General features: G+C 28.1%; 1 protein-coding gene across 1 annotated transcript; it reads right to left on the bottom strand.

The window, feature by feature from the left end:
- Positions 1-530: 530 nt before the first annotated feature.
- Positions 531-45,371, bottom strand: LOC129960234 (uncharacterized). The gene is made up of 5 exons (XM_056073496.1): positions 45,250-45,371; positions 7,053-10,223; positions 5,294-5,480; positions 2,747-3,341; positions 531-1,342 (listed from the first exon to the last, which is right to left on the bottom strand). Exons 2-5 carry the CDS (start codon positions 10,202-10,204, stop codon positions 1,335-1,337), a joined length of 3,942 nt encoding a protein of 1,313 aa, XP_055929471.1. The 5' UTR covers positions 10,205-10,223; positions 45,250-45,371; the 3' UTR covers positions 531-1,334.
- Between the last annotated feature and the right edge of the window lie 15,577 nt (positions 45,372-60,948).

Raw genomic sequence — 60,948 nt, 5'->3', positions numbered from 1 at the left:
TACATCATCAGTTTATTATGATATAACCCTAAAAAAGTTTTGTCAACGCCCCAGAATTATGCCCTATAAAGGGTTAAAGAATGTGCAAACAAAGAAAAAGAACTCTTAAATATTAAAAAAATGTGGAAGGTTGATTGTTCTTATGCACAAATGGAAAATAATTTTGTAAAAATACCAAAGCTATAATTAAGATTTGTTTTAAATGGCGATTTATTTATTTTTTATTATTCTACTGAACTGGAGTTTTAAGAATGGTTCATATTGAACACTTCGTTGAACAAAATTTCTTAAAATTTAAAATCAATTGAAATGCTCCAGTTTTAATTACATTAATAATATCGAAATCTTCACATTGTTTTCTCGCTTTTTAGAAAATATGTAAGCCATTTTTAGCGCAAAAGTCCATGATAATACTTTATTTTATGTTCCCTTCAAGTTCCATTCAACAGTAATTTGTTCATAAATATTTGAAAATAACTACACACAAAGTTCAATAAAAATATATTACTTTATTTAAATATTGCCACCGAAATTCAAATGTTGTTTATTATCTATACAAGTGATATACCAAGAAACACCAATTAATAACATTCTCCTTTTTCTTTAAATTATGAAATGACAATTTTTGATTCATTAAAAGAAAAGATTACAGTTCAGCAAGTGAAAAAATTTGTGTGTCGATAGATTATGTCACAAAATGACGGACGAATTTGAAGTACCAACATTAAAACAAAAATATACAAATGTTTTCATCCAGATATACTTAATTATATTCACTAATAACGATACATTTATGAGTCAACCGTTTATGGCATTCTCAATCATTTACTAAACAAAAGTAAGAAAGAAAATTCTTTAGATATAGTGAGGTCAATGTAGTCAAGGATTTGAAAGCATTCCATCCATCAGTTCATTATGTATATATATATTATTTCTTTATTCAAATATTGCACCGAAATCTAAATATTGTTTATTATCTATGCAAGTGATATACCAAGAAAAAATCATTAATAAAATTCCTTCCTTTTCTTGAAATTATGAAATGGCAATTTTTGCTTCTATAAAAGAAAAGATGCACAGCTCAACATGTTAAAATATTTGTGTTTCAATAAAATATGTCACAATATGAAGGACGAATTTGAAGCATCCACATTCACACAGAATATAGTTATTTTCATCCAAATACACTTAAATAATTTCAAAAACAGAACATTATATATTTATTCTTTAATATTTGTTTATCAATATATAAGTAAAATGGAATAATTTGTATATTGAAATTTGTTTGCCACCAACTATAACCTTTGTACATAGTTGTTCTTTAGGATTCACTCCTAGCAAGCTGCAAAGAAAAATAAAAAGGGTTTAATACATAAACACTTGGAAAGCAAATCTCATATAAAAAGTTTTGCCTCTATTATGTCTGGGTACATCAGCGTCAAAACTTGAATTTAAATAAACTTATTTTACTTAATCACTGTCTAACTGCAACTTAGTCAGAATAATAATAGGAAAGGTATTAATTGATATATTTACGAATAAACCATTTGTGGCATTCTAAAGCATTTACTGACACAAAAAAGGAAGGAAAAAACTTTAAATATAGTCATGTCAATGTAGCCAATGCTCTGAAAATATTTCATCTATCATCTATCTAAACTTGAACTTTTTTTTACACATCTTGAATAAATATCAGATGTAAAAGAGGATTTGATCTAAACAAGTATCACAGTACTTTGCATCAGAAATTTATGCATTTCCTGATAGATGTAATGATTATAAGGCAAAACAATTACATCACATTTCGCACATTCCTGCATTGTTTTTACATAAATTTTCTTTTCGTAGAACACTAATGAAGAATCTTTCGAAATACTTGAAATGAGTAGATACTGATCTACTCAGTGAAATAAAAGTGAGTAGCTAGCTTAACTTCAAGCAACTTAAAATTTATTTTAAAACATTCAAATTATAGTAACATATATATGTATTGGCCAACACAAAATTAAAATATGCATAGATTTAAGTATGTTCAACATGCACTTCTAATGCATTTTAAACGATAGGTAAATATTTACTTCAATTTTACTTCTAAAAAAATTCATGTTTTAAGTGAAAATATAATTATCATTTAGTTTTTCATTAGTAAAGTTTGTCTTTACTTTGTATATATTTGGTAAATTTTTATAAAAAGATGATATTTTTGCTACAGAAAGCAATATCATTGGGAAAAAAAAAAGATTAGTTTCGGAAATGCAAACATTTAATATTAAAACCAAAGCATGTGAAAGCGCAATTTTCAAAGTATGTGTAATGCATTTGGCTATGCAGTTAAGCAAAGTTCAAAGCTTTTAGAAGGCTGAAATCGCTTTTCATAAGGCATTATTGGTTCAATAATAGTTAAAATTGGCAAAAAAGAAAATATTCCAGCATGAGTTCATTGATATAAAACGTAATAATGATAGGAAAAAGAATGTAATATGATTATGTACACTGAATTAAATTAACATTTTGTTAGTAAAGGGAGCCGGAAAAAATATTTAAAAATAACTAGAAAAAGCGTATAAATAAAATTGATTCATTTCCAAGTAAAATTCTCAGCAATGTTTTTAGTTTACTTAAGAATAAAGAATAATTTGAGATATAATTGAGAAATATTTTAGTTTGAGTACTCTGGTGTTAATTATTGTTGATTTGTTCAAAATCAGAACAATTAGTTTTACTTAAAAATGTGAATTCTACTTACTGGGAATTCTCTGCTGAGTCATTATGGCACGGTTGTTAGGACTCTTAGGGTAAGAAGGCAACCTTCCATTTGGAATATGCCCATTCATTTGTGACTTCACCCTGGCTGCATTTCTGTGAGGATGATTTCTTGAAAAGGAAGGTTCTCTTGATTCTCCTGAAAATTTCTTCCTTTGATTTCTGCCATTTTGCGGTCTTTGGTGGCGTACTTCTCTAACATCACTTCCGCTGTCGTCGCTGTCATAATCACATGATTGAAACTTTCGGGTCCTTTTCTCGAAATCTCTCGCCTTTTTGCGAACATTTTCTTTCAGTTCCTTTTGAAAATGAGAAGTGGAAAAGAGATTTGAAGATGCTCTTTCAGAGTCCATTTTCCGAACGGGATCATAATCAGGTGAATCTTCTTTTCTTCTTTCTATGGCGTAGTAGGAATGGGATTCAAAAGTGCGACCGCTGTTTGTTCTGCAGAGCTTCGTATGCAGTTCATATTCTTCCATCGAGTCCTCAAGAAAGTTAGTCTCATTCAGATCTGATGCTAGACCTGTGCCATTCTGTTTTATTCCGTTATCGTGTGTATTCTGTTTGTTAGAATGCAACTGAAAATAAAAGAATACACATTAATTTATATTAAGTAGAAACCGTTGCTTTCAAAGTGAAAATTAATAGTTCCATTAGATTTATATTTATTACAAAAATTTTATAAAGAAATTGTTATTTAAAATGATAGTAAAAAAACCTAATGAAAATGCATTTCATTAAGTGTATAAAAATCTTTAGTGACCTCTCACACACGAGAAAAGAGATAAAGTAGCTTCCGATGCAATACAAATAAAAATATTAGGTCTTTAATGCAAGCTGTATCCTATTATTTTAATTAAAATACTTCACATTTTCATTAGAAAATATAATGGTTAACCGCTGTTGGTTTACTTAAAATTCAGAGTGATTTTTTTCTCATAGAAATATAATTTATATCCTACAAACTTTACGAAAACTCTATATGAAAAACAAAATATATAATAATTAAGAAAGGATAGATAAGACTGAAAATGAAAAAGAAGTGGAACATATTTTCATTCGCATTAAAACATTCAATCAAGTTCTTGCTTTATAAAAAATGATTAAATTTAAAAATATCCAAAAAATTGCTATATTGCATAAAACAATTTATGCTGTCTTCTTAAATCCAGTTATTTATTTATTTGTCAGCAAGAACAATTTATTCATAATATGCAGAATCTGTTAAATTCAGGCACATTATTTATTCCCTTAGTCTCTTAAACTGCATTTTGCTGATGTTTGATATACAGATGTCTTAAAATTGATATCTTCCCGCAGTGAGATTTGTTCGTGCTTTTCCTCAATTTTCATTAGAGAAGAATATAAGAAACAGAATTTTCAATGAAGCAACGTTGACAACGGTAATAAAATGCTTGAGTATTTAAACAGCTAACAACGGCTATCCTACTCTTTTATTAGGATTTTTTAATTATTATTATTTCGTGCAGAATGTGCTGGATATTTTTATTTTTATGAGTATGGAGGTTTCAGTATTTCTTACTACAAAATAAGAGAAAAGAACATTAGAAATCAAATTCCCAAAATGTCGCAGCATTTTAGAGTTTCCGGAATTCTAATTTATCTCTTTAATATACTCTAATTTTTCTCAAAATACGATTATTTGCAGAATGAGAACTAAATGAAACATTTATCTAAATTTTATGTAACTTTCAAATTTTAATATAATTTTTATTCATTTATGACTGATAGATTGCGTGTCTGTACTCTGATAGTAAAATTCTAATAGTCACCAAATGAGGGATGTTCCACCAATTCTGGTAAAAGAGCTTGATATCATAGGTTGATCTCAATGGCCGCGGAGAAGAGGGATCGGAGTTAGAAGATAAGCGGTCAGAAAGAGGGCTGTTATTTTTTTAAAAAGGAAAGGGGGATCGTCACTTATTAAACGAACTCTAATATTTCTATTTTTTAGGTCAATGCCCTTTATCCATGTTTAATATAAGTGTGTAATAATTTCTTATTAATCTATGCTCTAAAAAATATTTCCTAATCACTCGAATTCAATTTTACTGTAACTTTAACTTCTGAGTTGGGCGAGCCATTATTTTTCGCCCAGAACTAAAACACTGTGCTAACAAATTCTTTTCAAAAATTATTTAAGCTAAAAATATTTTTTCACGCTCTATTTTTCTTGCTTTCTGCTTTCTTATTTGGTTCGCTACACAATGCTTATAGTCGCTTGGACAAAGAAATCGTGACAAAATATAAAAAATAGACCATTTTCTTTAAATTATGAAGAATAAAAATAGCTAAAGAACTCTACGCCTTTACAGAATACAGAAAAAAGATAGGTTAGAGTTTTAAAAAATGTGTGTAATCAATGAAATTCTAGTGGATCAACCGAGTTCTAGCAAGAACTCGGTTGAAAGAATTTTACTCTGCTACATAGTAAAAATTAGTATGAGTAGAGATGAATGGAGGTCTTTTCAAAGTCTTACTTGATGAAAATTCACCGCATTTATCATACCTGATCTCTAATGCATTTCTGTGATTCAACTGCCTTCGAAATCATCGACTTGGAAATAGAAGACAATTTGGTATCATTTGGTGGAGACACTTTCTGGCTTTCTTTTCTTGAAAGCTCATACGCTTTGGAGACGAAATTATTGTTGCAAAGGCTGCAATGAGCTTCATTACCATGAATGCACTTGGGCCTGTAACATAAACCACAAACAATTAGTTTTTATCGATATAGCTTAAATAAAACTGTTTATTAAAATGCTTATTGTCAGGGCCGGATTATTAAACAGGCAAGGTAGACTGTTGTCTAGTGACCCCACAGTTTTAGAGGCGCCCGAGCTTTCCAGATTTTGTTGTAGTCTCTTCAAAATTATTCCATTTTGTGCTTTCACTTAATTATAAAGACCGTGCAAGAAAATGGCATTAAAATTAAAATCAATTTTCTTTTAAATTTTGGAATGTTATTCTAGTAATATTTCGAATTAATTGTCATTTGTAAGTTTTATTTTATAATTCTAAAAGCATTTGGTGATTTATAACAGAAAAAAATGTTTGATTTTATATTTATTATTTCAATTGTATAATTTTTTTTACTGTTTTACTACATCATTTTATAATATGCTTAAAATTACTTTTTAACTTTAATTGAGCGTATTTTTTACGCGATATACTGAAACCAACTCTTTCTAAAACAATAAGCAAATGAATGTTTTGGTATTTCATTTTGTTAAAATGTGCTTATTAAAACTACTTTAAAAAAATAGAGGACGTTAAAAGTTAAGAAAAAGAAAAAAGACTTGCATTACTTAAGGGTCCCTAGAAGAATTATTTCGGCCCTGCCTATTCGTTAATCATAATGATTACAACAAAACACATATGAAGAAAGAGTGAAAAGCACTGAAATGCATATTTAATCGAAAAATAATGCCATGTTTTGATATGATAAATGTGATTTGGTTCGAAATACTCAAAATATTACTCAATAATTAAATTTAGTAGTAAGAAATAGCTGGATTTAAATCAATTCCTTCTAATAATTTGCTCACACGAATTAAAATTTAAAAAATCACAAATCCCTTTTTAAGAATTATTTTAAAGAATATCCATTATGGCTTTTCACTATATCTCAATTTCTCATGGCTTTTTTAAGTTTTTGTTATGCGAATGAACAACAAAAAGCCTAACTACTACTTAGATCTAAATAATTAAAGAGACGACTTTGTCACTTAATTTCACATGAAATTCTGACCTGTAGTTGGTAAAGTTTTATAATATCTAAATTTACATTTAATAAAAAAATTGAATTCTTTAAAAAGATCTGCATATCCCAAGATGCAAATACTTCACACTTTCTTAAAAATGTCAAAATAGCCGTTTGGATTTTTAACAACTCAGGCAACAAATTCGAAAGGAAATAAGCAAACAAGACCTAACATAGAAATTACACAATATTACAAGTTTTTCAGAAAAATATTTAATTATTTTAGCAAAACTTTTCTGAAAAAAGATTTTTATTGCATTAAAAATTTATCTTTATTATATTATTTGTTGAATTTATTCAATCAAACAGCCTGAAAAATTTCAACGAAAAATCAGTTTCTTATCATAAGTTTTGTAAGTGAAGAGTAACCAAGACTCAATGTTAGTTTCAAAACGATGATATCCACTAAAAAAATAGTTTATCCAAATCAAATATATTAAACTGGTTTAATATTACAAATTTTCCAAAATTTTGGAAGCAATTCATAAAGACTTATAATTTTTACCTTCCGCTTTTATAAAAATTGTTATGAGCACTCGATCTTTCTGATGAGTCATGGTTTTTTCCGTCCATCTGTTTGCAGTCATCGCTGGAGGACCGTCCTCCTTCTGGTTCAGGTCTAGTTGGACTCAAACCTTGGTAATCCCTACTCTGACGTTTCAACCATTTTTTCATACCAGTTGGTTGCTGCCATTTATTGGACTCTTCCATAACATCTTGCCCGTTTCTGAAAGATTGCACTTTGCCATCACCTGGTTCTGGAAAACCACCATATTGCACATTTGGTTTAATTTTCGGTAAATTATCAGCGAATTCAGTAATATCATGTTTAGGTGATTTGTTGAATCCAGTCTCATTCGATTGAGACTTCTCTTGTAAATTTAATATACGTAATTGGTGTCTGATATTAATTTTCTCTTTATCTCTTTGTTTTCGAAATTCTTCCTCTACTTGGTTCATCCATTCAATTTCTTGCTGTCTTTTTCGCTCTCTTGCCTCTGCTTCTCGAGCTAATTTTTCTTCCAATTTCTTTTTTTCTTCCTGTCTAACGGTGCTTTGATAAGAAAATTTCTTCCGACCACTTGGTTTCTTGATAACTAATTCACTATCTGTATTAACATGAATATCTTCAACAGGAGGCGTTTTTGGTTTTGGAGGTGTGGTATTTGTCCTGTATTCTGGAAGATAAATAACATGACCTTCAGTAGATTGATAAGGAAAAGATTTTCTCCATTCAGTGTTAATATTATTGCTGCTGTGAGCTGTTGTCAACTTATTTCGCATTCGTTCTTGATGAACAGCTTTCGATTCAGAATTGCTTCTTCGGATATGATCTAATATATACAATTCAGGCGATTCATTCTCAGTTTTGGCATTACTTTCCACATTTAAGTTATTAATAAAATTAGGGAGACTTCGACTTAAAGACCAATTAGGATCTAAACCTTTACTTTCATCCACAGGAGCTTTTAACCGTAAACCTAAAGCCTTCTTCAAATTTCTCAGGCTGTTAAAATGCTGACCTTCTGCATTTTTGTAACTTTTCTTTCTCCTCCCTTTGCTTCTATTTTTTTCTTTATCAGTAACTATCTGTTCATCAATGCCATTTCTTTGGTCAGTCCTTGGTAGTGATCTAGAAGGGAACATTAAATTTGGCATTGAAAATTTTGCTTGTGCACTAATTTTGTGCCTGCCGGGTGAATTGTTTCTATTTTCTACTGGTGAATCATCAGTTCCACATTCGCTATCATCAGCAAGATCATGCTGAGGAATCCACAAAGCGCTAGTTTCCTCCACTAACAATGGTGCTGATGGAGTATTGCACATAACATTATTGTTCATCAAAAGCGCATCATAACTTTCATTAAGTAGCATTGGACTTCCTGCATCTGGTGAGATACCTGAATCGCCACTACGATCTTGAATAAGTCTTCTAGGCGCAACAGGTCTATTTATTCGACATATCTTTTCTTCCATTATGTCATCAGCATCATCACTACTTACATCCGATCTCTGCTGATGAGATTTGAAAAAATCTAAATTTATAGATTTCCATACATCTGTTGGTGAAAACCGTGATAATTCTACAGGCCTTCGAGGTAATGTAGGACGAAGTTGAAGATCTATTTCCATTTCTTCCTCTGAGGCTGAAGAAACAGAAACGGCTCCTTCTGGAAGCATTGTTGGAATTGGTTCTTGTATAATTGAATCCCATTTATTAAGTCTACTACTAGGCTCAGGATATATTATTTCACTATCATTATGAGACTTCAGTTCTGTTTGTACTTGCCGTTCATAACTTCTAGTTGAACATTCAATGCGATATTCTTTCCAGCTTTCGGAAGTCCTTTTGTAGATCGGCGCTTTCCTTATAAAATTTTGGGAATTTGAATGCTCTGCACTTGATCTCTCTGGCCCTTGTCCATACTTATCATATCTTATATTCTGTTGATCCGGAGAATTTCTATGATTATACGGTGGAGGAGCTCTATGACTGTGTGGTGGAGTACTGTCCACTGCAATAGTTTCATTCCGCCCTTGATCTTTAAATGCACTGATATCTCTTGGGTGTTTCATGGATAATTTAAAAGAGGAATTTCGACATTCTTGCCCTCTTTCTAATCTTTCACATCTTTTCTTGGCGGCCTCAGCAATGGCATCTTTCAAAGCCGGACCAATTAATTTCGTTTCATTTCCATTACGAGACACGTTGTATCCGTCAGACACATGGTTGGCACGGCGTAAGCTATTATTTCTATAACATCTATCATTTCTGTTTTCAGCACACTCTCTTAGCCTTTGTTCTTCACATCTGTCTAGAGATTTGCATCTCTGCCTGGGAAATTTATCCACGGCATTCTCTGGAGGTTGCTTTGTAAATTTCCATTTGTCTACAGTACGTCTGTTTTTTTCATAACTTTTGCTCTGAGCTCTAGAATTTCTGCTGTCATCATTACCTCTGTTGTAATCAGGAGGAGGAGGTGGTGGAGGAGGAGGCATTTCTTCTGGAGGAATTGGAGGTAGAGGTCTTCTTGGTGTATCATTGTTATCGTAGTGAGAATGGGAACTGTTAGGTCTCTGAGTTTCCTCTTTATAATGGGACGGGGATCTACCTAAAGTTCTGGGCAAAGTGTTGGATTGTGGAGGTTCAGGTGCACGCTTTTTCTTTCTCGATTTGATTTTTGCTTTGCTAGGACTTACTGCGATAATACTCCGTTTGCAAAAATTTCCTTCTTGGTCACCTCTGTCATCTGGATCTGATTCCTCTTCCTCGGAATCGTTGTCATTTTCATTCATCATCATTCGGACTATGTCCGGGTCGCTGTGCGATTTCCGATGACCGTACATTGTTTGGAAGGACGTTTTCTCGGTTGTAGGCTGTAAGGAGTGACATTTTTTCTGGAGGAGTTGGACAAATTCCGTTTCCGGCGTGGAAGAGGGGACCTTTCTTCCACTGATCGTCCCACCGTTCTGAAGAATATTTCCATTGTCTGTACTACGTAATCTTTGTGATCCATTGGTAGGGGCTGGGAGAACGCGATTTTCAGGGCTGGCAAATTTGGCAACGCTGAGTTTCTTTCCTCGTCCTTCCTTCTGATGACCGTTCAAAAGTGATGGAGTAAAGCGAGATACAGATTGAGAATGCGAATTACCCATGGATTTCCTTATCACTCAGCTGCAAAAGAGAAAAAGAAAAATTAATATAAATATCATTAACATGCAAATAGATCGGGTTATACCCACAAGAACTTCAACACAATTAAATCCAAACTAACATTCAGTTGAGAAAGTAAAACATAAAATCATTTTTAGTTTTTAATCGTATTTTGAGAAAGAAAAAAAATTGCCTTATGCGTTCCAATGGTTTTCAGCGAATGTTTTATTTTGTTAGAATTTCTCGAAAAAAGTAATTTAAAAATATTAAGAAATGTGTGAAGAATGTATGCTTGTTTAATCTTTAGTAATAACTATTATTCTGTATCAAGGTTTTCATGTAAAATTCGACTATTTCATTTAGTTTGTGTGAGAGGATTGGAAATTTTTATTTTTCTACAGTTTAACTGACATTATATATAAAATTATGAAATAAATAAAAAAGACTTATAAAAATTGAATAAGTATAAAAGATGCTCTATAATCTTGTGTGCAGAAATTATTTTTAAGCTTATTTATCTATGGTTTCTTTTATCTTAGAAGATCCCCGTATGTGAAACACATTCATTGATTTTTTTTTTTTATCCCTACTGAACATTAAGCATGAAATTTATTTAAAATGTCATTTAGAAACCAGTTTTTTACATCATTCGAAATTGTTGGATGGCTTAACATATGCAAATTAACAAACGAGTAACTTAGGAGCTTTTATTGAAAGAATAAAAATGGCTTTTAATGTCTTACTTCCATGAATTTTAAGTCAAATAAAACCACCTTTCTTGCGTTCCAGTGAAAATTATGCGAAGAAAAATATTTAAATAATTCTACCAGGCGAGCGAGCACAGCAGTCGACATAATTAACAATTCCTTCAACTTCCTCATGGTGAGATTGGTTGTAATTTTTCCTGACGCGTAAATTTTCATTTTATATTTGTGATTTTACATATAAAAAAGCAATTCTATGCCATTAAATGATTTTATGGTGAAGAGTATTTGGATGCATCTAGTCGAAACTGTAATTCAATTTAAAGAAGTTCAGTGAAAGAGGTGCATTTATCTCGAATAAAATCTAATTTAACATAGTAAATTGCTGGCATCTTGAAAACATTTATATAGTTGTTTAAAAGCATTTATATTTTAATTTTGTTTAAAATCCTTTGACTCTGGGATGTAAAATACCATGATTTTCCACTCGACTATATATTTTTAAAATAGTTAATTAATCATAAAACCACTTACATTACTTTCAGGTGCTTTAATATTTTAAAATATATTCGAAGGAAACAACAAATAAATAATAAAATTTCCAATAAAAAAAAAATAGCACTGAAAGGAAATTTTTAAAATTAAGATTTGAATATGTAGGAAAGTTACTTTGGATGTTGGATTTCTAGGAATTCTACTTACCAAATGTTTTTTTTGCACTCTTTTTAATTTGACTCGCTTCAAGTTTGCAGAGATGGAATTTTTCAACTGAGTTTTCTCTTACTTCCTTATCAGCTAGAGTTTTGAAACTATGTACAATTTTGTGTTCTGGATGACAATCCACCATTTAAATATAATCATAATTTAATTAATTTTGAGTTAATCAGCTATTAATTAAATTTTGATTCTATCCACATGGCATTATAATGAATTAAGATTTCATAGTATTTATGATAACATTTTATAAATATAAATAAAAAATAAAGAAAATACATTTTTTTTTTCAAAAAAATTCTGCTAGTTTAAAAAAAAATCTCACTGGATTAAAAAGGAGAAACAGTTTTTCAAAACTGTTCCATTAAATTTATTTAATTTTTAGTTTGTTGTAATTCATTTATTATTGCATACTCAATTTAAAGGTCCTTTGATAAATACTGAGTGATTTCTAATAACATTGGTAAATATACTATATGTTTAAAATAATGGTTAAGAAAAGTGATTTAGGTGATAACATATGTAGCTATTCCTGTTTTAAATATATTATTTAAAAGATAACAAAATAATTGACTTTGCATGATAAATTCCGATGAAATACAAATTATATTTTTATTTCGATGGCAGCATAGTATCAATTCAAGATAGTTCGTTGTCTTCAAAATCTTTGTGAAAAAAGTGTGTTAACTGATGTCTTCACTTTCTGTCATTTTATAGGTATTTTAAGTCATTTTTAAAATTTTCATTTCATCCATGCATTTTACAATATCTTTATATCACTCTGGTTTCTTTTTATATACCTTTATAAAAAACAATTTATATTGGCACAAATTTTAATCAATTCGTTTATTTTAATAGCATACGGTTTGTTTAGCTAAGTTTAATCTCAAAATGATTTTAACATTTACACAATGATTAACAAACTTAAGGCGTTTTATTTTCATTTAAACCAGTTAAATGGATCTCTTAGAGCGGAATGCAACCGATATATCTTGACAAGCTTAACTATTTCTGAAAAAGTAGGGTTAAAATTACAAAGAACACATACCTATGTACTGCCTTACAGGAATGCTAAACGTAATGTATATATATTATTCAGAGGCTCCAAACACGAGACGGGCAGTGTTGCTTGTGTTATATGGTTAATTAAAATAAGATTATTAATAAGGAAATTTCGTATTTCTAAAGTAATTTATTCAAAAACGTCAAGGAGGATGTTGCTGATTATTTCAAAGAAAGGGAAATTTAACAAAGGAAGACGCGATAAATAAATTTAAATTAAACTGAATCTTTTAATCCAATAGGTATAGGCATTCGAGCTCATGTAAGGAAAATGTTTATGAAACAATACATTAATTATTTCTAAGCTGGGCGTCCCTAAATCGCCTTGATGTCTTCTGTTACTTTGAAAGTATTACATGAATTCTAATAAATAACGAATAAGGATCAGACTAAGCTTCATCAAAATATGTTTCTAATATTAAATATATCCCCTTATGATCACCAGTTTTGTACGAATAGTAAAATTCCCTTCTTTTTCATAGTAGCTACGAAATAAATATATTTAAGAAGATAATTAATAAATAAATTAAATTTATTAATATATAAAAAAATTACCCTTATAAAAAAACCGTATAACTCAGTAAAATTAAATTTCATCAACTTTCCTGATTATTTATTACCTAATATCCGACTGTTTTAGGATTAAAACAATGAAAAGATCTACTCAGGAGATGCACGGAAGCAATTTTCTCTATACCTGGCGGAACTTCGTCCCTAATATGAAAATAAATAAACGTAATTAAATAAAATGCAAAATAAGACAGAGGATCACCATTACAGGTTCAAGATAATTGAAAATTTGTTTAAAGTAAATGAAACTTTGAGATTTGAATGTGATGTGATGTAAATAAGGATTCTTTTTCTTCAAGTTAGGACAGAAAAGAGACTGCAACGGATGATATGAAAAGCTATTTAAATAAATAAATTAAAATAATATCATATATAAAATAATATTAAAATAATAATAATAAACCTTGGGTTTGTTTGGAGTTCTGTTGAATAACGGCTAACTTTGGTTGGTCGTAGGCCCCCCAAAAAACTAATATACTTTCAAAAAATTTTATTGCTTACATCATTGCTTCTTCTTTTATGACGAGACATCTGACAGAGAAAGTGGACTTCTTTTTCATATAAAATACTCAACAAGCCTTAAATAGGAATAGAATCGTACTCCTATGGCCTGACAATGCCATGCGTAAATCACCTTATTAATTGCGCGGCAGCAGTCAGTTTTCTTGCTAATATTCTCCAAAAGTCACAGATGAAACATATATAGCTTCTAATAAATCAGCAGTGTTGCGCATCCTTAATTTTTTGGTTCGAATAAGAAAACGAAAGAAAAAAAAATGTCATAAGTAAGAAAAGATTTATTTTAACTGTCAGACTTATATTTCAAATTATTAAAAGATAATTTATTATAAACGCGGTAAGGTTCTGCGTCACAATTATGGAACAAAAACATATGTTATTAAAAAAAATTATAATTAATCTGCTTTGATTCATAAAAAGTGGATTCGTGTTATATTACTATTACATCAAAACATTTTCATTACCAATGTTAAACAGTGATTACTTTGTCATATTTATATTTTATATCATCATTTGTATTATTTATTTTTTTCATCTACGCGCATTGATACTATTCAATTATAAATATCTGACATTAAATAAGTTACATAAAACATTTTGGTATTGTTGATTTTTACACTTTTTGCTTAAGAAAGTTGTGACACAGCAAATTTTCTGCAAAAAAAATTTGATGGTGGCTGTCTTAATGCCTTACCTCAATATTATACGCACACGCGATCTCTAGAAGATTATTTGTCTGCAGATTAGATTATTATCCTTTCGCACGCTATTGTCTAATTAAGCAGCATGCTAAGTAGTTCTAAGTCATACACAATGCCATCACTGACTATTCATGCGAGCGACGACTTGCGATCGCCATCTAAAGTCTGCGGCCAAGATCAGGGATAAAAGCCACCTCCAATACAGTGTTTTGTGGATAATTAAAATGCACCAATCAGCGAAGAATTTCTTCTTTTAATAAATGCAAACATTCCCGCAGTAAAAACAGGCTATTTACATTCTGAGCTATATATTTAAAGGAATGGGTTAAAAACCATTAAAATTTTCTGCTATTATTTATTTTGTTATCCGTTTAAAACTATCTCTTGTCCTATACCTGGCTCCTTATAAAACATTTTAATTCCACTTTGTTTTATATCTTTATTTTATTTATACTCTTTATAGGAAATTTATTAAGAAGAAACTTTGGCAATCGTTTATACTTTGATAAGTTTTACATATACATTAAAGAATAGATAGAGAAGAAAAAAAATCGCAAATGATTCCAAATTTGCCGTGAACTAGATAAATTAGTCTTATGTTACAGAAAGGACAAATACATATTTTGAAAATATCTCATAAATTTCTAAGATTTCGCAAATGTATTGATTTAGACATACACTGATTTAGCCAGATATATACCATAAAAATTTGTAGGCATTTATTGCGAGGATAACCGCTGGATCGGGTTTTTTCCCGATGAATTTGTAAATCAGACAATCTTAGATAATCATGAAAAACTATCACAATTTAATAAATATTTGATTTTCCATAGCATAAGAACTTACAATACATAAATTTGAAATACTTGTTTGGCGTATTTACATTATAACTGTAATATGTACAATGTTAAAAAATGAATGCTGATTGAGTATATACCTTTTATTTCAATACGAATAAAGCTATGCATGTACTTTTTAACGTTGATTACATTTTCATCGTAAGATAGTCAGAGAGTAACTGCCAAAGTATATATCAACAAAAAAGAATACACGAATATTTCTGCATTTCTTTTCCTTTGCTAACTTCTAACTCTTTCACTGAGGAATACTGGAAGAATCTAGTGGAAACGATACATCAGCTGTTAATATTACGGCAAAAAAGTATGCGGTGTACCATTATGTACAATAAATCGACATTCAACTCATGTAACCGCCTATTTCAATTTTCCACATTTTATAGGAGAAGGAAATAATTGAATTTTCTCCACCAATAATGAATATATTTTATTCTTTCCCTCATCTAACATGAACATGTCGTCCCATTCTCATACCAGCTATGGATGGTGGATCAGAAATATTCATTATTAGTCGTGAAAAAAAAAGCCTTTTTTTTATTATTATTATTCTTTTCCTCTTGTTAGAGGAAGAACAAAACATAAAACAAAATAGGCAGTATTCTTAGTTAAGCGACGAAATAATCCTTATAACGGAGCTGTCTATTTAAAAATAACTCACATAATTTAATTTTAATAACAGTAATCGATATTATGTGAAATTAAACTCTGTATTTAAAAGGAAAGTGATTTAACTCCATTTACCTTTTTCAATTACTTTAAGTCACATAGCAGCACGTATTGCGAATTGCAACAGTGATCCTGGTGTTCGATAATTTTTGTGTTCCCTAAATTTCAATTCTCATTGACTATAAATTTACAAGTTTGCAAAATAATGCAAAAAGTCAACTTTCCCGAGCAACGTTCCAGTTCTCAACCCGCTAAGGAACTCCAAAGTGTCGCATCATTCTATAGTATTTTAAAAATTTTGAATTAAAATAGATTGCTAGATAAAATTACAGTCAATGCTGTTCCAAAAGAAAACCCATTACACTTTGATTATACCAAAAATATAAGGGTTTTGATTTAAAATTAATGAAGAATACTTTGTCTCAAATATTTTTATAATTATGAAACAGATCTGTTGTTTTAATCCCGAAATAACTCCTATCATTTAACGTCGTGAAAAAAAAATGCATGTTCGTTTGTAAATTTAGAATTATATTTTATAACCAATACCTCCTTTTTGCCATGAAATATTATGAATTTTTTTCTACGAATTTCATTTTTCTGAAAAGGCTTTAAGATAAACACAGTAACCATAGTGGTATGTCAGCTTCGATCAAATTTAATCAAAGATATAAAAATAAAAAGCCTTTCCAAAAATGATAGGTAAAGATTTCATGACAGTAAACAATCATCACATTTTGAGAACAATGTCTCTTACATTAAAGTTTCTACCTCTTTCTTTTGAAGCATCGTTAGTTGATACATCATTCAATAGCGTAAGTGTGCGTGGCTCATAGGGGACGCCATTAAAAACACGCAAACGATGGCGGACAGGAAACCAGAATGACCCATATCTCTAGCATCGGGGTTACCCCCACAGGAGGAAGAAAACGCCAACCAGTTTGGACTGTCCCTCATTATCATCATTTCAGCGACCAAGGTCGAGCCTTGCTCGATATTCACTTTGCCTAGGTCATCCCGAAGTTAGAATCTTGACCGAGCTGGCCTAACACTCCACAATCGGGCAGCTGAGGAATTGACGAAATGCTGTAGTAGAGGGATTAGGAAAAGTAGAAATTTGTCATTTCGGGCACCGGAATGTTTGCCGCATTCTTTTTCTTTTTGTCGAAATATCAAGAATTTATTTTAACACATTGTCGAATTTTTTAAAGTGAAATAAACGTTAAATAATAAATTCTTTTTATTTATTTATAGATTTTGCAATTAAAAATATTAGGAAATATTTTATTTGTTTAATTAACTTTTCCATGCATGATTTTTTTTCAATCAAAATTATCTATAGAATTTATAAATCATTGCAGAAAATAAAGATCGCAGAAAAAATCATTTTTAAATTTTATTCATTCGCCAAAATTTATTTTCTAAACTATGTTTACTGAAACCTTTTCTTATTGCCAAAACGTTCAAGAATTTATAATGGCATATCATTCTTTTTTAAATTAAAATACTCAATTAATATTTAAATTAATTTATTTATTTATCTATTTTGCAGTTAAATATATGTTCGACAAATTTTTTCAGCATGTTTAACAAGCTCTGCATTGCACATTTATTTTTTAGTTTTCAACAAACGCTGTGTACTTCTTTATAAATGTGAATAGGAAAGCAAGACAAATAATTTTATAAAATTTAATTTCAGCTTGCACTTTAATAAAAATTACTTCTTTAAAAACGTTAATTCTTTCATTAATTAAAATTTCTTACTCATTCATTCTTTAATTCAAAAATGTAGAAAGTAAGCAATTTTACAAGTCAAATAAATTAAAATTGAATCTTGAAAAGATAGTATTGTAGTGATGCAAATATAAATTAATGCTTGATGTAGAATTAATTCGAACCAGATTAATATTAGAAATTTTCTGCCATAAATATGCCTTTTCTTTGTTATATTTTTATGTGTTTTTTTTTTTTTTTCTATGCCGATGGGAAATATTGTTAATAATTTTTGTTAAGATTTTCGAATGCAATTATTATTATCTTTTCAATATTGATATATTATTCATCGCTCTTTTTTCTTTATCATATGATAATTTATATGGCTGGAATAATGTATTTAAATATATCTTACTTTCGAAGCAGAATTCAGAAACGAGAATTATAAGGTTTGAAGCTCTCAAAGGGACATAACAAACTATAAATGATTTATCTTTCGGTAGATAAAGTACAAAAGACTTCTATTTAAATTGCGATAACATAAAGAGCTTCTGAACTTATCATATTGAACTTAAAAGTTATCTGTATAAGCATTTAATTGATTTATAAGTTTTTTGGTGCTTTCATTTATAATAATTACATAATTAGAAATAATTATGTATATATTTATTCTGGATTTTTTCATTTATTTTTAGTGTATATTGTTTGAAGAACTTTTGATGTTCAGTCGCCTCTTTTTTGATGCAAAAAATAAAAAATAAAAATAAAGTAGAAAAGAATTGAACATTGTGATATAATATTAAATTATATCACAATTATTAATATTATTAACATTGTGATATAATATTAAATTATATCACAATTATTAATATTATTAACATTGTGATATAATATTAAATTTCCAGATAAACTTCTTCCAATTCTTATATTCTTACATTTTCTAGATATGTATCATTAAAAATCTTGTTCAGGAAGAAGGCTACATGTGTAGCTTAGATGTTCTCAGACGATTACGCCAAAGCGCTTCAGGTAATTAATAACTTCAGGGAGTGTAATTGTAGATCATTTTATCTGAATTGACTATATGGTGAAAACGTGTTGATGGTAATTTTGCGAATCAGAATGAATTCATTACTTGTGCTCCAATTCAGTGATTACATTCTCGAAAAATTAGTATCCTCAAAACAAACCAGTTTCACGAAGCAATCAGAGCAGTTTCCTGATCGTTGGACTCTCTGCCCTTCTACGTCTTAACAGATATTAAAGGATGCTATATATATCTTTAAATTTCACCAATACAGGATATTGCAAAGCTAAAAATTTCTTGTTTACAAGGAAAAAGCAAGAAGTTGATAAAAAATTACCCCAATACATTTACAAGTACTTAGTTGACCCTATCAAAACCTATAGAAGTCTTACCCTAAATATTTGTTTCTGGGAACCGGTCTTTTGCCTCTCGGGTTTTGTAAACGGCATTCCAAAACCTCAATGAATCATAATCACTTTTTACAGGCTTTCTATTTCTTATCGACATGTATTTTGTTTTCAAGTATTAGACTAAATCAACTAAAAATCAATTAAGGTTTGAAAACCTACACACACACACAAATGAGTCTCCGATATTTTCCGTATGTTAACATGACATATTATTAGATATTTTAAACAAAATTATTCATTTTGAAAGCTTTTAATATGAAACAATTGCTTATATAAGATGACTAAGCATCGAACATTTTAAATTTTTACATTATAAAATGAAATATTTCAAGTTCTTTATGTAATTGCTTCCACAATTTGAACAAAGACACTAAAAAATTTCAAATATCGCTTTAACAAAACAATGAGTCGTTTTGAAGAAATTTTCAAAAGGTATTTCAGATTTCTATTCTAAAGGGAATTTTAAAAGCCTTATATTCACTATTTTGCTAAAATAAATCATTTTAAATGTATAATTGTGAAGTTTATGCTCTTTTTATCAAATATATTTGATGATAACAAAAAGAAGAATTATTTCAGCACAGTATTTCTCAGTTTAAATTTCAAATAAATTTTATGACTGCTTAATTAATAATTCAAAAAGAATATTACTTTCAGTATTTATAAGTTTTTCAATTTCTATTTTAAAATCATCATTATTTTAATTAGTTGAATTCTAGTTACTTATTACCAAATTTTTCAAAATTAGGTTTATTCAATTCATGGAAATCTAACTTTTAACTTTTTGTAAGTAAGTTTATTGACTTTTGACTGCTAAAAATTTATTCTGCTTGTACAAAATTTTGTTTATATATATATAAAACATAAGTATGATAAGTACAAGAGACATAAGTATTAAAAATATTTTCGGCATGATATTTCTCATTTTTTAACACAAAAAAACTCTCCTACTTCATTTGAATTTCTATAGATAAATTCTTCTACATATATATTTTTAGTTTATAATTTTTTTTTGTCTAGTGATGTATTTGATTCTTAATAGCCAGTAAAAGAGAGCAGGCATTGCCATGAATTATTCTTTACAGGTACTGATTTTGAAATTAGTTATACCAATAGAATGCTATACAGATTAAGCAAATGACAAAAATTAAAAATGATTAAGCTTATCTTTATAATTAGGAAAAGAAAAAAATTGATAAACATATTCAACGCTTCCGTCAAAAAATAATTAACTATTCTAATATTTACAGGACAAGTGCATAATTTGTACAAAAAGATAAATTCAACGTATCAGCAATATTTATTTTTACAATTAAAAAAGGGAAGTTTCACCAAAAACACTTATTTATTTTTACAATGTACTGAAATGGATTATATGAAATGAAAGTATATTAAAACTTCTATTTACATACCCATACAAGTGCATAATATGGTTATTTAATTAAAAAAGGAGATAAACGACTTAAATCGAACATTAAGAAAGAAAGGATGGGGGTGGGGGAAACCAATGCGGTTTCACCATATACATAATGAGAATCAACCAACATTCAACAGACCGAATAGTTTGTTGAATTCAGACAATATAATAATTTAAAATTCTTCGAGAAACTACCAAATTCTTTTCCTATTTAAAAGCCTTCTATCATTAAAAAAAAGCCTTTGAAATTATCGAATTTTTTGGCCTTCTCATGAAAATTTTTTCAAGTTTTCAACCCTTGTTACTCTGTATGATAAAGGAATATTATTATAATTAAATTTGTGAAGAATCTTCCTTTTTCAATACTTAAGAAAAAAATAAATAAAGTATCATTTTTCCATTCTTAAAAAAATTTAAAACAAAAACCATTTTTATTCTCTATTTGATTGTGTTATCACGTAATACTTTGTAGCAGAATAGAATAAAACAAAACCAACTTAATAGATTTCTGTCTCATGTTGCATTTAATTTTAATTAAAAGATGAAAGAATTAAAAGAATATTAACCCTTATCGTGGCAAGATGGCTTTTTTGAAGAAAAGCAAAAAAAGTGTATATAGGTAGCTTCTTTATTCTTCTTTTTATTTTTGAAGTATAAATAAACGTCTAGAAATGCCATGTGTTTAATAAAACTAAGTTAAAAATTATTTTATAGTGGTAGTATATTTTTATAAAGTTGTATGTATGGTATACTATACAAAATGAAATGAGCATAAGGGTTAAAGGATTCACAAATGGTGATATTTCACAAAGTAAATTTTAAAATGGAAATAGTTCCAAAAGACTTAAAAAAATGAAATTTTTTGTGGGAAAAAAAACAAAACCTAAATTTCTGCACTGACTATGTGTATATATGTAATTACAAGAAAAATTTTATACGTACACATGCAAGTATATTACGAACGCAATTAACGTTAAAAGATTGAATGTCTACAGCAAACACCGAGCACACGGTATTCGAAATAGCAACTAACGAAGTAGGACACGTTTTATGACCTGATTAAGCGAAATGGCTAATTACTGTTTCAGAGGATATGTTCTTTGTTATACTGAATCCGAAACATCACGTCGATCTTACCGAATGATTCGATGGTACTGGTTGTCAAGAGATAATAACTCATCAGTTGAACGATAGCTTTATCATTTTTATTATATTCAGATCAGCAAACTTCTGTTAATAAAATGTAACTTTATAACGTAAAAAATACTCACTAATGATTGTTCTTTGGTCAGTTTCTATTTGGGAAACAGTGGTGGTGCTTACTGATAAATATGCTTGGTTGATAATGAATGATAGTCAAAACTGTATTTATCTGATGAAAAGTAACCGCAAATGGAGACAAGAATAAAGACAACATCCTTTGTCATTCAAATCACTTCCAGGTAATGTTGTGAGAATGACAAATAAACTTCGATATCAACAGATGTTTCAAAAGGCTAATGAGCAATTAAAATATAACAACTAAAATTGTAGCTGAAATCAGACTAATTTGATTCCTTCACAACTACGATTTTTCTAACTAGTGCTTGTAATGACAAGAATCGCACTTTCTAGCGTTCTATATTTAAGGAAGTTTTGTTTTAAAAGCTTTCCAATAGTTGCGGTCATTAACACAAGCTACGATTCTATGATAAAAACGCTGTTTTGTCTTTCATAAAAGTAAGAATAACGGTTTAACCTTGATGCAATAAACTGCAAGGCCAGAAGTATTCAGATGTAAATTATTCAAGACAATTCATTAAAAAGAGAGTAAAACAATAAGCACTTCATAAATAATAATTTTCAATAAATTTTCGACTATATTTGCAAGTGATAGGAAAATGAAAATTAATAATTTAAAATAAGCAATCAATTAATAAAAAAACTAATTGGTAAAGAAATGAAACTTTGCAACAGAATTTCAAGCCTTCTCTTTCTTAAAATTGGCAATTTTTTGGTTGAGAAAATATTAGTGATCTACATAATTGCCAGGCATCGAAGGAAAATGGAATTCATAACTATTTTTCCGACTATTAAGAGACGTTGGTGAAAAATGCATTTTGTGCACACAGCAACTATGCTTAGTAAAACTAAAAAGTTATTAAAAACCAATTTTTTTTTCGAATTTAGAAGCTTAAAAAAATTCTAAAATGTTTCTAGATTTAATAAAAACTAAAAAACTAAAACAGAAACTGAGTAATATAAATGAAAATAAAATTTCATTAGGGTAAGAACTTGTATTATTTTAACAATATTAATTTAATTATTTTGAATTACCATCTGGTAAAATTCAGTAACGCATACAAAATAACATTAATAGAATAGCTGGTTTTTACGTCCTTAAAATATGTTCACCACACGCAAGTACAGATTAAAATTCCATATTCACTCAAACATATATTCTCTATAGCACTAGACACTGGATACTTAATTGAATGCTTTCAGTGCTCAAAAATCATTGCTCTCGAGTTCAAATTTCTTGACCTTACTATACTTCCTCTATATTACATATACATAAAAAGTAAAAAAGGGAATTAAAATTTCACCAGACAAAAGCAGATAATTTTTTTATTAGTGGACGCCATTATAATCTATTGCATTACTTATTTTAGACATTTTCTCAAATCTTGTATCCTTATATTTTTATTTAAATATCTGTTTCTGAAAAGTTAAATCATATATGCAAAAGTTTCATGCTCTCAGATTAAATTGATCATCTCTATGTAAATAGCGAGCACATTTTTGTAATGTCACTTAACATTCAGAGATTGAAACATCAACTTCAGGCGTTAAATGCTATTATAATGTATAGTTTTGTAATATCGTAACTAAATAAGGGAGGCACAATCCTACAGCAGATGACAACGAGCGATTAGCAAGCAGTTATCACTGCTCACTGACAGTGGTCGAGTTCATTGACCGATCATGACAAAGAAATGAAATGCTAAGAGATACACATTAGATAGTCTAATTCACGTACAACTGTTGTTGCCTGAGGATGACCGTGCATTATGAAACTGACTAATTTCAGTTTCCATTTCATTCTTATAGAATTGATAACGTCCATACAAATTTCAGTTTTTGCTCAAGGGTAAGAGCTGCTTTGTTTGCTGTCCTTCCAGCGGAAGCCTGAAATGGAATCAATTTGTTGGGGAAAGCGAGCTTTTTGCTTTTATTTCTTTTTTATTTTATTCTTTCCCTTCTCCATTCTGTTGAACTATTCTAATCGTAAATACAGGCGGAAAGGGGAGACCGAGAGAGAGAGAAAAAAAAAGTAAAATCTGGAGACAAATTGACTGCATAATTTTTTTCCCCCTTCCCTCACTTTTATGACTTCCAGAAGACTACTAACTTTTAATCAAGAGACATATAGTAGTCTTCCCATTCTCAGACCTAATCAACGTTAATGGAAAAACGAAATGCTGTAATTAAAAACTTTGCTGAAATAGAATTAAAATCTGAAAAATATTGTGTAAAACTTGATATGCATTTTATCTGATATTTGAAATATCTCATATTTCAAGTCAGTGATTTTGAAATTTTCCCACTTTCTTTCTGAAAGATTTAATAGGTATAAGATATGGAATCGAAACAGAAACAAGCGGTTACATAAAACAAAATAACAATAATCATCATTTCTTTCTTTCCAATAAAGTTGTCATCCGAAATATGTCATCTGATAGTTATATTTGTTGCACGCTTCTTGCATTATAACAGTTACATATTTATTTATTGCTTAATTTTGTATGTCCCTGTGCTGACAGTCTCCATTTTTCTTCTATTTTATAAAAATTCATAGCTATGAAAATATCATCAATAAGAATTCAGTAAACTGTTAGGTTTTTTTTTTTTTTTTTTTTTTTTTTTTTTGTATTTTCGTTGAATTTTTTATGGAAAAAAACACAACGTTTTGAAAAAGGCGAAATCATGGGTCTTAAATTAAAATCCAAAAAAGTATCTAACATAGTCCCTAGCATCGAATTTGTACAGCCCTAAATCTGTAAATAATTACCAAAATGAGGTTTTGTTTGTTTGTTCGGTACAAAAGAAAGGAAAATTCTTCATCAGTTGCATATGATAAATAACTGATTTATGAAATACAATCACAGTTTTCTTTCCTTTTTACAGGCCGCTTGGAAGCAACTTTAATTGAATTAATGAAATAAAAATAATAATTCATTGTTTTCACATAAAAATAAGTTAATTTAAGAACTACACTCAAAATAATTGTTTTCATCCCCCCCCCAAAAAAAGAGCAGTTCTGTAATAGCTTCTGCACCCTTAAAAAAAGAAGAAAAAATCTAACATTACAAAGCTGCTTACTTAAACCTGTTCATCAAAGAACTAGCAATGACAATGCTACAAATCGAAACCATCATACAAACTGCTTATCCGTTCATCTATTCAAGGTCATGACATACTCATGTAAAAAATGGATCATATTTTGTTTTCCTTCTCTGCTAGAGTAAATGTACAGAAACAATTTCCTATTGAACAACTTGTAACTGTTTACAGCAAACCATTCCGCTCATCTACTTACAAGGCTCGGATCGTAAATTTAAGATCAATAAAATTTACATTTATTGCGTGTTTCAAAGTTCTTTAAAATTTAAAGGTTTCATATTCATAACTCCTCAACATTAACTAGCAAATTTAGACAAGCAAATGAAAATGATGTATAGATGAGCCTAATTTCTTTAAAAGGAAATAAAAATGTTTCTTATTAATTTTTATTCAACTATAATTTCACCAGAAATCCATTTTTTGGTTTGAATAATTTCCATGCATTTTAACGATTATTAATCCACTGACTTAAATTGTATAATATAAAAGTTTTTATTATTTATTTCTGTAATTTTTGAAGTTGCAATTAATTAATAAATTTGTAAATTTAATTCTAGTAATACTTTACAGAGATGAAAATAACAACTTTATATCTATATATTTCTATAATCTCTATCGTATTGGTAGAAGTTGCCACTAATTCTTAGACGAAATCTAAGTAAACATAGAATTTATATAAGCAATATTAATCGATTCATTCAACCATTTTTCGGGTTTTTTCAGTGAAGAAATACTAAACAATTTAATTATTAATTTAATTTTTTTCTCAAATTAGTTTCCATCTGTTATATCGTTCTTCACATTTAAATCTTAAGTAACATTGCCATTTTCTTAATTTATTAAGCATGTGTAGATTTCAAAAAAATATTTTTAATAAAATTAATTTCAAAATATTTTTAAAAATAAAATATGAAAACTATTAAAAAGTGAAAAATTAAACATAAAAATGTTTTAAACAAATTTTATTAGTGCTATAAAAAGTTTAAAAAAATACTATTCCTTTTAATCGAAAATCAAGCAATATTATAAAGAAATTAAGAAGCAATATAATCATTAGAAAGAAATACTTGGATATTCATTGAAATTAAAATATATTGTTAATATGATTAAAATTTCAATTCACTGTTAGAATTTCTGTTAGAATCTCACGCTTTTAGGGTTTTGTTTTGACATCCGTATTTTTGATAAAAAATTAATTGAAATAATAAATTAAGATCATCATAAAAACATAAGAATTAAAAAGCATTCTTAGAATGGGATTATTACTAATTCGATTAATTTAAGTTGCTTTTAAGCCAGAATGAATATCATTATAAATATAGTTTTAAAACTAGATATAATAAATAAAGCATTTAAAATGCTTTTAACAGTGCATTAAAAATAAAAAATAATATTTTTACCAAAATTCTGAAAATCAAAACAAAGCTTATAATAGGGTGATATGCAGAAAGTAATAGAAGCATAAAAAGCTATAATGAAAATCATAAGAAATTACTAAACATATAATATATAAAAATTAAAATAAATTATAAGCATTTGAGCATTTTTAACCTCGCTTTATGCTTTTATAATTTTTGTTTTGATCTCTCGATTTTTGACTAAAATGTTATTCCTCCTTTTAATAAACCAATTAATGAGTTTTTTATATCTGTTATATTTTATGGTTTCAAAAGGAAACGAAATTTTTAACAGCAGCATCTATGAAACATGAAAATGGAAACATAGCATTGAAGATGAGATTTTCTTTTAGTGAGAAGTAGAAGCTTTTTTTGTGCACCTTTAATTCTAAAATATTGTTAAGGCATTTCAGAATATGTATTTTCAAATCTGATAAAAATTATTTTTGTCAAACACTAACAAATGAAGTTTTGAGAATTATATCAAAATTTTTCATGTTATAAACTAACACAATTACTCATTTTGTGATTAAAAAGGCAATGCCCTGTACCAAATCTTTCTTTTTTACATGTTTTCGTTTTACTCAAAAATTCTACGAGGATGTAAAAGAACCCAATTAATTTTTTAATCATTACCGACAACTCGGTTTTTAAGTAATGAATGCGGTTTCGATTTCAGTTTCAGTATAATATTTCATCTTGAGGAATTTTAAATCAACAAGAATATATGATGAATCGATAAAAATGAAAATAAAGAGAAAAAAGATTTGAAAGAAATATACCTAAAACTTTAAAAAAAAATATTCACAGCATAACAAATTTGTATTACAAATTAATACACAAAAATACATTTTATATAGTTATTTTTTCATTTAATTATTTTATTTATTTATTTATTTGTATATAATCCACAAGGCATAAACAAATCATTACAGTGAAAAAATAAAAAGACTAGAAATTTTAAATACAAATTTAAAAAATTGCAGTAAAACAATTACTTCCAAAAACCCCTTAATTTAAGGAAAATCACAATCAAAAACGCTTCAACTAAAAATAAGCAGCGAGCTTAAATTTTATATATTTATTTATTTATTTTTTGCTAATTGTTATATTACATACCAGGATTTTGTCAGCATCTTTGTTTAATAATAAATATCTGTTATATTACACAAAAAAAAGATGCTACAGATATTCATATCTAATTGAAAGAATTGCTTATTAAGAAACAAGGTTAACTCCTATCCAGTGATAAGGTAACATTTCATATTTTCTTCTAATTCTTATAGTATTTAACACTATTTTTTAAAACTTTTGCTTAAGAATATATATCTATTATATTAAGCAAAATGATATACTACAAATATTCCGTTTAAGTTGAAAAATTCCTTTACCAATTAAAAAGTAAGTCTTTTCAAAGTAAAGTCTACTAAAAAATATTTTTCGTTCTATAGAAAATTTCAAATTATTTTTTTAATGTTTCAAAGATGCTTTCAGATTATTTGTTTCAAATCTTACTACATCGAAATCAGATAAATAAGTAGGACAGTAAGGGCAATAAATTTATTTATACTGAATGAACAAGATTTGAGTAAAATATGCTTTAAATTTATCAGTGCATTTTCCAAATGTTGTTTCTTAATTATATTGGCAATGCTTTCAAGAATACAAAATGGATCTAAGTGCAATTATCAAAGAAAAAACAATCCCTAAACGTTTTTCTTATCACTTCGATTACCAGGACCTTTAAATTGTCACTAACTTCCAAGAACTCGAGGTACACTTGTTTAATTTAGAATTTCCTTTTGTTAATTTGTTTGGACAAAGGACTCAATAAACTGAATTAATAATGCGTTTTAAATATCGCCGTCCATTCAACTCACGTAAGTAAATTTTGTTCTCTCTATTATCTAAAAATCGGGGCTTATCCACTCTATCATCAAATTTTGAACGTAGCTAAGTTCATTAAGAAAAGAGGCGGCAGTTAATGCAGTTGGCATTGTTTTCAAAATCTTACCTGGAAAAAAATAGGCTGCCCTTGTTAAGTTCTCCTGTCAGTAATGTGTGATTTATAATTTATTTTTTATTTGATGTTATTTTTCAACAATGCAATTCATAAACTCATAGGAATTTAATATCCAATGGATATTTTTCATTTGCTATAAAAGCGCAAAAAAAATGCCTCTTTCTGCAAAATGATTTTTAGTATGATCAATTATTGTACATTTTTATTTATTTATTTATTTTAAAGATTGATGCTAACCTTTTCATGCATGAGTTTATTAAAATAAATAAACTGTAAAAATAAATTTTCTGCGTGATAATTTTTCTCTTAAAAATATTTAGTTTTGTGATCATTATAATTACAATATGAATGAAAGGGTTAAAGGATCTTAAGATATTTTTCCAAGCCCGCCTTAAGATATTTTTCCAAGAAAATAATGTGCATCATACATTATTTTCTCAAATACCTGGAATTGTATATGATTATTTTTATCAGCTAAAATTTAATTGGAATATCAGTCTTTCTATAAAAATTGAATCAAAATATTTTTTCTCTGATTAAATATTTATACGGATAAACAACTGCGATTGAAAGTTAAAACTGAATCTGTAAAACTTCTTTGCTAATTAAAACAGTTTTTTTTTTCAAATTATAACTCTTATTATATCATGTTCAAATCAAATACCAGAAACTTCTGAAGCTAAGTAAATCACTAACGCTATCTCATATCAGCCAATAATCCAAGTTACGATAAATTATCTTATTAAATTATTTCAGCAATAAATTCTATTTTTCTTATCTTCTCAATTAATAGGAATAACAGTGACTCATTCGAAAAACAAAACTATTTGTTTTCAGTTATATAAAAATGAATTAAGTACATTAATTGCTAAACCGAATGACAAACAAATAAACTGGTTTAGAAAGATAATCAAGTCAACAAACAAGTTTATTAACGGGTTCCTATACCCACCGTATTAATTATGAAGTTATGATTTTAGGCATAACTGTAAATAAGTAGGCAATAAAATGAAACTGAATCTGAGATACAGAATAATTTTCTACTCATGTTTAAGCAGCCGAATGTAACATTCGCCTAAGTAGTATTTTTTCTTGTCAAAAAATTTTTCAAAATTACTTAAAACTTTTCCGAAAGAATAATATCTTAAATATATATCTTAATATAATATTAATATATATCTTAATTGATCTATGTAAAAATTATTTAAAACAAGCAATCTTATACAAATATGGAAAAAAATACACATTATAAGAGTTTATTTTATTGTTTTTTTTGTTTGTTTGTTTTTTTTTAAAGTTTTATTGGTCTGAAAAAAGAAATCTTTCTATTTAACTAATGTCTTTTTCTTTTTCTAGACTAATAATTAAGATTAAGCGAAAGCAAGTACATTTCTTACTTTTTCGCATTCTTTAAATCTATAATGAAAATTAAATGATTTCATGCTTCTAATTCTATATCTAAAATTCATTACTGAATGATTAACCTACGGCAGAAAAACGGCGGCAATTCCAGCTAAAGAAATGCCAATGGTTGAAATTTTAAAGTTAAAAGGCGCATTCAGTTCGTACATTTAAAAAAAAAGATTATGATTTTTTTTTCTTAAAATATTAAATTTGTACACGATTAATTAATGAACTATTTTCGCTACTTCATATTGATCTGAAATGCTAAATAACAGATCAATAAGAATGTAGTACAGATGGAATTTTTACATCTATGTTTTCTTTAGCTACGAAATCCGCCGCATTATCATCTTTTGAGCATATATTCGAAAGTTTCTCCTAATTATTATAGAAGTAAAAATATAATTCGACATCCTATTTTTGCATAAGTTAGCCATAATTGGCTGAAGTATACTTATACGATAATAGAAACTAGCCTTTCAGAAAAAATTATTATTTCATCATTATTAGAACGAGCATGTAAGTATATACTGAATAACACTGGATTAATAAGTACTAGATTCAAATGTTAGAATTTCTGTGCTTGGCTGCATTTCCTCATAAGTTTGAACTTATTTCATTTATAAATAAAGAAAAAAGTAGATACTATTAATATTTATTAAATATTTTTTATATTTTTTCATAATAAATTAATGATGAATTGAATTAATGGTGCTTTCAAATTATTGTAATGGAACTGCACACAAGATTCTTAATCAATACAAGGGATCCAATTTAAGCGAAGTTATCAAAAGAATGAAACCACGCCATCGACGCAAACCAGACCCTCCCCTGTTGCATAAAAAAGAAACCAAAATTACCGTAAATATGAATGAATGCAAAAGATTTGTGTAATTCACAGTATCTTTCCAATAACGGTACCCTTTTGCATCACTTAAAAAAACGAATCGATAATTTTGGAGAATTTTCTCATTAATGTTATTATTTTTTTTATATAATTTAGATACATAGAAGTTTTTTATAAGAAGGTTCATAGGGTACACAAGCGAAAGGATACAGTTTTCAATCATACGTATTGCGGATGAATTAGTGCTTTTTTCAGTTTAACGGCCATAGTAGGTTGTTGATCCCAACCTCTTGATTCAAACCAGTCATGGCCCCCAAGTGTGGGAAGAAACCGTTGCCAAGTAGAATTCGGCAAAACTAGGAAGAATTCTAACGTTGCCAGTCCTCTGATTTAAAAGGGGAATTTACAAGCCAGGAAGGTAGTTTCCTCCTCACCAATAACCAGTCTCAATCGTTACGAAATAAAAAAATAAATTATGTTCAAGAATTAAATAGGGATGAATGAAGCATAAATACTACTCATAGTTTCACAGCACGTGCGCGCGTGTTGGGAGATCATGCGTGGAGACGTCAGATTTATGTGCTGTAAACTCATTTTACTAAAAAAAAAAAAAAAAAAAAAAAAAAAAAAATTCTTTATTTTTCGTTTAGGTGGAAATCGGAAGATTGGTTGATGCTAAAAACTTACAAAATATTGTTCGTTTTATCGTGTTTCGGGAAAGATTACAGTATGTTATAAACGAATGCTAACAGATTGTTCTCAAATTTATTCTTCTTAGTAGATAATTTGAACTAAAAAAATTCATGCAGAACAAATAAAATTTACTACGGAGTAATAATTCTGAGATGAATAATTTTATCTCGATGAAGGTTGATGCAATTTTTTTTTTATTAGTGTTAAAGTTATAAGACATAATAACTGTCCAATAATTTTGCCAATAACTTAAATTATGATGGTGAATTACCTCAGTATTAATAAATGAAACAATGAAGAAGAGTCTGATTTTGAAGTTTATACTAATTTAAATACAAAATATTCCAGAAAAAGATATAGCCTTGTGGGTGATTGAATACAAAATAGGAAATAAATTCCGCAGATCCATTATTTATTAATGTTAATAATTAATTAGTATATGTAAATGATTAAAGTTTGGAAGAAAGATAAGAAGACAGTTACTGTGTTGGGAATTAATAGATTTGAAAAACCTGGAAAATTTTATTACATCATTTTTGAGATAATGAAATTTACGAATAAATGCCAGCAAATTATTAATTATTCAATTTCACCATCTGAACAAAATATCGGAAATGTTAAGGAGTAAAATAGAATACGCATTCAGATTTTAAATATTTTATGCATACTCTGTTCTTAATACTATATTGCCAATAAAAGTCTTATTGTTTCACAAGATCCACATTCCTTGAAAGCGTAAATTTCACTAAAAAAAAAAAAAAAGGATGATCGAAAAAAATTGTAAAAATTATTAGTTTAAAACAATTTAAATAAAACTTAATACAATTTAAAATGTTGTTTCGATAAAATAAATAAATAAAATTTGCAGACATTGTATTCGAAACAGACATCATAAATTTTTCTTTCAAGATTTCTCCTTCTCAGAGACAGAAAAAAAAAAGCGAAAACGGTTTAATCTACATCTCCTAAGATAAGGAAGCAAATATGCGTTTTTCTATGCGTTGAGAATTTTTAAACATTTCTAAAATTCACTTGGCAAAACAGAAAATTCGCTATGAATATAAATGAGTTAAAAACCGCGGGACAGGTCGTGTAGGTTATTCAGGGACAGCCCCAGAATACTAGAAAACTTGAATAAAAGCAGATGGACAAACAGAGAGTTTGGTAGAATAAGGAAAGGTAACCAATTTTAATATAATTTACTCTACTCATTTTTATATAAAAGAGAGTTTGCATATAAAGACAATTATTCTGTCGCATAAATTATAACAATCGATGCTCTATTAAATTACCAAATGAAAAATATTTTATTCATCTTTAGAAAATAATCTATAGCTTTTATGATTTCTCTCAAGAAATACACGCTACTTCTAATTTGATAAAACATTCGATAACTTACTAATTTGAGAATGTATCACTTACTTGTGTAAAAAAAAAATATGCTTGAACGTACATCACTATTATTAGCCATATTATAAATGTGCATTGAAAAAAAAATTCAGCACAAATTAGTTTTATTGAAAATAAATTTTCGAATTAACTTTTTAAAGTTTTAATTAAATACCAAACAGAATCGAAACAAAATATTACCTCTCTTAAAAGAATTTATACATGAATCTATGATGTGACTCCCCAAGAAAGATGAAACAAATGAGATGACACTTCTACAAATCCTGCTTATTTGTATCCTGCTTATTTGAGTTTGATTAAATTTTGTGCGAGTTTTTTTTCCAGATTTAAATTTAATTAAATTAATGAACAATTTTGTATGAGAGTCTTTTTATTCCTTACGTTTCACCAAAATAATCTTTACTATATTTGAATTAGCTACTTATTATTTACTATTGTAAAGACTACTTTTAAAATTAATTAGCATTTAAATACGAAAATCAAGTTTGGAAACGCTGCACAAAGTTCATAATGATTTGGTGGACTGTTTTTCCATAAAGAACAATGCTAATTATACGTCCTCTAAACTTGACGCCTATTTTCTTCAAAACATTAAAATGGCTTTCCGCAATTTTATAATTAAATATTTTTATCAAAAATAACTTCCCAATGATAGTACACGACGTGACCTTTCGATTTTTGGTCCTTAAATTATCGACCGAAAAACTGCGCCGATTGCAAAGAGCGCTCTTGCGAAATTTCGGCTGGGAACTTTTCTCATTCCATGGGAATTCTTTGATTTGCATTTTCAAATTTGCTTCTTTTTTTTTCAATTCCTACTTTTTTATATGCTGGCGAAACCTGACCTTCCCTAGATTTTCTATTTAAAAACAATGCCATTTTTTAAAACGGAAATGATAGTAAATAACAAATAAATATGAGATGTGTAAGAAAACCATAAACAAAATTTACATAGACGAGTGTGTTTGAACTCATTAGTGAAAAGTTTAATTCATTATATCGAGGAAAGGTGCGCAGCGGTAGCGCTTCCGTACATTTACCTGCTAGGTGATCTTTTTATTTTCTTTCTTTTTTTTAATGAGTTAGAATTTTTCAATCAAACCGGTGGAGTTACTTAACCTTAAGAAACGATTCTCATCAGTTCTGTACAATGTGACCTTTCAGTTTCCAACACTTTTATCGTCTTTTACCTCATTTTCAGCAGATGCCATTGAACTTGTTTCTCTTCGACATTCCAGTACCTACCAGATATTTTTAGATACGCTATTAGAAACAGAGCTGCAATAGCTTCATATTTCAATAACTAGTTAATCCTCTCTCGATTGCACAACGTTACATGGCAGGGATAAGAATTCTCGAAAAATTAATGAAAATACAAGAAACTCATCTTTTTACGAACCACAAGCAATGTTAAAAAAAATCGAAAGTTAGGAAACTGTAATATATAAACAACGATTGTAAAAAAAACCACACGCAAACACATTTTTTTTTCTTCATAATTTAGCTTATTACGCTATTTAAGTTGACACTGCATGTATTTGCTACAACTAAATGAAGTAACTCTCTTCAGATTATTCACACAAATTATATCCATAAATATCTGTTTTCATTTTATTAAAATCAGCTAGAAACTAAAATCCATTGTTATAAAATAACGTCCCAATTTTAATGTAAGCGGCGGTTGTTGGGAGTAATTTGCAACAGAAATAGATCTAATAATCATAAAATCTTTTGCTTTTTTTAACTGAAAGCCCATTCTTTATAGTCACTAACACCCACTTCAGTGTTTGAATTCAATTCTTTTTTCTTTTTTTTTTTTTTTTCATTCATAAATTTTTACTGCTATCGCCCAGACTTCAAAAATTCTGAACTGAACACATCATTCTTTTTAGCAAAAGTTGACAAAACAAACTGAATCGATTTGGAATTACTCGCTCAGTGCATTATTAACATTGTGCAGATGATTCATTCAATAATTAAAACATATATTTCATGATTTTTTAAATTTATTTATACCATCCTCTCTATGCTCTCAACGTATTCTCTAGAGTTGCAAAAAAAGCGTTCGTGTAATTAATTCAGGAAAAAAAAAGGCTTCTGCCAATGGGTTCTAAGTTCAGACTACTAATTTATTCGCAAAAACCTTTAAACTCATGTAAGTTATTGAATGATTAAACGCTTCTAGAATGATTGTATAATGAATGAATGAACATATTAAAACGTTGGCTTTCTTTATGCTTTTAATGAACTCGCAAAAACACAGAGAAATTCTCTTCTGTAATATTCTTTGGCGATGGTCGTTCATTCCTTTTTATAATATAGGATCTAAAATGATTGAGGCACCTCTTCGTGTGGTTAACACACAAATGAAATGAAATATTTGAAAGGTTAACCTTAATGATAAGTACTTCATTCATTTGAATTTTTTTTACTGAATAATACTGAATAAGAAAGTAAAATGTTTTCGATGAAATAAAAATAATAGTTTTAATAATAATTATTGTACAAGGATAATGTAAAAAGTCTCCTATTTCTTTTCAGTTTGTGAATAATAGAATATTCGAAAATCAAGCAGTCTAGAATTTTAATTTTGAATAAATATTTATTCATTTCAGAGGATATCAGAAATAATTTTTTTTTATTATGAAACCTAGTGCCTTACATTATTTTATTGTAGAAAAAAAAATAACTTTCAGTTAAACTTTTTCAAATCAAGCATCACGGTTATTAAATGCTAAAAATTCATTGTGTGATCTTATGAATTTTCCCATTTACTTGTTTTGTTTTATTTGCAAATTTAGAGTTAAATCGACGATTATGTCAATACAGTGAAACTAAGCAATGAATGAATAGCTAATTAATGTATTTCTGAATAAGATTGTCTTTTTATATAGAAATTAACAAATGCAAAATGTTATCTGTCTCTAACATTTTCATTCCCAATGTCAGTAAAGAAAACATCATTAAAAAATCCGAGGTCTTAAAAAGAAATGTTTGTACGGGAACAAAACAAAATGAACACCAACAAAATGAAAAAAAAAAAAAATTACATTAAAATGAGGAAATTGAATCTATTTATTTCGTATAGTTTTACTTTTAGCTGGGAAAGTCGCATAGCCATTAAAAAATTATAGAATTTCAGAAAAACTTCGCTATATGAAAAGAGGAGAAAGTTTCAGAATTTTATAGCTCTAAAAATAAGTTCCAAATGTTTATTTTTTGATGAAAATGCAAATTTTCTATTTATAATCTTCATATAAGTTCGAGAACAGTTAGGAATTTTCCAACGTTGCCCATATCCCGTTGTTATTAGAAATCTGATTTCGCGGATAAGCTGTGCTTTGATTTTTCAACTAATAATAGCTTAAAAGTTATCACAAACAACTTTTAAGCTTCGTATTGTATTATTATATTCAGCGTATTTCGGTAGAAGTTACAGAGAAAAGTAAATCCTCCGTAAGCAAATAAAGATTAAATTTATCTATGCCACATCAAATGAATTTAATCTGTTTTTATTCATAGTTGATAAATTTGAGATGGAAAATTATTGCTATGTGGAGTATTGATATCACATTAAATCCTTGACAATAAATTTAACAGAAGAGGTTTAAATACGAAAAATATTATACAAATTATGAAAAAAAAGTTTGAAAAATCCAAGCTGTCAAAATATGCTATATGATTAAATCAGAGTGATGAACGGTTTAAAAATTTTGTTTTCATTTGTTTTTATGGAATCTTGACATGTACTATCCTACATTTATTCTGCAACAACAATAATGAACACGCACATCAAGTTTCCAGGAAGAGATACCGATTTGTTGTTGAGTGTGTAGGGAAAAAAAAAAAAGGTAATTTTTGGGAAGTAAATGTTAAATTCCAACAGCATACTAAAAGTTAAGCTGAGCTTTTTTTTAAAAAAAGAAAGAAAGAAAAGAAACTCAAGCAATTTATACATATTTTAATCATATTAAAATTATTACATTGCTTCTTACAAAAACCTAACGATTCGTAATTTGTAAAGTATAAAAGATACTCAGAATATTTTATATGTTACTTATGCATTCAAGGAAGATATTTTAAACGACTAACTTTTAATATTTCATAAAAATAAAAAAAATATTTCTCTTCTTTTTAAAGTTTTGCTTCATTCCACTGATAATGATTCTTCCTCTCAGTATTAATAATTTTTTTGCTTATTTATATATAAAATAATAAGTAAAAAACTAAACTTTTATCAAAGCTATGAAAACAAATATTATTTAAAAATTGTTATTAGAAATATTAATTCCGTTTTTCCTAATTAATAAATATTATTTAAACACATTTCCTATAAGTTATTTCTACATAATATTATAGTATACTTTATTTTTTATTTTTATACTTTATTTTTTCATACTGCATTAAAAGAATTTTTTTTAAATTAATTTAAAATTATTCTAGAGGATTCAAAAAAGAAATAAAGAAAAAGGAACTACTCTTAGTACCATAATCTGTTCATATAATGTTCCCCTGTCTTTTGAAAAATCAGAATAAAAACTAACTATAATTATTTTTTCATAAAATCTTATGTAACAACCATTTCTAAATAGTTTTAAAATGTAATCGTTAAATCATTTAACTTCCTGATACGAATGTAGGCAAAATCGTTCGTACAAACTCTTCATGAAACGAAATATTTCACAAAATGATTTTTCACTTTATTTAACACCTTATGATGAGTAAAAGTAATATAGGTTTAGGAAAAAAATATCTCTAAGGTTGACTGATTTCTGTTCATCTTGGGGAGGATGGAGCGAATCCAAAGTGTTTTCACTTAAATATAAAAAGAAGGAGATTGAAAGAAACGCCGTTTTTCGCCATGGTTACTATCATTACTATGAAAAGATATTCTCAACGTCGTTATCCAACCATGACGTTGATAAATTGAAAATTTAATACGCAGGATAAGATATTTGTACATTTTTTATCAATCGTTACCTTTTATCGTTTTTATCAAAAGATTACGATTAACAAAAAATCGTAATCTTTTTAATTGCTTAATTTTAACAACTGCAGCAAACGCTTGTCTATTATTAATAAAAGTAATTATTTTAATAACAATTTTCTTAAAATGTGATTTTTTATTTGAAGGGGGAAAGTCAAATATATGTATTTTAATCGCCTTGCATATACAGTATTTATTTTGATGAATTTTATTTGAAAATCTAGACAAAATAAATAAAATCATTTATTATTAAAACAGCAAACGGAAATCGCTCATAAATAAATTATTTCACATCATGGATGACAAATTAAATTTCTATTTTTATGTTACTCTATTTGATTATTTGCAGGAAGTTTTTTATCTGAGTGACGAAAGAAAATTTATCAGTTATGTCTTAAATTTAAATATCTGCCTGGATGTTAATTCGTTTAGTTGCAAATATAGTATTAAGACCGGATTTTAAATAAAAAGGTTTTGATTAAAATTAGCAAACTTAAATACAATCTTGAAGAAAAATAAAATAGTGTCAAGTTTTTGCGAAATCAACATGCTATATTCGGTAAAATAATTAGGAAATCGAAGTATCTAAAAAATGAATGCAGAAGTTATAGTTATAGTTTTCGTTTAAATATTAATCAATAGACAAAAATTGTAATACCACTGTGAACCTCTAAAATGTGCATCAGCATTTTGCTTTAAAAAGCAGTATTAAATATTTTTTCAAAACAAGAAAAATTTTCATCTTATTATCATTTATCAATTAATAATTCTACAAGTAATTTTCTTAACTACAAAATTAGTAATAATTAGCTTTTATATTCTTCATAAATAATATTTTTTTAACAGAAGTATTGCTTGTATGACAATGCAAGTCAGTGAATTCTAAAAATAATTAAAAAGTTGATTCACTCATGTTCTTTGCAAATCATAATTTAATAAATTAAGTAATTAAAGATATAAGCAATTAACAATTGAAATATACTGTTTCAAATGAGTCCAGAGAAGACTGTAAGTACGTCTACAGAATTAAGAGAATCGGTAAATACTAAACAGATAATGGAAACAAAGAACTTCATTTAAACTGTGCAAAATTTACATACAAGCACACTAAATGCCTTCTATGCATTGTAGTCATAAAAATAGCTTAATTAGGTTTTTCTTTATTATTAGCTCATCTATTAATCAATCCACTCTTTTCTTTTGGAGGTTCGCAAGAATAATGAAGGTATTTCCTTTCATTAATTCTTTTGAACAAAAAGTATTTTCATATGGGCAGTTTTAATGAAATCTGTTATTAAGATAGTATAAACACACCAAAGAATTCGCAAAATTCACGCACATGCTACTACCGATCGCGACAATGCATTGCGAATAGAGAAAGTTGTAAGAAAATTAAAAAAAGACTTTTTTTTTCTGATTCATTAAAAGACATTTATGTCTTTAATTTAATTAATCCTTCTGAAAGAAACTCATAAACGGAGAAAAGAAAACATAAATGCTTAGATTGTAATAATTATCAACAATTAACTTTAAATTAACTAAAAAGTAAATAATGTATACAAAAACAAGAGCCTTCAAGTCATATATGTTTTTAGTATTTTGCTAAACAAAATAGATTTTGTATGCGATGAACTTTCATCCGTAACTCTTTTTCATAAAAGACCGCATGCATTTAGAAATGCAATTTTCTAAACAAAATATATCTCATCATAATAACTATTAGTCTTATAATGAACATTTCCAGACCTGAATCCACGAAAGGCCGGGAAATCTACTTTTACCTTCTCCTAATCCTGAACATTTTCAAACTGTTTGCGCTGGACTGAACACGTATTATATCATATTTTTATCATTATTTATATATCATATTTTAATACCATCTAGAATAAGCACAACTATTAAATTGAATCTAGGCAATATATGAAAATGATCAGAATCTTCAATTTACATTTTAAAAAAAATTATTTTATGAGCATCTTATGCATAATTTCGCCAGACAAAATATATTAATTTTTGCAGCCGATTTGGCCCTTAGTAAAAAATGTCCCACCTCGGCCCATGTAAGTCTCTAATCACTACTGTACTGAATCGCTTAAATCCTAACATCATTTTTCTTTTAATGTTAATCCTCTCTGTTGATTCAGAGCTTCCTGTTGAAGAACTCCTTAAGACTTTGGGGGACAGCTATAGGGTAATACTTAAGACTGCATGAACTTGATAGATATCCATTGCTAAACAACACACAGGGAAATGATACGAAAGAGCAAAAAGTAAAAATAAAAAATCCTATCTTAACGTGACACAACACTATATCTCAAAGCGTGACAAAATGGATGAAACTTTAGAGACATCGTATCTTAAAGGTGACGCGAATTCACCAGTGCGTGACACTCTGAAGTGAAATAATAATGAAAGAATAAAGAGTTTTCAACGACACGAACTGATACGATTTCAGTATGACAGGGATGGTAATTTCTCATTTAAAAGCAATATAAAATAATAGAATTAAACTAAGGTCTGCATTCTCCTAAGCTAGGAAACAAAGCAAAATATTAATATAAGATTTGATGTCCGATTCCCTTTTTGGAATCATTTAACTCTACAACGACCAATAGCAATTTGGTATAAAGTTTATGAAAATAAGTAAATAATTTTATAACCAAACATTTTGCTATTTATATGCAACTGTATATTAGTATGACTTAATTCACTGCTATGATAGTATTGTATGATTCAATTAAACAAATCTAAAGGCCAGTAAAATTGCGTGGAGTAACTGACGAGCGATTCCCACGTTAAAAAATACAAAGTGGTTAGTGCTGAACAGAAACTAACAGGCCTTAAAATGAGTCATGAATAATGAGAATGAGTTTTGGGAATAATACATAAGTATGTGTAATGTGAAAAGCTTTAGTGAAGTACTTAAACATTGTGTAACATTTATTTACAAGTTCCGTTTAACACTTGCAGTATTTTGCATTGGATAATTTTTGGTCCAATTTATTAAATAAATATTACAATCCATTATGTAACATTTATTTAATAAAAAAGAAATATAGGAATAATTTCAGTTGGAAGAACAACAAGTTTTAATATCAGCTCTAATGGAAGAAACTCTAATACTAACAATGTTAGAGATAAATAAATACTATAAGGATATTTTGAGTAAGACAGGCGTTAATAACGACTTAAGAATAACTTCAGCTTTTAAACTCCAGATTTAGATTCTTAATATTTGATCTGTTCCATGAATATTGAATATGAAGTTAAAGAAACTTGCGAGAAATATAAAAACTGCGAGAAAAAAGGTTCCCCAAGCATTTTTTCCTTTTATCTAAATAAACACATTTTAGGTGTTAATAATTCCCTCTGGAAGTAAATTGCTAATCATAAAGGAAGTTCCTGAAGAACTTCGGAAATTTTTTTAGTCATTCACCTTCAAATATAGTTTTTTAATAGTATGAAAAAATTAAAATTTAAAACAAAACCAGTAAATAGTCATTATTTTGTCAAATATTCATTTAATTTTGCATGTCCTAATCATAAACAAAAGAAAACTAGGTAGTAATGATGAAATAAAGATGTGAAAACGGAGAAAAACAGTTATTTCGAAATAAATGCGATCAATCTAATCCATGCTCATTGATCAGTTCATTCATCTCCAACTCTGTATTTGTTGTCATTAAGTTCAAGCTATGTAACTTTTTTTGGACGTTGGGGAAAAACTAAGCCAGATAAGAAGTCGCATTGATGCATTCTAATTAGCTGCAAAAAGCAGCAGACGCAAGTTGGGTTGGATTCGAACAGAAAAAAAAAAGTGACAGTTGTTTTTGTAGCCTTCCTAATCTACGTGGGAACGATTTATTTTATTTTTAATGAAGTTTCTCTTTCTTAAGTCAAAGTCTGAGTTTTTACACAAAGCTGATTAGAATATAATACACTGAAGTCAAAAGAGTAAATTCAGCAAATAAACTTTTTTCATTTTTATACATTTTAACAGTATTGAATTCACAGCTGAAATAATAATGAATGAATAAACAATAATTTCAAAACTATATAAATTCGATACTATATAAAACGCATTTTTTTTATATCTAAGCGTCATCAGTGCTCAAAGCAGTAACGATTATTTAGAATATTTATTAGATATAAAAAAATAAGAAAATGCTCAGAATAAAACTTCATTTCTTTTCAAAATAGTTTAACTTACAACCTCGAACATGCTAAGTATTTTTTTCAAGTATTTAAGTAGCCATTTGTTTGCCAATAGATAAAAATTAAATTCAAATATGTCATTAAACATCTATTTCCAAATAATATATGCAACTAATTAACATAGAAACAGTTTTTGGTTTACTTTTGAGTGTATCTTGTCAAGAATTCGCTGATCTCCTACAGCGATGTCGATTCGAAAAAAATCTGAAAACATTTCTAACGATTTGCCTGACATTGCAAAGGTTTAGTCTAAGTTGGTTATTAGATTCCACGATGAATTATTATTATTTTTATATTCTTTTTTATCTCTATTTTTTTTTTTTTTGGTGTGTGGAGGGCGGGGGGAAGTACAAAATCCAACAGTATAGTTTTTAATTCATGATGCACCCTTTGAAATACAAATCTAAGCGTTTTATAATGATTTCCGTTTTTATTTCAACACTCATCAAATAGACATTGTTCAGCAATTTTCCCTGTTCTACTCATGTTACAGAGGCAAGAATGCAAATCAGGAAACATTAATCAGAAGCACGATCTCTATTTAGAATTATTTATAGCTGTACTATCGATTTTGTAGAAAGTCAAGTTAACTTATTGGAAGAAAGGAAATGAGGCATTTCTATTTCACAACAAAAATTTCCCATTTAAATTTTATATTATTCAACTAAGTTGGTGAAAATGGTCAGTGAAATCAAACGTGTATTGATTTAAATATTTATGCTTCTAGCCTGGACCAAAAATTATCCAATGCAAAATATTATAAGTGGTAAACGGAACTTGTTTCACTTACAGCAATCAAAAAAAAAAATTCTTCAGTTTAAGAGTTATTCTCCCTCCAACATATAAGAAAGCGTAAGAAATTCGAAACGTAGACAAAAATTATTGGTCAAATTTTCCCGACATTACGGATTTCACAGTAATGTTTACAGTAAGGTACGCTAATAAGCTATGAATTGTTTCTACAAGCGCACCGTATGTCGAAATTTTATCTAAAATTAAAAATCATTAAGTACTAAAAGTTAGCAAAGATTTGAACTATACTTTTCGTCAGTATCGTGTTACGACGATTTCTTTTAATTATACAGGACAAATATTTATGATCTTAAATTCATCATTATAATAGTAGCAAATGAAAACATGTAGATATAGAGAAATAGTTTTATAGTATACCATCATACAAATCCAAAATTTGAAAATAATAGGGATTCTATTTGAAAAGTTCACGTATAAATTATCAAAACCATTTTTCATTTGCAAAAATGAGGAATTTTAATTCTATATTTGATTGAAAATGGATGAACATGAACATGATTATACACCTGTACCTAGAATCATAGAGATTGTTTATCAATTAGAAAAACTAACAAAATGACTGCTCGCGAAATTTAGTTACAAAATTTCAACATTAATTGCATAAAAATCATTTTAAACACGACTTGAAAACTATGAAGACATAAACGCTACGACTATAGTTTTTTCTTTAAGATGTATGAATAACTATAATGAAATTTAATTTTAGTAAAGCTAACTTAACTTTTCTTAGAAAGGTAACAAATCTAGTCAATGACAAACTCTGATTACTTAAAAGATTCAGAAGAGTGTAAAACAGTTATTAATTTTCATGCCTAGTATGCCTGATTGAAATTGGGTAATTAAACAGTTAAACAAGAGTTAGAACTCTTATGTCTAAAACAGGTTGTCAATATTTTCCTGAAGAAGTTTCTTTAAAGTAATCGCAAATTCAATTGTAAGAGAAAATAACTTATCTGATGAAAGAGCAAAAGTCTACGAAGACATGGTAACTCAGTAGAGTATAAAATGAGCCTTAACTTGTCGCACTTGAGACACTCAAGATACGCAACAATCCATGAACAACAGGAAATACTCCATTTCCATGGACGCTTAAAAGACTGATGAGTACCAAATAGGTTTTTTTTTTTAACCACTTTCACTCAATGTCACCAACTGGAACATTTTTACGTATGTTATGGGTAATTTGCTGCCATGATATGTGTGAATAAAAAATACTTTCTGTCTTCAGTTGGGAGAAGATTATTTGTTCTTCTAGATTACAAAGCTGGAAAATCCTTCTCAGAAAGTTATAAATTCATTCTTTTTCAACAGTTCTTGTATCTTCTTTCAATCCAGTGCTTTCCAAAATTTTGAAAAGCAAAATGTCCCGACTCTTCCAGTTTTCAAAGATTTCTAAATTTCTGATTACTTTGTATTCATTATATTTCGCAATAAGATCTCATATATTTAATGCATTTTGAATTATAAAATATTCTTTTACTTAATTTTTTTTAAGTCTCTTCAAAGGAATATCACAAATATTTCCATTTAATTGTTTTGAGGTACAATTTTTTAACCTTAAATAAAACAACAGCAATTATAGTAAGGCAGTAGCTAATGTTTAGTTTTTAACTATCGCCATTAAATGACCAAACTTTTGCGCTTCTCATCATTCACAAATGACGATAATACTTATTAAGTATTGATTTAATTTTTAATTACATTATTTTAGTAGCCAATTCATTACAAATTTTTAAAGAGAAACCTGCTCTGTATTTTTAAAGAGAAACCAGATTAAGTTTCATAATGAAAATCTTTTACTTCCAATCAAATACCATATAATGAGCACATTTTTTGTGTTTACTACAACACAAATATTCAAATTACTACATCCTGATTGATGAAACAAATAAAAATAATTCTAATTTATTTTAGTTTAATCCTGTTCTGATTTTTTTTAACTTGCATTTAAATTTATTTTTTTAAAAGTTAGATCCAGCTGCTTCACCTTGAAATAATGGTCTACGCACCAACCACCTACAGTTCTTCAAACGATCCGCTACCTTCATCTTAAATTGCCATTGAACCAAATCCATTAATTACATTTTAAAGCAGAATTTTAGCAGAATCCTAATGCGGATATAATTTTAAAAAATCGAAGTAAAGCATTTCAGAATCACAATTATTTAAAGTCTTTCGCAAAATGAACAAAAAAATAATTCCAGAAAATAACATCTTTTTTCTCACCTGCATTACAACTAATATCTCACCTTCTTTATTTTATTCTTTCACTACAAGTTTGTTTTGCATACTTATTCAACCTTGAATATCCGTGCTGAAAATCCACAATCGGTATCCGCATTGACAAGTATAAACAATCTATCGTAAGAATCAGATCTTTTCAATACCGTATATAAACATATCCAATTTTTGTGCACTGATTTACTGTAAACTACCCTATCCATTTTATGAACAAAATCTGCTTTCAAATGAAAAGATATCACGCGGATAAAAAAAAATGTAGAAACCAACTGACCTGTCATTTTTCTCACTCCAAAACAAGGAGTTCGAAGTATGCACATTGCTCGATATATCTATCCGACAGCCGTTACAGAGACCTTTAATAACCAGCTAGTTCTTTAGACGGCGACCTCAGAGCCAACTAGGAAGCGAATGAATGAAAACATAAACTCTCTTGCTTCCCTTGCCTTGCCTGAAGGGTTTCCTCAACCAAAAAACCGGCTCAGATCTCAGCTGCAAGAATCCGCTCCGCCAAAGCGACCAACATTTACGCTAACGTGCTAAATTTCGTTAGGCTCTAAAACGACTAGTCAAAGCAAGATCGACCTCTTCTTTGGCGATACCTTTTTTTAACTTCCGAGATTCGGAGCTCGTTGTGATTGCTTTCGGTGTAATTGCAGTTCAATTTGATTGAACTGTGGAAAAAATAAACTGTATGTTCCTGGCCTTTACATGGTTTCTAAACAGAAAGGCTCACATTTGAAGGCGCTGAACAATATTTCCATAAAAAATATCAAAGGAAGCATTTTAAAATTTTAATTGAAAACTATTTTCGGAGTGAAATTATTGTCATTAAAATAATATTTATCACAAAATAGAAACAAGGAAATACATTTTTTTCACTTATTAATATTCACGCGTAATAGGGTCGATATAAAATATTTAATCAAAATCTATATTCATATACATCTAAATCCATATTAAGGTGGAGAGATATGCTTAACTTAAATCAGAGACACTCTAGAAATTAAATTGATGGAAGTGTGTATTTCCCCCCCCCTTTTCTTAAAAAGTTATAAGTTTGTGGAAGCGTACCTACTTAAACTGGGACCCGGGGCAAATATCAAACAGTGCCCCTCTCCTTTCTTTTTTAAACTGTATTCCTGCTCCCCCTTAAAAACTTTACGTCGGGGGAGAGAAAACAACTTAAATAATTATATATAAAGCGGTTTTTAATTAACATAGCCTATCATCTGACAAATGTATCTTAATTATTCAAGCAGATTAATTAAAATGTTTATCAAAATTAGTTAATATAGCAATTATAAAAACAATTATTAACAAAAACATAGTTAAAATACATAAAAGCGTTTGAAATTATGCTATAAATGTAATGGCCGACAAATCGAAAGGTACATTATACGCGATTATTTCAAAAGACTCGCCAAAAACTTTCCTGCTTGGAGTCTCTAGTACACTTATTCTGCTCCTTACGAGTTCGCTGGAATATGTATTCGTCTTATGTTTTTCTGTAAAAATTTTCACACGGATAACTATATTAATTTCTCATTTAAGCTGGGATTTTTTTTTTATCTGTTTAAAGAATAAATATATCAAGCATTTCCTGAACAAAATAGAAAAAAAAATCATTAAAAATTTTCGAAACAATTTAAAATATTTATACATATATTATTATGGTGGTTTTTAGAAAAGAATCAGCCGTCTATGTTTAATGTTCTATTATGTAGTTATTCTTTATATTTTAATACTAATTTGAAGATTCAACTAGGGGAAGTTTCTACTGGAATCATTGTGGTGACAGTTATTAAGGAAAATGTACTTCAAGAATTCGGAAACTTATTTCATCAGATTCAATTTAAAACAATAACTCAACAACGAATCCGACTTTTTCATCAGATTAGATTCAAGAAAATAACACAGCAATTGATGCCGCAGACATTGAAAATATGTGTAAAAAAATGTAAGTAAATATAATATTTACTTTTTGTGCTAAATAATAAAGAAGTTAACTTAAATTTTTTTTAAAAAACCCAATAATACTACTTTGAAGTTAAATAGAGACTATGAGATTAGAATTCTGCATTTTTAAGAAGATAAAAAGAAAAAAAAGAATTCAGCGTTTAATTTAAGTACATGAAAATACTTCATATTTTTATGAAATTTATATCCGTCCTGGAGTTCAATAAGTTAATATAACGGTAGAGGAATTGTTCCATTAATCATTCAATATCAAGTACTTTGTAGCAATTAAATAATTAATAATGGTTTAAGAATTTAAACTCAACCAGTTTGGCAAAGATGTAACCACAATTGCAACTCCAACGTTTTCATGTCGAATGCAAATATAAGGGACAAAAAAAAAGTCAAAGTTTCTTTTTTAATTATATTGATTCGAACTTAAAAAGAAATAAATTTATTCCATCCGTAAAAAGTAGCAAAAACATCCGATTCATAATTCTTCAGTTTATGCGCACGATCTTTCCTCAGATTGGTAAGTTTTTTTTTTTTTTTTTTTGCATTTAATTTCTATATTTGTCACTTTTATTATGACTAAAATTTATCCCAGCTTTTCTCGTTTAACTTAATACAAACAACCCTAAACAGTCTGTTCGCAATTTCAAAACAATACTCGTTTCTATTTTTCTTTTCTTTTTTGCTGATTCATAGAAATGTTTAGTGAATGAAAATATAACGTTCTGCATTTATCTGTACTCAATCCGATTTCACATTGAATCTAATTTTATCAAGATATTACTCGCATAGTTTGTTTATATTATGGCTATATATCTGTCTTTACTTACTAGTCATGATTTGATTGACAGAGTCAGTTACGATATTTGCGTACGAAATTCAAACAGTGATTTGAATGTGGGAATTTTCAAGATAATGATGTATCGAGATATTAAAATGTTCATCAATATTAAAATTTTCATTTTTATTTTTTAAGGCGTTTTATTTTAGTTCTGGAAAATGAGAATTGAAAAAAAAGTAGTTCTTACTTAGTCGCAACTAATTTATTCCAAAATTTTGCGCACCTTGATAATGGCGCTTGGAGCACCTACCCTCCCAGCCCCACCCTATTTATGCCACTGTAAGTGTGGATTGCATATCTGTCACTTTGACATTTGCGCTAGTTAACTCAAGTTTCACAAAAGAGAGCTAATAATATACTCAAAAATATTACGATACTGAACTGTCATTAATCACTAAAATAAAATGCCATGTATTGTAAAAGTTGGAAAGAAGTGCTAATTCAAATTAGAACTTAAAAGTAGTAATTTTTAAAGTATGAACCATTTAAGTGTAAGTTACAAACGGGACGATCATGGACATTATATTTACGGTTGGGGCAATTGAGTCAAAAATCTAAATTGCTCTGACTAATCCGGACTCTAATAAAACCGAGGAAGAAATGATAATAGTTTCAGATTTTCAAAATTAAAGTAAATAAATACTCGTTGTTTAAAATTAGTATCATTGTCAAGCGATTAAAAAAGAATCTCAGATACAGCTTAAATAAGGAAATCTACATATTTTTTTTTAAATTCATTTATTTTCTAATATATAAAGCAGCAATTCAAAGAATGTCGATTTGCTAAAATGAATAATTGAAAATTTGGATTTCTAAATAAAGATCCTGTGTTCTAAATATTCTTTTGGTTCTGTATTAATACTGAAATAAATTTGGAACAGCAAAACATATTCGCTTCAATTGAACTCAGATATATCTTAATAGATAAAGATGCATTAGTTTATTTACCTAATTTTTCTGTTAATAAGTTTCTTCAAAATACGAAAATAGCTAAAAGAATTAAATTAAAAATGTGAAAGCGTATAATATCTTTTAAACGATTAATAAACACATTAACAAATATCTCAACCAGCACAAAAATTAAAAATTTAATAAAGAGCATGTTTAAATCTATTTCCACTATGTTAGTATTCAATGAAAATGAAGCACTTTGAATGACTGACATATTAATTCTGTCAAAAAAAAATCCGTTTATTCATAAGGATTTTTTAATTCATGAATTCATGGAATTTCTACAACAGAAAATATATACGACTACCGCCGCTTTTTAAATCTCTTTCTAATCAGTCTACTTTTGTCATGGTGAACAAAAAGCAAGCACGCTCAATAGGGAGGGGAAAGGAGGATGAGAAAGAGGGTGAATTCATGGTCACAAGGCTTCAGGAAGCCTTCCATAAACGCCTAAATAGAATAATTTTATGGAATTTCAGCAACCCTCCTGCGACAAAGCAGTATCTGAGCTGAATCATAAATGGTGAAAGCATTAAATAGCTCTCCAATGGAGGGAACTTTTAACGTGAATTCCTTCTTGTTTGTGTTTCTTGGCATAATCCAAAAAATAGTGAATTATTTATTTATAAATACTTATTATCATTAATGTCGGCTATATCAAAGTTAAAACAAATTTTAATTTCATTGATAAAAAATTTCAGGGCAGTTTCCTTTTTTATCAAAGAAATATTAAAAAATCCCATTTTAAATGGGTATCAAAAATTCTGGTTAGAACAATTTACATGTTTTTAAAAATGTATTCATTCAATGCATTGCATCCGATTTTATGTTGCCCGCTTTATTGTTTCATTTTGAAGCATGTTCCCTTAAAAAATATTCTATGAAGTTGAGAGGTACCATCCTCGAATTACGATTTCATTCTTCTTAACTTTTTAAGCTTACTAAAATTTCTGACCTCACTTGCAGTTGACGAAATTTTAATAAGCTGGTAAATTTCTTCATAATGAATAATAGCATTTAGTGGACTTTTTAGTTTTTATTGGGAACAGTTTTAATGTTCTCAATCATTTGTTGTGTATAAAAACCAGAAATAATTTTTGGTTTGAACAGAAAGTCGTATTTATATGTTTATTACTAAAAAGATACAGCAAAACAGTAGCATTAACAAATTGTTTTTTTTAACTGATTGCACCTTGAAAGCAAACACTTTTTCCCGCTTAGATTGATAAAATTTTGATGAAATACTTCTAAGTACTTTGTCGAAGAAACAATTATTTGTCAAACATACTTTTGAATGGCAAATACTTTTGAATATTAATAAAGAATAATAATAAAGGAACAAAATAGTTCATAAATGAATAAAAAAAATGCTTGGAACTGGGTAAACTATAATACTAATTGTGAATAGATAATGCTAATAATATTATTGAGTACACACTATGCTGTTTTATCTCTTCTTCTACAACTTTTGTATTGTTTCTATGGAACAATTTTATTTAAAAATTTACATTTAGCATTTTGTATAGATATTTTGTGTAGTAAAATATCTTTCAATGTAATGACAAGAAAATGTTAAGATATTCTCGTTTAGAAACTATTACTTTTCTCTTTTAGAAAAATAAGCATTATGATTTAAATTAAAATAATATATATAATGTGAATTTTTAGTGAAGTAATAATTATTTTTATGACACCAATTTAAAAAAATAATGATGGTTAAATTTAAATATATCGTAATGCACAATTGTAAGCGTGGAAAAATTAGTACACATTTTCAAAATCCAAAGTGTAATATGAAAATATTTTTTTTTTTTTTAGTTGCATATAATTTTTTTCTACTCTCAGATAGGGATTTCGGTTTGACTCTTATGTAAATTTAAAGATTTTGAACACTCTCTGCAGCAAAATAAAATCATTTGAAGGAAAATGGCATCGTTATCGTATGTAAGAATAATCTCAATAATTTTGATTCTATTTAACGTTAATTAGATACACAATTCTATCACATTTATAGAATAAGAAACTCGTAAAATACAAGAAAAACTTATCCCTCAAGTATACAAAATAAACTTTACGTAAGTTCGTAAGAAATTTTTTTCGATTATTTATTATTTTCTTAATCTGAAAGTGTATTTAAAAATAAAAGGAAATGCTTATTCTTCTTATTTAGAAGACTTTTTAAACATTCTTTATTTCTGTATACACAATATTATTCACTGGTATTTTATAACATATCATGAATTAAAGACGTAGTTCTGAAGATCCCTTTCTTCTTATTTACTATTTAACTTCAAAATGTTTTCCTATCACTCCATAATTTGCTTACTTCAGTGAAATTACCTTCACATTTTTTAGACTACACAAAGGCTGTTTTTAGAGCAATCCCGATATTTTGAACTGCGGTCAAATGAAGTGAGTGGCATCTGCGTTGCCATCAATTCTTTACACTTCCACTCCATTCCAAAGGGAGGATGTTTGACTTTTAATGAATTCAACGCTCACTAAGCTGTATGCAAGGCAGATCTTTCACCTAACAAATAAAATAGGAAAAATTCTTGTTTTATTTCGATTTATTTAAATTCAATTTTACATACATTTTTTACTTGAAATGGTCAGAATATATAACTCCAATTCAAAAATTTATACTTCAAATAAAATTAAATCATGCTTTACCAAACAAAAAAAAATTGTTTATTTAAAAAAAAAAAAAAAAAAACATAAAATTCTGCTAATAATACTCACATAAAAGTCACATATTTACATTCTTTTCTATTATTTTTTTAATAATATAACCATTCAATCATTGAAAAGATTATTGGTACGTACGCAACTACTTGCATAAATATATGTTAATGTTCAGCTCCACGTAAATAAATAAATAAAATAAAAAAAAAATAATAATAAAAAAAACTGACTTTTATAAGTATATTTGAACATTCTTCTAGAATCTGTGCTTATTTTCTATTTATTTTTAAAATTGCTTTATATTTTGGATCATTATATTTCTTTCTCTAACTGCGGTAAGTCTCTATTAGTCAGTTATAATGCCTTTACTATAGTAGTAAAAGCAAATTTTAACGGAAATGGTTGCCCAGGTTAGCCTCAATACCATTTGAAGGATTGGAGGAAAAGGAATGCTTTAAAACTTCTAGAGGCATTTTGAAAAGTTCAGGTCATCTCGAAGTTATGAGCCGATCCAAGAAAAAGCTTTGCTATCACCACAGTCTTTAAAAGTCCTATGGCAAAAAAGTGGCCTATCAGTCACGAGTTGATAGATAAATTGTAGGCTTCACGATTAACGGCTAATGCCGTGTACTATTATGCAGTATTATCTTGATTTATCCATCTGCTATTTTATTTTTTATTATTTGTGATTGAACTTATTTAGCAAATTTGTAGAACTCTTTTTTGCATAAAATATTTTTTAAAAAAAACATTTTAAAGCATTTTAAAAAGGTTATTTTTTTCGTTGGACTTCTGAAATCCACTGCGCTTACAGAAAATTTCCAGAATGATGACTATAAACCTTATCAAGATTGCTTTTACTCTTCTTTTGGAGTTATTGCTTATTATAATAGTCATTACTTGTTATTCTTCATATAATTTAATAGGCGACAAAATCTGTGCAAGTGTAATTTTTGTGTGTGTGCGTGATGTTTCAATTAATTTCGTATTTGTTATTTTTTCGTGCAAAAATCTTCACAGTTTTTATGATAAATAAAAATTATTCAGAATTATTCTAGTTTCTTTTGTAGAATGATCTAGTTTAAACTGATCGTTGAAAATAAAAACTTCAAAATTCTTTTGTTATTTTTACTATTTTAATAGATTTGAAATTGCACAAATATTATCCGATTTCCCAAAAAAAAGTTGGTTTTCAAAAATGGTTAAAGCTCTTTTTATATTAGTGATATTTAATTCTCTAATGTTATTTTTACAGAAGAATTTCTAGGTTTTTCTTTTTCTTTTTAATGTTTCCCTTTTACTTACTACGCAATTGGCCAATATATATGTATTTTCATGAAATGTGGCAAAACACGCCATTTTGTTTGCTTGTACATATTGTCGATTGCATGAGTGTGTTTAATATTAAATTTATCAAAAAAAAAACCATATCATGAAATTATATGCATATCTGAGCTGCTATCAGTGAGCCACAATTGTAAATTTCCACTGATTTACCTATCGACCAACTGACTAATTCGTGTGAATAAATTCTTCTTGTGTATGCGTTGGAAAGTTCCCGATTGAGCAATTACCTAAGGCCTCTCAGATGTTGGGGAGCCACAGGTAGGTGGCTTGAAAGACATCTAAAATATTATTAGTCTAGTCGCGAATAAATAAATTTGTGAATAAGGCAAATTCTATGAATTATAAAGCATTAGAATGATATAAATATTTTGTCAAGTACAATTGTTAAGACACTTATATATGTTCCTTTCGAACATTTTGTATTTACAGTAATAAACACTAAGCATCAGTGTAAACAATATTGTTTGCAAACGTGGATGCTGCACAATCGCGAGTAATAACAAATTAATAAATAACAATATATTCATTTTCAGAAAATTACTAAAATACAAATTAACCGAAAATGGACCGTTAACATGTTGATTCAGTTAAATTGTTTTGAAATATAAAACTAAATTCTTTAAGTTATAAAAATAACATTGCCTAGGAACGAAAATACCTAAATCCCCCACTGTGTGTTTGTTAACGAACAGTTCAAAAAAGCTACCTATAATGCTACCGTTACAGTTGCTATTCAAAATACTATCGACTGTAAAAAAGTCTGGCCTTCTAAATCCTCTTTGGTGCTCTAATAAGTCAATAAATATCTCTTAACTCTTCCCTACACTTTCACTAATGGCTTTCCTACAATACGAAAAAGCTTGTCTTTTGAATGTTTGAATGAAAAAAAAAAGTCGCGTAATAATTTTTGTTTCTTTATATCCTTAATCCTACTTACGATTTCTCTTTACATCAAATTCTATATTTATTCATGCAAATCTTTGTAATCTTTTCTTTGTTTGTACAGAAGAAAATGATGATAAGAGATTTCTTTTTACAGTTAATTATATCTAGATCAATATATATTTTATGATTCTCTCATTACCTTTAATTCTCATTTATTATTCTATAATCTTTACTTTCGTTTATTTTTTTCATTTCTGTAAGATGCGATTATAGCTTCTTCAAACTCATTTCATTGAAGTGTTAGTTTCAATTCATTTCTAAATTTAATTATTTCAATTTAAACAACATGTAATAGTGTACAGTAATTGTACATTTTAGACTAAAAAATACTTTTTTTTTAAATTTTAAAAATTTTCTTTAAATTATCGCTTTCTAGTCATAATTATCTCCAGACCCTTCTTTAAAAGTTTTCTATTCAACTTCATAAATATGCATAAAAATCAAGTTAAGTGAAATTTTTGTAATCCATCGCAGCATTATAAATCAAATTTTAAATTCATTTTTAAGTAATGAAAGAAAGCTTTATTATTTTTCATATAATTTACAATACAATGAAATCGCGGTGGTGTAAATGAATATGTTTATTCCAAAAATTCAATGAAGCATTACAGATCATAATAATTTTCCTGAATATTTTTGATTAGTGAAACCATCATTATAGAAAAAAACACAGCTGAAACATTAGCGGTAGTTAAAATTCACAACAGGAAGCAAGAAGCGGGGTCAAGATACTTTGCATTAAATAATTCAGTAAAGCTATCTTAAAATTATGCATGGTGATATTCTTAATGGAGTCGATTCAAACTCAGGTTAGGTGCTCTGTTTCAATTTAAATATTTAATCAATCGGACCTTATGTGGTCCAAATAACTTCAGACAACATATGGAGCTGCCTTTGTTTACAAAGAATTTCAATTAATCCAGAATTTGAACTGGGAGATTTCTGTTCAGATAGATATAATACATAAAGAAGAAATGCAACGTAACAAGAAGCAAAAACACTTGTAGAATTGTTTAATACATGTCATGTCTTAAAGTGCATGCACAAATCACTTATGCAAGAACAAAGTAGAAACAAATGGTTCGATATGCTCTCAGTTTTATATTTTGTTTGAAGGCAGTATAATTTTGAAATCTCTAACAAATAGTCTCTGAACAGTATCTCAATGTTAGGCTTTTTTTTTCTTTGAAACTTTGTGCTTTGCAAAAGTTTTTTCATAAAATTGCATAGATTTTTTTTAGTACAAAAGCCAAAGCGGGTATTTTCCCTCTGCATTAAAATCTCACAAGTCGCCTCAGCGATCTTAACTCTATCAAATGCAAAAAGCAAATAGTAACAAGAATATTCAATTTTCTCCACCTAAATATCCATTTTTCCGAAAATAAATTTTAAAAAATAAAAATGCATTATCTTATAGAGTATACAGTTCTCTTTCAAATAGTATAATACATTTATATTATTGAAATGATATATATTTTATATATTGCCAATATATTCTATTTCAATGCAAATTTAAATTTGAAAGAAAAAAAAAACGCTCATGAATTTATACTCAGCTTATACTTAAATTTCATACATGCGAGGTTCATACGTATTGCGAAATTCAATGTTATGTTAAAATTCAATGTACAAAACATCTTTAAAAATAAAAATCACGATGAAAAAGTCCAGTCTTTTATGGGTCACACCGTCACGGAAATGAAATTTACCAAATTATAATTTTTAAAATTTATAAAAATGAGGCAACAGATTGAAAGTTTTTATTTTTGAAGGTATAATATCTCAAAGAATGTTTTATCTTATTATTAATCTTAATACTTTTCTTTTCATGATCACTTTTAGATCTTTTACAACTTCTGTTACGAAAGATCTCAAAATTGTATGGTTGCAGAAAAAAAAGTTAATTACGAACTCTTATTCTGCCGTCGATCATTGTATATGCAAATTAAAAATACTATCTTAAATGTAATAATGCTTGCTAAAACATTTTATATCTAAAATATTTATAAGGAATTGTCTATATATTTAAAATTGTGTCAGCTGTATAGTTTTCTATTGCAACATTTTTTGATATAAATAAATTGCTCATGAAAAAATTCTTTCGAGTACAGATTTTGGTTAATATAGCATGATTACATCATACGATATTTCACATTTTCTGTCAAGATACCATTTCCATGTTTAGATATTAAAATTTCCTCTTTTCTCAAGAAGTGAGTAATAACATTTTTTTATTTTTGAGACATATCTTTAAACAAAGCATCTATAAAGTTATCACTCCTATTTTAGAATCGATTACTACTTGATGCATGACAAAGCTTCGCTGCATTGCAATCTTCTGGGAAAATTTGGATTCATTCTTCCAAAAAGATATTCAAAAGCGTTGTTCAATTTTATCTCAATTGCATATGAGCATGAATCGCCATTACGCTCTAAACTCTGAAATTAAAAATTATAAGTTGTGGTGTATGAACGACAGAAACAGAATAAAATAGATGTTTATTGTTTTAACGAAATGCTAACATAAGTGTAAAGAGGATTTGCTGATAGAGAGAAAAAATTTACCTTTTCTACTGTTTGCGCTTTCTTTCAGAATTTTTTTTTTTATATATATATAAATGAATGTGTCTATTGTCGTTGCTTAGCACTCCTTCATTAAAGGATTTATGAAACATTAGATTAACTTGTTTTACAAGCATTAAATAAAGTGCTGTTGGATTGCCTCTAATGCAAATGTAAACTCAATTTTCAACCATGTTTTATTGGCAACTGAAGAATTCTGTATGTTCAAGCAATTCCACAGCCGCAGATCGAAAGATAGAATAATTTATTATTTACAAACAATATATATATATATATATATAATGGATATAGTATACATAATGGAATGGAAGTGCATTTAAACAGACGCATCGAGCAAAAATTAATCAGTCTCAGTAAAACGCGCCGAACAAAAACAGATAATCACATCATGCATCGGGAAGAGTGATACCGGAAATGAAAAAGAATTGCAGAGTGTGCGATTACTAAATGACTAATGGAGTATTTTTTTTTTTCTTTTTTGCTTATAAAAGCTAGTGATTCATCACATATTTTACTGATTTAGATTGTAAGAGAAACTTGAAAGCATGCATAATTTTTTTTCACAGGATGGCTGTGAAAAGTGACTAGCTAAATAATCAACATTTTTGAATCTATGCAATGAAATGAATAGAATGAGATCGGTGTAGGGGGAAAACATTTATTAACCAAATATATTAACTAGAATAATAAAAATAATAAATTAGTGTTAAAATTCATTGGAATGCACCTAAATGTAATATACCAGAAATGAACAACTTTTAAGTTCAAGAAGAGATATAGGTTTAATTTTTGCATTAGTTCTTAAATGTTTCATAAAAACGTTAAGAACAGTGCTTTAATTCGGAGTAGGATTATTAACCATTTAAATGAGGTCAAATCAAAATAATTATAAATGACACTTTCAATTGATGAATGATTAAGATGAATTATGAATAGGATGACACGAATGATTAAATTATTTCAAACAGTTGTTTTATGGATGGAATCAATAAAAGATCCGAATTAAAGCAACCAAAAAAAATTATAATCAAAACATAATCTAATGGGCTTTTCCGGTGTTTTGAAATAACATCGTTTATGATTATATGTTATTAAAATTTTCTTTATGGGATATTAAGCTGGTATAAAAATTATTACTTTTTTTCTTATGAAATAAAGTGCTAATCCTGAAATAATGAATAAACTTTTACCAATTATATGCTTCCTATTTTGTTCAATAACATTTTGGCATCTTTCCATCAACTTCAATATTCTATTATCATAGAATTTCTGGCCCTTATCAACAATAAACTATACCAAGTACGATCGCTTTGCATCATTATAATGATGATTTTCATAATTCAGAGAGTTTTGTGAAAACACAAGTAAATAGCTCCGGGCTTCATGATGAATGTAATATTATTTACCAGTCTAAAGTCGAATAATTTTTGCGATTCATTAAAGCTATGTATGATCATCTGTTGTCATGGAGAAGCATGATTCTTGTATGATTGCCTTGGACCCCCCCCCCCAAGATATTTTTCTTTCACTATTTTAGATTATTTGACTCGTCTTTAATAGAATACATTGGAAGAAATGGAAATTTTACAATATCTCTTTAATTCCATCAAATTAATAGTATAATCTTCTTTTAAAAATTTTCCAATTTCGAATTAGTTTATCTTGGCTTATTACGATTTCCAATATATTTATAATTGATTTTACGGCAAGCAATTAATTTTTCTTTGAATATTGGCTTGCCAGATTGCTTCTATTTATCAGTAACTTTTAAAACCAATTTTTTTAAATACATTTGAAAACATTACTCCTTTTGTACTTGCCATTTTATTGCAAATGCTATTTTAGCCTATAAAAGTTCCTCTTGCTTCATTTTCGTTATGTGACATGGATTTTTTTTAAGCAGTTGAAAGTAATTGGTCCAATTCTTACGACAAAAAATAATTTCTTTTTTCCTTCGTATTTGATTAAATGACATCGAAATCAGCATCATTTGACAAATAACTGTGTGCTGGCACAAGAAATATGTAATCAGTGAAATCAATGGACATTCCTGGATCTTGAATGAGTCTTCGAAAAGACGGACTTAATATTTCTGATTTGGTCTTTACAGCGATTCGAATGTTATTGATTTGACTGTAGTTGGAAGTATACCCTTTAAGAAGTTTGTTGAGAACTATTTTCTTTTTTAGGGGACTCTATGTGAACTTATATCCGTTTTATTTTTTAAAACTCCGGATTTTCCAAGTTTGATAAAACTAGAACTCTCTCTGGATCTAAAGTAAAAACATAGATACTATTTCCAGCTGATTTCTTGTCCCTGTTCAAAGTGCTTCAATCTTGTTCTTCCGTACAAAGATACATTTATTTATCGACTTGAGTAATACAACAATTTAAAATTTTCGTTTAAAATAAATACCCATTTTTGAGTTTTAAATTTAAGTCCACATAGTGTGTCAAAGAATTTTTTAAATTGATCCCATGAAATAAATTAAAATAAAGCAATTGTTATTTATTTTGTTTTGAATTCGACATAAGCTCATCCGGTTTTAATATACTTGTTATAGCAATTTAATAATTATTTGAATGCGGATCCTATTCACTCAGATATGAAAAATTTGTGCAGATTTTTCCTTTCATGCATATATAGCTATTTTATTCGTTCTTTAAGTGGTAAGGAAATAAATAGCAATCTAAAATCATGAGAATGCAATAGCCGATAACATTTTCAAGTCAATCAGTTCCAAAAAAATTGCTGATTTTAATGAGATTATTAACTAATCAATTTGAATCCTTTTCATATATCGATTTTAATAAACTGTATGTATAGTCACTAATGCAATTTTTAATGATTCGGATATTTTTGTACTCCTATAAGCTAAATTATTACTCTGAATTTTATTGTTTTGATGTCTTTTTCAGAATTTCTTTCAATACTACATAATTTACCCAGATTACCTTTATTTAACCGTTCTGACTATTGTGTTAACCATCGTTCGGCGTAAGATTAAATTACGACCATTGACCAGAGGCAAAATCAGTCACCAGAAATATCGTCTCTTCTCTTTTTCTTCTTGTGTTTTGAAATATTAAGCACCCAACAGCAAATTTTTTATTGTTTGAATGTATTGTATATGAATAATTTCGCATACTTCTGAAATGAAACAAATTGTTATTTACATGCAAAATTATAACAGCATAATGTAAGTAAAAGTTACAAAAGTAAGAACAATGGCGGATTTAAACATAAGCAGACTAGGCAGCTGTGTAAGGCTTCTAAGCCGAAAGGGGACCGCAGTAAGGATGGTTAAAAAACTTTATTTTCGTCGATGCCAAATAAATTAATTTTTTAAGAATGCAAATTCTATAAATTATAATATTAGGATAATATTAACACTTTATTAAATATAATTTGTCAGGTTCATAAGTCTCACTACCTTCAATTAATTAATAAAATATTTAAAAACATCAAGTCCCTGCTTCAGTCATATTGTGTACAAACGCTGATGCCAGGTAATTTAGAGTCATAGTAAATAAATTAAAACAAACACGTTTCCACTAAGTTAATAAAATATGAAAAACCTAAAACCTTAAATGATCATTAACATGTTAAAAATATGTTGAAATGTGAAATTAAATTGACTGTTTAATTAAATTTGCACTGCCTTGGATAGCAAAATATCTAAATCCGTCACTGGTGAGAAGTAAGCAAACTAGACCTTGCAAATCATGGTAAGTAGTAGAAAACACGTTACTTTCTCTAACGTGAGGCCGCCACTTACAAGTATTAGCATGATTAAACTAATTGGAGACAGAGTATGCTTTTCTACTAATAGTTTTCAAAAAGGGGAAAAAAATATATGATCATTGCTTTATAAGGATTCAGAAAATCCCAAATGAATGGGAAAAGATTCCATGGACAAAATTTTGTGGAAGAAACAAAAAATAGCAATTGTGATAATGAAAATTTTTATGTGTATGCAAAATCAAAAATAATCATGAAACAAACTGTCTTGCATTTTAATCATTTTTAAAGTGATATTTCAAATTATACGTTACATAATCAACACTTTTTAATTAAATTTCCCTAGAGGAATTTTTTCATAGCTGAACTGAGTAATTTGTGTTATTCTTTAAACAATGTAGAACATAACAAATCAGACGAGAAATATTTTAGAGAAATTAAATAATCATACCGAATGATCTTTAAAATTAATAATTGAACTTATTTCCTATAATATTGAATGAGGAATTAATTTCATTATTAATTAATTTTCTATTAAGTTATAGAATTATTTTAGATTTCTCTTTTTTTAGTTTGAAAGATAAATGTGGTTAGATTCTGAATCTCATTTTTTTTCGACAAAAATTTAAGATGAAATGAAGACTTGTTCTCAAATACAGTATGATTAATAAATTCAATTTCTCTTATTGCATTTTCATCACATCAATCTCTTTTTTTTTAAAGAGATGAAAGGGTGTGAAATCCCTATATTTATCCTCCAGATGGCAGCAGGTGTAGGAAGCGCGTTGATCTAAAATAGAATTTTACATTGAAATAATCTTGGAATTGACAAATCCAAGAATATTATTCTTTCATTCGCCATTGCTGTCAGTTCTTTAAAGGTTAGTTATATTTCATTATTATCTTAA

The sequence above is a fragment of the Argiope bruennichi genome, chromosome X2, assembly GCF_947563725.1.
Source record: "Argiope bruennichi chromosome X2, qqArgBrue1.1, whole genome shotgun sequence".
Classification (NCBI taxonomy): domain Eukaryota; kingdom Metazoa; phylum Arthropoda; class Arachnida; order Araneae; family Araneidae; genus Argiope; species Argiope bruennichi.
The sequence above is the reverse complement of the archived record's forward strand: the minus strand, read 5'-3'. Positions and strand labels throughout refer to the sequence as shown.

Coding starts and splice junctions, on each gene's coding strand:
- LOC129960234 (XM_056073496.1), bottom strand. CDS start 10,204: ATGGGTAATTCGCATTCTCAATCTGTATCTCGCTTTACTCCATCACTT. Junction 5,481..7,052: donor AATTTTTATAAAAGCGGAAG/GTAAAAATTATA, acceptor TTTATGTTACAG/GCCCAAGTGCATTCATGGTA. Junction 3,342..5,293: donor AGAAATGCATTAGAGATCAG/GTATGATAAATG, acceptor TTTTATTTTCAG/TTGCATTCTAACAAACAGAA.